A 72,089-nucleotide genomic window follows, 5' to 3' on the forward strand; every position below is an offset into this window, starting at 1 on the left:
ATAATATCAATTTCCATTTAGCCAAAGGCATAATTTGATGAGTAAATGCTTGAGCCACTACTAAGACTATTTCACGTCGAAATAATAATAACAACTTTGATAATAACTTTCCCCAATGAAATTATCATAAAAAGGCACATGCTGTCAATCATGTGTAATAACTAATAATGACGGGGTCGTACCATGGAGACGACCAATAAATATAAAGTGAGTTAGAGCACCCCATGACCGACACCGTTGAAGGCGGCCAAACAACTTGTCGCGACTGATGTGAGTGAGGGGACGAATCCTAGTTGCGTAACTCTCTAACTACAGGCCTCAATGAGTTAATAGTAGTGTACAGGGGACTACCGTTTGACAGTACTCAAGCTCATCATATAACAGATATCACATTGAACATACAATTATCTCATATCATAAGAAACAATTTTGTTTATCATGCTTTTTACCCCGAAAGTAAAACACATAAAAGAGTTTGAAAAGGGGCTATGACTCACCTTGATATGCCGCATATTATATTCACTTATCCAAAATGGGTACTTCCTATCAATCGCTTCTTCATACATCCGTCACGTTTCTCAATCACATTTCAAAAACAAGACTATCCCTACGATAGGACTAATACACGTAAGTTCCTATCTTAAGTCATCACTTAGAAATGCCAGTTTCATTATGTTGCTATCAATTGTGGGATCCAAGTATATTGCTAACATTCGCATCATTTTGGTTGTAGAGATTGATGGTGTAAAAGGTTACTTTTATTACATGCGTAGTTATAAGTTGTTAGATTTTTGGTAACTTGGCTTCATGAAATTCGTTTAAGTGCTATGGGCCATTACCAATTGGGTCAAAGTGTCATGGGCTTTTAAATATTTTGGGCTTACATTAGTTGTTGGGCTTAACCTTATTTGGGTTATGTGCTTAATGGGTTATATTGGTTATTTGGCCATATGGTTTATTGGGCCAAGTGGGCCTACTGATTTATATTCCTTATGGGTTCATTAGTTGGGTCGGGATAGCCCATTAACTCCTTAGTGCATCTTTTAGCCCATTACACTAAGGATTAACTTCCTTCAAAATTTTCTGTTTTTATCCATCAGATTTATGAAATGTTGGCCACTATTCGGGGTTAAATATAAATATTTAGACCCTCCAAATTTTTATACATTAGCCTATATGTCTATCTTACTTTTATGAATTTTTGATGAATTTTTAGACAATGTTTGATGTCCTTAAAAATTATCTAAACACAAACTGTCCCGAATGAGCACTGTTTGCGACATCAGAAGTTTTATAAAAGTTCTCGGGGTTTTGATTGTTGGAAAAATCCCATGATTTTATTTTAAGTTCAAGTCACATTGAAATTACTTCCCACCAAGTATGGCCTCCTGGAGCCTTTTGTTTTAGGAGATAAAAATTGTTAAAGTTTATAAAATATTCATACAAAATTACAGTTTTGACCAGTTTCAGTAGAAAAATCATATTGTTCGTTTGGTTTAGTATTTTTGAGTAATTCTAGTTGTAGGTTAAGCTTAACTCATTTATCTACAACTTTTATTTTTAAAATTTTGCTTGAAATGCCCTCATATGTCCAGTTTACTCGTTCCAAGACAAAAGATTAAATCTGACATAATGTATTTTGGTTAATGCAACTCACCAATGGTGTTGGTTGCTTGTTTTAGCCCCTAGATTACCACTAACAAGATTATTACTTTATTTTGTATCTCTTAACATCAAATATACAGATTTCAATCAATTTTAAGTTCATCAATCATCCTTTATACTTGAACTTTCACCCAACAACATCAATAAACTTAGTTTTTGCAAAAATCATCTAAAAAGGTCATTGCATGTGACCATCAAACAGTTTTATGAACAAATCTCTTAACAAATCTTTCATATAACACAAAAACAAGTTCATTTATGAAAATCACAGAAAATATGATCCATCTATATCAACACAAATCGAATTTTATGAAGATTCATCAACTAGGTTGAAAGTTTTCTCATAAATCATCACTTTTGGGTCTTATGTGAGTTGAATCCTTGAATTTTTCCTCTAGATCTTGACATGCAATGTCATGAAAAGAAAGATTCTATCAACATGCCCTCATTAAGTATATTTTCAAGAAGAACATAAAAAAAATGATTTTTGATAAAGATCTTTTAGCATATACAAATACAAGATAGATTAAACAAAGAGATGAAGATTTATACCCTTAATGAACTCGGTTTTGGAGATTTTTTTGGCAGAAATTTCATGGTCCTCTAAGCCCCAAATAAACCTTATTTCAAGCTTAAAACAACCCTTAAACTTTACCTGAATCAACCTTTGTTTAATCTTGTTGGAATTAATCGCTATATTGATGAACAAATCACAGGTAATATATGAATATACTTTCTATTAGATCGTAACTTGCAATATTTGTTCATACGAAATTTACAGATGCTTGACTATATATATAGATATCGAAAAGACACCATGAAACAGTGTGTTGTTTCATGAAACGGTGCCTATTCTAATAACCGACTCCAACTGACAATAATCGACTCTAATGGACACCCTTTGATGTATCGGTGTGTCCCTTCCTTTCGGTTGTGTCTCTTGCCAAGAGTCACACCCTTTTATTTATTTACATAATACACCCTATATATTCTAACTTGACACATTTAATCCAAAGATTTGGTTTAACGTTCAATACTCCCCCTTAAACTAAACTTTGATTTAAGACGGGTCTTCAATCTTGCTTGGATCTTGCTTTTTATAGCAAGGCTGAATCTTCATCGGAGTGATAAACGAGGTGTGATACTTTATTCTTGTCTTTTTCCTTCCATTTGATACATTCGTAAGCAAGGTGACCAAATTCACCACAATTATAGCATCTCATTTTATTCTTGCCTTGTTCTCTTTGCTTCGTATCTCTTCCTCGTCCCTTTAATACTTTGTTAAAGTTTCTCCCTCTTCCTTGATTGCTTGAACTTGCCATCAAAAGTTTGTCTTGATAATTTTCTTCATGTTCATCTTGACTTTTGAGTCGTTCTTCAAAAGCAATTAGTCTTCCAACGGCTTCTTCAAACAACATTTTGTCTAAGTCTTGACATTGTTCGATAGACGCCACGATAGGTAGAAACTTCTTCGGAACAAAGCTAAGTAGTTTCCTTACGAGCACCTTATCTTTCAAAGTTTCACCAAGGCCTTTAAACTTGGCTTTTATACTACTTAACTTTCCTCTATAGTCGCTTACTTTTTCATTCGCCTTCATCCTTAGCGTCTCTAGTTCGCTCCTCAAGGTTTGCAGTCGTGCCTTTTGAACTAGATCCACACCAAGATATTTGACTTTGATTGAATCCCATACTTCCTTTGCACTTTCATATTGCGCAACTTGCATTAAGACATCTTGTGGCAATGTTTGAAACACCATTGCCTTTGTTATATTTTTTTTCTTCTCATCCACATTATCTTCGGTACTGATTATTTCAAACAAACCATGAGCCTTTAAGATTGTTTCCATCATGATTGCCCATGTTGTGTAGTTTGTTTCGGTCAGTTTCGGGCATTGAAGTGCTATGTTCTGCTCTCGAGTTGGTGTGGATGATTCTCCCGTTGTCATGCTTGTTGCCTTCTTACTTTCTTTCTTTCTTACGTGTGATCGTACGATCGGTTCTTACTTTCTTTGAAACTCGAAAGTTTCTCTTACTTTGATCAAAGTTGGTCTTTCTTACTTACTGTGAAACATTAAAGTGTCTCTTTGACCAAAAATGATCTTTCTTACTTACTTTGCAACACTAGCGTTTTTCTAACATAATTTGAATTTGCTAGAGTTTGCACTTACTTACTTACTTTGAAACACTAACGTTTTTCTTACTTACTTACTTACTTAGGAAACACTAGAGTTTTCTTACTTACTTTGAAATGCGAAGGTTTCGTTAAACAATAGGTTCCTAAAAAACGATAGGTTTCCTGCTTACTGTGAACCACAAAGATTCGGTCTTACTTCTTACTTTGCGAACCACGAGGGTTCGGTCTTACTTCTAGTTTTGTATATTCCTAATTTAAAGGAATGATTTTCTTCCCTTAAATAAAAATTATACAATAACTTTAATTTTATGTTCTTACTTTGTAACCCCAATCAATTGGAAATTTACTAATCCTAAAATTAAATAACTTAATTCAAGATTTCATTTTAAATCTTTCAAATTTATAAATTTCTAATCTAATAATGAAATATATAAAGTGAAAGAGAAAAGGACTTATTCAGATTTGATTGTGTCTTCTATTGGTAAAGAGATAAATGGTGTCCCACTTGTTGACTTTTGCTTACAATCACATACAATTGGTAAAACCAAAATCGATCACTTCTTATCTTCCCAATATTTTTCTTTAAAAGAGCAATACCACCAAGTCTCCTATTTCTTGCTTCCAATCGGTCAAAAACACAATAACGGTTAAGCCCCTTTCTTCGGATTGCAATAGAGATGAAGATGATTCAATCACTGTCAATTTTCTTTCTATTCTTCCACATCCACACAAAACGGTTGTCCTTTCTGGTCACCAAAAGAAAACACCAAATCGATTTAGGGTATTTCGATCCCCTCTTTTCTGAGATCGACGGTTGTTTCTTTCCGGTGGTGTCTGGTTGAAATATACGGCGGTGGTGGTTTTATAAGAATGAATCACACCCTTCTTTCTTTCGTCTTGTGGTAAAAGGATTGCAATTCCCTTGAATCGAGCCTGGTGCTCTAATGCCAATTGTTGGAATTAATCGCTATATTGATGAACAAATCACAGGTAATAGATGAATATACTTTCCTTAGATCGTAACTTGCAATATTTGTTCATACGAAGTTTACAGATGCTTGACTATATATATAGATATCGAAAAGACACCATGAAACAGTGTGTTGTTTCATGAAACGGTGCCTATTCTAATAACCGACTCCAACTGACAATAATCGACTCTAATGGACACCCTTTGATGTATCGGTGTGTCCCTTCCTTTTGGTTGTGTCTCTTGCCAAGAGTCACGCCCTTTTATTTATTTACATAATACACACTATATATTCTAACTTGACACATTTAAACCAAAGATTTGGTTTAACGTTCAATAAATCTAGCATAAACCCTTACTATTATTGTTGATTTAGTTAAGATTTAATCCTCCATTTTAGCTTGCATGTGTCTCGAAATCAGCAGCTATTGGAGCTGTTTTGACAGCCTTCTTGAGCTCCAATATCATCCATTTTGTGTGGGATTGATTATGGTATAGATTTCTTACAACAATGAGTTGCAAGGATGATGTTTATTGATTGTTTTTGGGGTGTTCACGAGAAAAGAGAACAAGAGAGAGAGAGAGAGAAATGGTAGAGGTATGCATGTGTAAGATGAAAGGGATTGGGTCTTGTTTTCTTTTGTATGGTCGTTCATAAGGGAAAGAGGAGGTGGGGAAATGTGTGAAATTTTCTTGAAAATGAAAGCAAAGTTGGAGTGCATGTGTAAGAAGTTTAAAGAACAAATGTACTAGCTAGAATTCTATTGGCCAAAGTTGTGTATGCATGTGCTTGTACATTGTATATGTCGTGTATGTGTGTGTAAGAATTTCTAAGAATCCCAAAATTTGTGCTTTAATTCTTGTACAAATTGTATGTTTAGTTGTATGTGTATATATATATATGGTAAAGTTATTTTGAGAACCTTTTTTTGCGAGAACCTTTGAGAACTTTTCAAATCAAGCCTAACCGATGATTGTTCTTTGCACGAAAATTGTTTTTTGATTGTTTTCTAAATAACTTATGTGTAAATTTGAAGTTTAGAATTGTGTGGAGCATGGATTATCAACCGTTATACAATTATGTGGAGATTTGGATTCTTGATCACATGTGCACGAATATTGCTATGATCACATGTTTTTGAAGTCAATCACATGTAATCATAGCAATATTCATGCACATGTGATCAAGAATCCAAATCTCCACATAATTGTATAACGGATAATAATTCATGCCTTCACACAATTATAAACTTCAAAATTACACATAAGTTATTCAGATAACAATCAAAAAATAATTTTCATGTAAAGAATAATCGTCGGTTGGGCTTGATTTGAAAAGTTCTTAAAATAACTTTTCACTATATATATATATATATATATATATATATGTGAGTGTATGTGTGTATGTAGGGCTAGAGTGTCCTTTTGTGTTAAGGTGTAAGAAGTGTAAGAACTAGATGCTTTCTAATTGGCTAGTTGATATGTATGCATGTGGTGTGTTTCATATATTTAAGTTTATGAACTCATTTATAAAATCATGAATGTATATGTGCCTTTTTATTTAATTTTGTTGTAATATATATATATATGTACAATTACATATGTTATACTTATAAACTCTCAATGTACATTCTTGTTATGTAAGTTGTTGAGTCATATGATTTCTTAGATGATTGATCGTTTAAGTTACATTATTATAAGATTTTTCTTATATGTTTACTTTGAGATTGTCACGAATAATTATAAATATTGGTTATGGCATTTCTAAGATAGTTAGTCATCTACGGTATTTCATTGAACTAGAGGGCAGTTACCATCTTGCCTTAAATATCTAGAAGGTCAATTCTCTTGATAAAACTCTAGGGATAGATACCTAGGTAAATATATGTAAGTTGTCCTAGTCGGAAATTGAGGGTTGTTATACCACGAACAAACAATCCTTTTCTTAAACCCCTTGTAGTCGAACCAAACAAAACCTAAAACCCTTTGATTTTGCTACCTACGGTCGAACCAAGAAAGAGGAGAGGAGAAGAGAGATTTTCTTGTGTAAATGAATGTAAAAACCCTTTGAATTATGCCCTCTATTTATAGGGAATAATTATGGTTTTTGTTTTTTGATGATCAAGTTTAATCAAGGCTTTTAAAAGCCTTAATAAAACCGGCCCTCTGTTAGAAATTAGGGTCCAACTCTAATTTTCTAATTTCACATTTAATCCTCCTTTTAATTAATTAAATACAATTAACCCTTTAATTTATTTAAAATAATCATTCCATGATCAAATTAATTAATATATTACTTTAATATACTAATTAATAATATAGAGTTACCGTGTTATTTCGTGTGACCCTGTGGGCTTAAATTATTTCTGGACATGCATTTATTATAACGTGATCATATACCAACAGCTCCCACTTGAGCATGTTATTATAAAGGCAATAACATTGGTTAGCATCTAGCAATACACCAATGCTCCCGAAAATATTTTAAGGATAGTTTCTTAAAATATCATTTGAAATGATTTTATCTTTAATATCCCTTTGTTTCATATACCCTTGTTAATTATGAATATGGATCAAAGTCATTTCATAATTTAACGATTCTGTTTCTCATTTCTGTAATTAATCAAGATTACCAAATTAATCAAGACTTCCTCTTGAGTTCATTTGGGTATGGCCATACAAACATCTTAATTAATTAACGAGGGCGCGAAATGGTATCATACTTCAGTTGCAAATTGAAGGAACAAATCATCTATTGACTACAAGTGTCTAGTCATGTTGTTTCACTACATTTTTGAAAATAACCCTTTATTACTACCTTGTTCAGGACAGTTAGAACTATATCAAGAAAATGCAATCCACACATGCATAACCTACTTGTATCTTAAGTCTAAGGATAAATAAAGTGTAAGTCCCTCTGATCTTGCACTACTATCAAACCAGAGATCGACTTAAGGATATGTCGAGGTGCGAAAATTCCTTGAGATAACCCACGGTTTATATATCTACCTTTAGATGATATATATATCACTATACATATATATATAGTGATAGTGATATATATATGTATAGTGATATATAAATATATATATATATATATATATATTTTACGTGATGATAAACACTCCGGGAACGGCTCTCCGGACGCACCTTACCAAACACGTGGTAACTTGCAATCTACGAGTCGTTTGGGGGGCCGGGTTTGTGTTTGCGGTTCGTGCACGAGACGAGTATTACCCACGAGATCAACCGTGCGTGTTCTTAGTTTTCTCTCTCTAGGATTTGCTCGTTTCTCTCTCTACACTCTTGTTGGAACACGCATACACGCAAATGGCACTTTGTGTGTTCTTAAACACGCAAGCCCATGCGTGTTTCTAAGCCCAAGCCCATTAGGGTTTTGGCCTGTTTGCTTGTTTCCACAGAAACTCTCAAACCATTTGAGAGTTCTTGAGAACAAGCATATTTTTGCTTGTTTCTTAGAAACTCTCAAATGAATATTTGAGTGTTCTTACTTTGACCAAGCAAGACTTTTTGCTTGTTCCTAAGAACCCTCAAATAACACTTAGGATATGGTGAGTAAATGTCTTTACTGCTGTCAAGACGCAGAACCGACATTGTACTCTGAGTTAATGTCTTTATTGCTATCAAGACGCAGAACCGACATTAACTCAACTAATGCTTTAACTGCTGTAAAGATACGCAGAACTAGCATTAGCCTTTGACACATTTCAACTGCTGTGAATACGCAGAAACAGTGTCAACAATATTACCTATTGGAAGTGTGTATATAAGATTAATGTTCAAATTGCTGTAAATACGCAGAAACACAAATGTCTTAACTTACCTCTGGAAGTACATTAAGTTAATATCTCAACTGCTGTAAATACGCAGAAACAATATTAACTTAATGACTCTTTACATGTAATGTCTAAAACCTGCAAAGTACAAATAATAAACAATCATATAAACATAAGTTGGAGCCCAATTGGCTTACACAAAATATGCCAGGGTAATATTAAGACAAACGATAATTACAAGATAGTTACATGACTTGAAATTATACACAAATATACAACACATATCTAGAATGCTCATGTCACCGAGAATCATGCACTAACAGTCTCCCCCTTGACATCAGCATCTAGATATGGTCTTCAAGTCTTTGTTTGTCATCCTAAGTGTGGCCAAAAACCCTGTCATTAGGAATGTCAATCTTGGATACATGTGCTTCAGCATCTGGCTTCATGACAACACAAGAGATCACATCTCAATCATCCTTGGTTGGAGCCCCTGCTTATGCTTCTAGCTCAAAGAACATCTGAAGAAGCTTCATTCGGTTTCTCTCCACTCGGTGCCCCTATTTTTGCATTCGGCTCATTAACAATTGGAGGAACCACAGTTCGTTCCATTCTAATTGGTGCCCCTGCATCTATATATGGCTCATAATCAACTGGAGGACCCCTTCTTTGTCTTCTTTCAGATGGAGCCCTAGCTCGCACCTTTATAGTTACTTCTTTAAAGAGCCTTCGACTATCAGCATGGATATACTCAGCTAGACAGAACTTCACCAACCTTTTATATACACCTTTTATCTCTGTGAAGAGCTGTGAACTTCTTAGCTGATGTCTGTGTAATCTCTTCAAGTCCTTTCTTGAGAGATTAACAAACTCGTGTAGATCGTAGACTTTCATCAACTCCTTGTGCCCAGTAGCTTGTGTTGACATAACAACGGCAGCTGCACTGTAGTCATCTACTTTCCAGTAATCCATGTCACCAAGCATGTTTTGCGGCCACTTCTTCAAAGGAACCCGGCGAACATTCTTGATCTTGTTAATGAACCTAACTATTCCTTAGGTGACACGCTTCTTTCTTGGAGTTGGTATGAATTTGAGCTTTCTTGGATCCGGATTACTACTCTTTCGAATGTAGAGATCATTCTTGATCCAGCTCTCAAACAACTTCGCACGCTTGTGATTACCTATGAGCCTAAGTTCTGCTAGAGCGAAGAAATCTGCTCTTGGCATCGAATTAAATGCTTCAATATTAGGCTCAAGGTACTGACAGTCATCCAGTCTTTTTATCAACTAAAGCCTCTTTTCCTCGTCAAAAGTCCAACAGAGGATAAGTTCTTTTAAATTTGAAGCTCGAGGATCCTTTACTGACTCGAGGTATCTATGAGGAAGGGGTACATCTGCTATATAGTATGGATGATTAGGATCTCCACGATAAACATTTGGCAGGACATAATAATACTCATCTTCATCATCTGATGCAAAAGTATCATCAATCGTCTTGCCCGAATCATCAGTGAAGCTGCTAACAACCAACTTAGCATCCTTTCCTGTATCCCTCTTGTAGTAGACTGAGAAGTCCAAATTCTGAGCAGGAAGCTCATAATAGGACTTGATCCTACGTTACTTCTGACCATCAGACTTGAAGAGATTCGGGTCTTCAATAAGAGCATTCTCATACTCAAATCTATGCTCAGGCGAAACCATCACTCCCTTCCAATTAGAATTTGGTATCCATTCCCCCTCCTCTGAGCCTTCCGAATCTACTTCAGCAACATCATCCAAGTCTTTAAGAGCATCAATGGTGATGAACTCTTCTTCACTCTCGGAATCAAATGCATGAGTCTGGAAACCGATACCTACATCTCCAGTCGGTAATGGAAAGGTATCTTCAGCAATACCCTTCCCTTTGTCGTGAGCTGTGGGAGCCTAAGAGGTACCAACATCACCATGCTGGCTTTGCTCCCCCTGAAATGTAGCAACAGGAGTGCCAATCCGTATGCCCTTTAATAATCTTGAGATCTCTTCTTCTTGTCTGCTAGGAATATTGATCTCACCCTCTCTCCTTTGCTTCCTGAGATCACCATCCTTGCTCTTTGGATCATTCTCCACCTGAGATCTAAGATTATCAACTATTTCAGCTAGCTTGACAAAATCTGCATCAAAGCTTGCTAGACCTTCAGTTTGACTCTATATAGCTTCTTTATGCTTGTTTAGCTTCTTGACAACTCTTTTTAGACGTATAGTTGTCTCAACTTGTTCTTTCAGTGGAACCTCATGACTAATCAGAAGTTGAATACTTTCATTCTTCAACTCCTCAAGCATTTGATGGTGTGACTCTTCTTGCTTGGAAAACTTTTCCGTCAAGCTTACTATCAAAACTCTCAAGTCTTCCATTTCTTTTTCTAACTTTGACACTGTGTCCTCATTAGATCTTGAAGAGCTTGGTTGAGAAGCAGTCACAGATGGTTCACCTCCTCCAGCAAATCTTCATTAGCTCTGGAAGCTCTTGGCATCTTAATGTGTTGAATATCTATAATTCACAAGAAACATCAAGAATGTTACAAACTTTACCAAAGATAATATGAGTCGAACTTTAAAGCTTTTAAACATTTCCTAAGCCCCTAAAACACTATGTTTTATTGGCTCTAGAAATGTTACAAACTTTAACCATCTACAAACAATGTCAGACCTTAAGGTTCTTAAACATTTTCTAAGCCCCTGAAACTCTTAGTTTCATCGACTCTGAAGATGATTATACACCTTAAATAATGACAATCGCTATCATTGTTTAAAGTCCTTAATCATTTCCTAAGCCCCTGTAACTCTTAGCTTCATCGGCTCTGAAAATGATTATATACTTTAAAATGTGACAATGGTGTTGAATGATAAATTTATTTCATTTCCCATGAAATAGAAACCATTTGTTTGCATATTCCACTAAATCATCATAAAAATTATCAAAACAACATGTAGAAATTAAAACTCTTAATAGTTTTTCCTATGACGTGAGACCACTTTTCTCAAAATCTTTTAAAAACGATTAAGTTTTAATAACCGACAACATAAGGCATATGTCCTTTCTAATTTGACTAAATAAAAATTTTCCTGTTTTGAAAATTTTACAAGTCCTAGAATCGACAAAATCCTTGTATACATACATATGGTGACAATACACACATATGGTGTCGGGTTTGACTAGTCAATGCGAATCGTGTTTCATATTTTATTATTTTAAAGTTTTTAAACAAGTTAAAAATTTTACAAGTCATGAAACACGCATATGGAGCCACAACACCAAATGGTGACAAACGCGCATATGGGTGTGTTTGGCAACAAGAACTTGCAAAGGGTGTTGACCGGTCAATATGCGTGTTTCTTGTGATGACGTCATCACAAACACGCAAAAACAAGATCCTTTTGAATTTTGAAGATCTGGGCTCAAAAGAATGCGCAAACGAAGAACACGCATATGGCGCAAAAAAACACGCATATGGCTGTTCATCTTCCTCAAAATTCAATCCAGTGTTTTGAACCTTAAAACTCATAAAAATGACACCAAAAGTTTCCTATATGCCCGATTTACAAGTTTTAACGTTCCATTTCCTTGTCCTTTTTGTGAATCTAGTCTTTTTTAGTGATTTTATGACCGAAAATAAAAACCCTAAATCTTGACATTTGAACACGAAATTTGGACTTAGAACTCTTGTTAATCATATACCTTAGTTCAAGAAGTGTTAATGGAGGTGTTTTGAGTCACAAAAACACGTAACGATCAAGTGTTATGAATAAAAAGAAAAAGTGAATAGTGACAGGGAACGCGCAAATGGAAAGAAAGGAAGAACACGCAAATTTTATTTCGGATAAATAATAAATGTATGTTCTTTTTCCTTTTATATCTAAACAAACACGCAAACCCTAGTCCACTTAGAGAATGCGCATATCCGACCCACTTGATTTAAAACACGCATATCGGCCCACTTAGCCAAAACACGCATATTAGTCCACTTAGTCAAACACGCATATAGTTCCAATTAGATAAAATGCGTATATGGAAGCCCACTTGACGTAAATACGCAAATCAAACTATGTAGAATACACAAGGTTAATCTCACTTGACTGCAACATGCGTTAATAGCCCATTTTGCTAAAGACATACATATGAGCCCACTTGGTATGCATTGTGTATTAAACATGACCTATCTTTCTTCGATTCAAGGAACCTTGACTTACAAAAAGTCAACTTTCGCAAACTTGATTAACACATTAAAAATTCACAAAGAATTTTATTGAAACTGATATGATTAACGAAAAGAATTCTTTAAAGAACATGATGGAAGTAATATTAACCACTTTTTCATATTAACAATATCATATTTTTCTCAATAAAGAGATTCTTCAGGAATGTCACAACATAAATTTCTTGCAAAGTAAACACATTAAATTATGACCCACTTTGTCACTAATTAATGAAATTTAATGCACCATTTTTAAGTGTTGACAATAACAGCCATTGGACACACACAATGCTGTAAAATAAATTCAAATACAACAAAAATAAATGATACAAAATTAATCACCCTCAAATAATTTCCCCGTCATCATTTTTGTCTCCGTTTGAATTTATCTGAGTTTTTGATGTGTAAATATACTCTGCTTCCACTTTAAGCTTGAGGTTTCTCCATTCCGGACTGGATAACCTCAATTTTGGTATACTCTGGAGATCTTTCATCTTGTCGGTTGACACACATCCGAATTAGATAAATAAAACTGCAATCACATCAGCGAACTCATGAGATCTATGCAACTTATGCAATTATCTTAATAGCAAATAATCGAATTCTGAAGATACTTAAACAGATATAACTGATAACACACAACAGATTTTGACACTTAAGATTAGAATCAAAGCACTTATCAAGTTATTTCATACAATAAGCATTTTCAATTCAATTATTCACTATAAATTGCACATCAAAATATCTATCAAATACATCAATTTAATGATTTCGTTTGACCTATTTTGACAGGAACCTTAAGTATTAAAACTTAACTTTCCGTGCAATTTGCATACAAGACCTAATTTAAGGTGTACCAAACACACTTAAATTCAAGTCTTTACTTTATACTTCTTCCTTTTCATGATACACATTTGTCTTATGTTCACCAAGAACACAATCTGTAAGTCCTTCTGGAACCCAAAACACCCTAATTATTGTCTCTCGTGCAATAGAACTCTTTTATTAAGCAAGAACCTTACAGAGCATAAAGTTACAAAATCAATCACAGGGACTTTAGAATCAAAATTACTCCAATCAATCTTAGAATAATTATGCTTAGTCCGACATATGCGATAGGTTCTAGAAGAAGCAATTACTACAGAAGAGATCGGATATAGCAAATGAGTAAACTTAAATGTCATATTTAACAGTCATTTCTCTTGTATTAACGACTTTCCCATTAAACCATTATTGTATTTTTGTGATACATTATCTGATTTTCCATATCAAGAAGGTTCTAGAAGGAACAATTAGGGTGTTCTTGGTTCATGTCAAACAATGGTAATGGGTAAGGTAAAGGGAATACTAAGGAATATAATGAGTATTCCTTTTATCATTGATGGTGCCTGGTTCATAAAAATATCAATTAAATGCAAATAAATTAACTTTTGTTTTTTATTAGAAAAGATATATGAAATGTTGGTGTATATATATACTTTCTTGATTATATAAATATATTTAAGGTTTTTTTGAAAAAAAAATAAAAGAAAGTGTTTATGAATTTATGAATATTAACGTAAATGTTTGGACATCATAGTAAACATATTTAATTAGTTATGACTATAACTAACTATATTATATCCAAAGTATATATTCCCTACATATTTAAAAAAAAATTAAGAATGCAATTTTAGTCGGGAGAAATGTATATTATAATTTAAGTTATAAAATATTCGATGTGCTTTGTAGAAGATAACAATTGAAATGGATCAAAGATATGTGTATATAACTGAACGAAAAGGCTGCAAAAATTTTCAGAAGCTACATGAATATGGCTAATTAATGGGTTATTCATTACTTAGTTTTATTACCCCCAAATTACTAGATAATAGTGTATTACCCAATAATGAGTAATGATTACTCAATGTACAATAAACCAAGCATCATTAATAGCAATCGTTTCCATTACTCACCCCATAATACCCTCAACCAAGCACCCCCTTACAACCTAAGAGATCGGATATAGCAAATGAGTAAACTTAAATGCCATATTGAATAGTCATTTTTCTTATAGTAACGACTCCCCCTTAAACCATTATTCTATTTTTGTGTTGCATTTTCTGAATAAGCTGGTTCTTGAGAGATATAAACTAAGGGTTTCTCATTCCAGTTACCTGGACCATAAACTAAAAACATAATCGATCAAAGGCCTTAGTGTAAAAGTCGGCTAGATTGTCATCGGATAGCACTTTCTCAAGATGAATTAACTTTTTTTCAGCACAATCACGAATAAAATGATATCTAATATCAATATGCTTCGTTTTACTGTGCTTAACAGGATTGTTGGTAATGGAAATAACAAATTTATTATCAATTTTAATAGGAGTATTGGAGAAATTCAAATCATAGTCACACAGTTGTTTGCAACGAATGTTTACTTTTTGTACTGCCATGACACCAATCTATCTCCCAAAAATTGACATCCTCCCGAAGTAGATTTTCTATCGAAATTACAACCACCATAATCAGAGTCTGTATATGCATACAAATCGAACTCCCCTCCCCTAGGATACCATAAACCAAGTGATGGTTATCCTTTAAGGTATCGAAGAATTATTTTTACTCCTTTCAAGTGTGACTCTTTCAGACAAGATTGAAATCGAGCACATAAGCAAACAGCAAACATAATATCAGGTCTTGATGATGTAAGATACATAAGTGATCCTATCATTGACCTATATAATGTAGGATCAACATCTTGATCCAGGCTGTTTGAAGCTCCCAACAAGTGATTAACTTGTATTGGAGTCCCTATAGGTGAAGAATCATTCATACCAAATTTCTTAAGAATGTCATAGACATATTTGGTTTGATGAATAAAAATTCCTTCCTTTCTCTAATTAACTTGCAGTCCTAGAAAGAAATTCATTTCGCCCATTGCACTCATTTCAAACTTGCTCTTCATGATTTCTTCAAACTCTTTGCACATGTTCTCGTCAGATGCACCAAAAATGATGTCATCTACGTAAACTTGTACCAGTAAGAAATCATCACCTTTCTATTTTGTAAACAATGTGCTATCAATCTGACCTCTTACGAACCCACTTTCCAATAGATGTGTGGATAATGTATCGTACCAGGCTTTGGGTGCTTGATGAAGACCATATAAAGCTTTATCCAATTTATAAGCTCTATCAGGATGGTCTGGATCAGTGAACCCAGGAGGTTGAGACACATACACCAACTCCTACACTTTACCATAGAGAAATGCACTCTTTACATCTAATTGGTATACTTTGAAACCATTAAAAGATGCAAAAGCTAGGAAAAGCCTGATTGCCTCAATTCTAGCCACTGGTGCAAATACTTCGGTATAATCTAATCCATCTTGTTATGCAAAACCTTGAACAACTAGTCGAGCCTTGTTTCTAGTAACAATCCCTTTATCAACCCTTTTACATGTGAACACCCATCTTGTTCCAAAAGGGTTGATATCAGCAGGCACATCCACCAATTCCCAGACTTTTAACTTTTTGAACTGGTCTAGCTCTTCTTGCATAGCATCTACCCAAAATGGTCCTTTCAGTGCCATTTGCACATTCTTAGGTTCCACATGAGAGATAAAGCAACTGTACTTACATGTTTCCAGTATTCTAGTATCTCTGATGCCAACATAGAGACTTGTGCTTTCCTGAAGATTGCTCATAGTTCTAACACCAACATTAGGATCTCCCAAGATATTTTCTATAGGATGAGCCTTCGTAATGTGTTTTTGTGTGATCCGATCAACATCAAGATTTCCACCCAAATTAGTAGAAATTTCTTCCTCAATCTGAACTGAGGGATGCTCCTCTGTCACAACATGTCTAGAAGTATTCTCAGTTGAAGTGTCTTGACCCGTTGGTTCATCGGATCTTCTTGAAATAACTTCTTGTTCAGACTCCTGATGTCTTCTCCTATCTTCTGAAACTGCATTGGATATTGATCCTCCGTAAGATGGTGATGCAAAAACATCATCATCCCGAACCACCACTATATCGTCTGAGTTATGCAATTCCATAAAAGAAGGATTAAGAGTGCTAAAAATGTCTTCATAATTAAACATTTTCTCAGGACCTGAATGAATACCGGGTGAGCTACTAGTAATCTCAACATTGTATGCAATATTGACCTTACCAGTAGTTTTGTTATAAACACATCGATTTGGTGTTCCTGGAACATATCCAAGAAAGTAACCTTCATAAACCTTTTCATCAAACTTTGCTATATTTGGTTTAACCTTTAAGAAGGTACATGGTACACCAAATGGTTGCAAATGACTTAAGCTTAGGTTTTCTATTGTGGAGCAGCTCATAACATGTTTTGTTAAACCGCTTCACTGTCAGAAATCTGTTAAGTACATAGCAAGCAGTGTTTATAGCTTCACCCCAGAATATGGTTGGAAGTTTAGAGTCAGCCAACATTGTTCTTGCAGCTTCAATAAGTGTTCTATTCTTTCTCTCTGCAACTCCATTTTGCTGAGGTTGATACGGAGCACTAAATTGCTTATCAATGCCTTTGCTTAGACAATAAAACTCCATCAACCTGTTGTTGAATTCTATTCCATTGTCACTACGAATTTTTTTGATTCTTGTGTTATAGACATTTTCCACTTTGGCAAAGAAATGCACTAGTATTTGATATGTCTCATCCTTAGATGTAAGGAAAAACACCCAAGAGAATCTTGAAAAATCATCAGTGACAACCAAACAATAATACATTCCTCTGATACTTCTCAAATTTACTGGCCCAAATAGGTCCATGTGAAGAAGCTCAAAAGGACTGGCCGTAGAATTTAGAGACTTGGACTTGTGATTAATCTTGTGTTGTTTGCCCTTTTTGCATGGTACACATTTATCTTCACTACCATATCTCTTCAATGGAACACCTTTTACCAATTCATTTTTGGTAATGTAAATCATTTTTCGAAAATGAAGGTGAGCCATTTTTCTATGTCAAAGTAATGAGTCTGATTCTGAGGCTTGAGACAAAAGACATGTAGTCTCAATCTCGGGATTAGAGATACCCAATGCCATTGCATATATATCTCTTTTCCTAGGAGCCCTTAACAGAATCCACTCATCTGGAATCACATACCCAGGTTTTAGGATAAGCGCTTCCTCTTTGGTGAAATGAACAGGATTCCCTTTATCACAATCTTTGACTTTCAGGTAGCTTACCTATCCCCTGGGTCTCCGAGGTGTATGTTATGCCTGAAATTTCAAGTACCAACATCTTGAAAGCCCAAGATCTTGACATCTCAGGATCTTGACACAGCAGAACATTTGGAAGATATACTAACGTATTGTTACACATGTTATTATTATTTCCTCTTGAGTCAAACATGCAGGATCAATGATAATCAATATCACACATGGGAAATACCTCTAACGGTACAAAATCAAGCATACACACAAAGAATCTCTTCAATACGCAAAGAAGACTTAGTCCTCCAACATAATCGGACTATAAGTAGAATTCTGCATGAGGAGCAACACAGTAACGGTCACTTGACCAGGGAAGATCTTCACCAATGTTCAAGAACTGAAGATATGGAAGATCCCTACAATATCGGGTAGTTAGTTTAGCACTCGCATTATAAATAGAAGGAGGTTTATCGATCCTAGGCACTTACTATCATCTGCTATAATTCACTTGTACTCACACACACTGCATATTACTTTCTTCGCTGCTTATACACTTAGAAAGATCGATCAACCAACTTCCACCCTTTGTAATCATTTCAATACAAATCAATAAAGAACAAGGCAGGAACAATTGTTTCCTCCCGGGGTTTTTATGTCGGCGATCCTCTAAGGATTAAGGGTTTTTCCTCGTCAACAAATATTGGTGTTATTGCTCTTTACTCTTTATTTTACGCATTACTTATTTGATTCGTGCTTGATATCTTGTTTATCTTAACATATTTTGCATCATTTACATTAGTTTGCGATTATCTTAACCTTCTTTATTGTTTAGTCAACATAATCTATTGTCAAAAGTCTTTCTTAACAACGCATCTTTGCAACTCAACACATTTTACAAGCACACAACCTCATGAACGAAAGTTTGGTTACTTAATTAATCTAAGTCTTCGACGTAGATTATCTTAGGTGATTTTTGACTGTAACATCCCAAACTTTTATTTAACGATTGACTTGAGTTGTTAAGTCAACAACACGTGTCCGTCAAGTCTCTAGGAGATTTGATGATTATATGTGTTTAATCTGCTATATGTGTAAGGCTTTAATGCCTTAATGATTGATGTTATAAGTGTATAAAGGTATATTTTAATGCCTTTAAAGGTGCTTAAAGTGTTTAATGTGTTGTAAGGATTCCCAATAGGAGTTTTGAGCCAAATATGAGCTCTATGGAAGTTCAGGGACTAGTTTTGAAATAGGTGGAAACCTAAAAACGGGATTAAGGGTTTTGTATCAGCTTATTTGCCCCTAATTGCAGAAAATTAATCCTCTCTTTGAACCCTAAGGCACCCCCTAGCCTATATCAATCCTCTATTTGATTTTCTATCGATTTCGGGTACATTAGGAGCAATTAATCACTTGTATATCGATCCAGTAATCATCTTCAAGGTAAGGTCTGTATTCTCCACTGATTTTAGGTCATTCTTAAGTGTTCATCTCGTTCATACTTGAACTTGATCGGTTATTTGTGTTTCGTTGCTAGAATCGGTGATTTCGGGTCGTTCGGTAACCCTTATTTCGATCAATTGAGGTTTAGTGATTTCCTACAGGTATGAACGTGATATTGATGATTTTTTGATGATATTATGTATTTCATATGAGTGTAACATCTGGTCTTGAGGTTTGATTTGGATTCGATTGCGTTTGTGAGTCAATTTAGGTCATTCGGATGTCAAATCGATTGTAAAATGAGTATAATGAATCCATGAATCAATTGATGATTTGATAATTATAATTAAGCCTTAATTTGATGTGTATGAACTGTAGAGGTCATGGTGGCTTGACATGGATGTTTGATGGTGGAAATTGTTTGCAAAACAAAGGGTTTATTAGGTCTAAAAATTCAGTGGTAATGCAAAAATCATATCTTCTTTATATGAACGTATTAAAAGATGAATCTTACATTTTTGAAAACTTCTTTGAGTCCCCTACATTTGTTAAGAACTGAGTTTTCTCTCATTTGGTTGTCTTGTATGCCTAAAGTAGTCTACAAAACTGAAAGTAGTCAAAATATGAAAGTAGTCTACAAGATATGAAAGTAGTCTACAAAAAGAGTCAAGTAGTCTACAAATGAGTCAAGTAGTCTACAATAGGTGAAAGTAGTCAACAAAGACTCTTATACGACATGTGTATAGACTATAGGCCGGTTTAGCTTCATTCATGCTCGTTAATCGGTCCTATGTATATTATAGGTAGCCGGGAATACTTGCTTTGCACGATAACCTTAGTTATCGTTTGTGTGCGCTTCTACGAGGTAAGATAACATCTTTTGTCGTTAGATGGTACAACAAAACACATTTTCATAAGTTAAACATTCCGATTGGATACGTATGCACGTTTTATGTTTATGGGTGACTATGGGAGGTTGCTAAGGATATTATATTTACTATTTATGATGTATGACATACTTATGTAGGTTGCAAAGGTGTGAGGTAAGTATACATGTTATGAAATGATGAAATGTTTATGTTATGTGATCATGAAAAGATGAAGTGATAATGCTATATGTTTGTATACATGGCTTGAACACCTAGTCACTAGACTTATGATAGGATTGCCATGTCACGTGCACGTTAAGGGCCCTAAAGTAAAAGATGATATGTGGTTAGCTTAGGTGAAAGTGTAACCTAAACTAATATAAAGATTAAAGTCTCGAGCAATATGTAAAGTCTTGTGTTAAGCTTAATCCGTGCTAACTCCTCAGAGTTGGTGCGCACGTGGTCACGTGGTATGGGAATCATGATACCTCCTGTGGAATAGTTATGTTTGAGTATTCCGGGTGGAGTAACTAACCACCATTGCATAAAGGCATAAACGGTTTATTCAGTTGGATTGACTTTGTCATTCCTTAACGACGCCGACAGACCACCTTATGGTTTACCCATCATGTCGGGTGTGAGGACTCCATGTATGGTCTACGACCGCCTACACACAACCCCACATCCCTATGTAAGTGGTGTAAGTCACTTAGCCTACGTCTTGGCAAAGAAATAAAGAAAGAAAGATAAAAAAAAAAAGTGTAGGCACATTTTAGGACATGATGAACCTAAAGACTATGTTATGTTATTATGTATGCATGTGATATTAACTTAAACGCAGATTTTGTTAATATATTAAATTGGCAAATGTTTTTCAAATCTATGTCATCTTACTTAGCTAATTTTATTAGCTAACACTTGTTCTTTGAGAATGTTGTGCCTTCAGGATATTCAAGATTGAGCTAGGCGAAGGTTAGCTTTGTGAGACTTGGGTAGAAAGAATAAAGAAGCTTAGCAAAGACATTTAATGCATAGACTTCCTTATATCCTTATGTTTTTGGCTATTTTGATTATGTTTAAGACTTGTAATAATAGGCATTTATGTTGGTGCCATACTTGAATTTACTTTTACTGTTTTGATGATGCTTATTAGTAACACCGATATTAAAGGTACTATCCGTTACGGATGGGGCAGATTTCAAAAGTGATCCTTTCCGCTTATTTTAAACGCCGTTTGGCAAAGTTTTTAAAACTCCAAGTTTTTTTTTAAACGAGGGGTGTTACATTGACCAAAACAGTGTACCTGGCTATAAATTGCTTGATTGTTTTTTCTTTTTGTCGCTTTATGTCATGCGCCACTAGGTGTGTCTTTTTATAATTTTTTGATGTGCCAAATCGTGACACAAATTTTGTTTCGAGGTCCCCAACATCACCTGAGGTTCTTAAATTTTCGCTCCACTCCTTCGCTTTCCCAGTTAGGGATTGGAAGAAGGCTCGGCAAATCGTTCTTGGGTCCCATCTCCGAGTTGCCGCAATTCTGGAAAAACGACTCAGGAAGTCGGTTGGGTCCCCCTCGCCATTATAGCGTACATCTTCGATTGGCGCTTCTTCTTCTTTTATGTTTGATGTTGTCGCTACAGACAGGCTACTCGTATTACCTGTTCCGGGTGCGGACTCAGGTGAAGGATCATTTTCCCCTCGGTGGTCTTCTGATTTTACGCCCTCCGTAAGATAATATCTTTCCTGATGTGGGGGGACAGGCTCTGGTTCGTATACCTGACTTGTTTCCCTCAGCCGTCTTATTATTGCACATGGCACGTCGTTGTTTGCCTGTACATAAGCGTCGGTGATACTCTTATCTATTAATATGGACACCCTTTCTCCATGTTCTCCTGACACTTTCGCGGGTGATACTTCGTCCGGGGTTCCCGGATCTCGAGGTTCTTCCGTGTCTTCAAAAGTGTTCTTCTTTTGGGCTGAACCTACCCTCCTGGATTTTCTGGGGCGGTGAGGTGCCCTTATTCCGGAGCATCATCTTTGTGCCCTTTCGGTTTGTCAGTCCAATAGATGTCATGCTTGGGTCTGCGTCCGAGGGTCCCTCGGGGAAACCACCTTGACCTGGACACTGGGTGCAAGGCTCGGATTTAATTCGCTTTCGCTACCGTGCCTTTGTCGCGAGGTTTTCCTGATGCGGGCTTACTAGTTAGCCCTTCTTTCGAGCGAGACGGGATGTCGACCTCTCTCTCCTGATGATGTGACCAATTTATACCTATCACCCACATCATTATTGGCCATTATATTAAGTATTTTAAGTCGATTTTATGTGCATTTGGCGCGTTTATGGTGTTTGTTAGTGTTTTAGGCGCTTGATAGGTTTCGTGTTCATTTGGCACATTTTCGGATAATTTATTGGCCTAGAAGTTGTTTTGTAAGATCAAGATTTGTTCAAGTAAAGAAAGATAGAAGAATTTTGCAATTTTTCATGATGGAAAGGGAGAGGTCGGATCAGTGAGTGTACACTGTGACGTAGTGAGGACCAACCAAAGCCACTGCGCCGCAGTGGTCTACAAACAAGGAAAACTTTGCTCAAAATAATTGCACTGCGCCGCAGTGGTAGTCTCACATAGCCACTGCGCCGCAGTCGTCCAAAGGAAAAACGTACCCAAGTCAGTATATATGGACTGCGACGAAGTGAAGCCTCCAATAGCCCACTGCGCCGCAATGGCTGCACGGGAGACAAAGGTTTTAACCGACTTTTGCATCAGATTCGTGGGGTGTATAAATACAAATCAAAACCTAATTTCCCAATTTACCGAAAATCTTTCTAGGAGCTGTTCTACAAGGGTTCTTCAATCTCCAAGCAAGTTTTCTTAGGCGGATTCATTGAAGATTTACGAGCACCCATCTAGATCGTATCCACTTTTATTGTCTTGAAATTTTCCATTTTCTCAAACGATTGGTACATCATGTTTCTCTTTCATTTTAATTATTATTTTGAATTGATCATGAATGGCTAAACGTTTAATCATCCACCTTGATGTAACAAGACAAATGATGTAATTGCAATATTTTTAATTCAAAGAGTTGATTTATTTATCGTTGTTCTGAGATTTTGATGATTAAATTCTTTTAAATAATTATTATGATATTGGTTGTGTATTAATTCTCCGTTAGTGTTACTAGTTGAATTAATATGTGATTTTAAAATAGTTGTTTGTCTATAAGCAATTATCACTAGTTCATGGTATGATAGTGAATATCATTTTAATAAAAGAATTATTTTGTCAACGTAATTTGTAACGGTTGGTGGCACCACGTTATTTTTACATAGGTTCAATTGGTAAATTGATAGTCAGTCAAACTAATTATTGGAAAAGTTGTCTTGGAACCGGTGGTACCGGCTTGGGTAATTTGACTAGTAATTTAGGTGATTTAGTGATTTGTTCATGGTTGGTGGTACCACGTGAGCACTTTATCTCATCACAATTATCTTTTCGGCTCTAATGAATCTGGTCTTAATTAAATGTAATCACATTTGAAGTCGAGTGAAGTCAATGTGGATGACCTCTAGTTATATTGTCTGAAGTTTCTCTGTTTCAAATTGAATTTAATTTAATTGTCAAAAGGAGATATTGAGTAACACCCCGTTTTCCAAACTGCTTTACTAAACAACTAGTTCGAACCAATCCCGGCAAACAAACTCGGACTTACTTTTTACTGTATTGCATACGAACGGGTCCACTACCCGAGAGTGCGTAGTAGTGAGTTCTAGGTATTTCTAGATATAAATTTTAAAGCTCGATTTTGGACAACACCCTGACTTTAGCTTAACAGTTTTGACTCAAACCCCTCCTTTTTTATAATCGGAGACCGCTGAGGAGGTTTACCATAGGTCTGGTTTCGCGGTTCTGATGGATATCCAATCCTGATGTTACCATGCCAATGTGACACAAGCACATTTTCTGGCGAACCCCTCGAGGTTGTCTTAAGTTTTTCTTGGCTCTTCGATACAGTCACGCTATGGCGTTGATTCCTTAGCCTCAGATCGGATATAGTTCGCTTCTTGTCAGGTGGCCCGGGCACGAGCGTGTCTTGTATTCGGGCCGCTGGCAGAGTGCTCCTTGTGTTTGTTGCGTTTGTCATACGTGCCACTTCTGATGAGACATTCCGGGATTTCGGCGAGGTCAAGTTTCCTATGTCTGGTGGTCCGAGTTTTTGAATTCGGATGTACAAACCAAGGGAATCCTGCTTGCTTGGGCTCTGATCTCCTCGCCATGGTGCGCGACTCTTACTTGGACGTTTTTGCGCGTCTGATATTTTTTCGGCTGCTATCGTCGTGACAGCACGTGTGATACCCGGTGTCTCTGACATTCGTAGACTTTCGTGGTGTCGTTTGCTGATCTCTAACTTGCTTTGAGGCAAGCGCGATCTTCTCATTCCCTCTGGCCCTATCAAGCGGCGTATTGCAGCTCAGCCGTCGTTGCTGATTATTGTGATCGTAGATGGGTGCCGTAAAGAAATAGTTTGCTTGGTCCCACGGATGGCGCCAATTTGTTTGATCAATTAATCGCACTATGGCTCAACCGAAGGTGAGAGTGGGGGTTATTGGTGTTTATCGGCGATTCCCTTACGGTCAAAGGGTCGAAGGTCGCTTTACGCCAGATGGTTTTATGTCTAAGTCGATTTGTATCTGACTTAGGGTTTAAGGGTTTTGTTTAGGTTTTCCGGAGGCCGAATAAACTGGGTGTGTGGATTTATAATTATTGTGTATGTGATGATGTGCGGTGAGGCTTCTTCTTCTATTTATATAGAGGGTAAATAACTTGGAGAGGAGGGTAAAGAGAATTAAGGTTAATCTCTTCCTCCTTTGTGAATATCTTGTTTCTTTTCTTGAGGAGATTTGTGGTAATCTTGTTACCTAATTGTGTCTGAGTGTATCGGAGCTTCAATATATGTTCAATGGATTAATTATAGGAAAGATCTTTATCCGATCTTTATTGTATATCTTCTCGGAGCTCGGTATTTGTTAGGGGTAATTATGTTGAGCGAAGGCCGAGCTCCGCTATAGCTTTACCAGTACGAAGATGACTTCGTTTTCTGCTTTTGGTATGGGTACGGAGCTAGAGCTCCGTATAGGTATATCATCAGCTGTTTTTCCCCAAAATTCATTCTAGTAAACCCTGATCGTTTCTTTCGATTTGGAAGGTGTTTTATCATCAGATTGTACTTTTAGACTGCCTAATATGATGGAAATTCAATCCTAAAGTTTTCCACTCGAAAAACGGACTTAAACCCGAAAACCCATTTGAACAAAGTTTATAAAAAGTGTACACAAATTCTTATATCTCAAGATTTTGTTAACGAAATCACACGAAACTTTGACAAAAGATGTAGTATATGATTCTAAACGTTTTGGACGTAAAAAGTTTGATACTTGGCGGGTGTAGTGTGTGTATTAAAAGAAAAACCGAAAAATACAAAAAGAAGAGCATAAAAAGGGTTTTGATTCTTACATTAAATCTGCCAAAAATGGATGTTTGTGATGATGCTTAGAAGGTAGAAAAACATTTTTTGACACTAAATCTAAATAAAAGTAAGGTTGGATTTCATTAAAGCTTGGTTTATCGGGTAGCAAAGGTGGGGTAGTAAGGATGTGGGGTAGTAAGGGAATATGGGATAGCAAAAATGTGTGTGTGTTTTTGTTAGGAGGCTAAGGTGGTGGAAAATGAGAATGTGTGGAGAATGAGAGTATTTATAGGTAGGGTTTATTTAGGAGATTCAATACATGGCCATATTATTCGGCGTCCAAATACGAGGCAGACACGATTACGAGGCTAAACTCCAAATACGATGCTACACTTAATTTACGATGTCGACTTAAAATGCGAGGTTAAGTCCAAAATTACGAGGTCGTATTTACTGAAATATTTATTCTGACTCGAAATCTTAAATAAGTCAACTCACGCGTATTACAACAAAAACTTTTCTTTTCGTCAGAAATTGTCATTATTGCCGACTCAAAATCAAAACCACAGAAGCAACAAACTAACAACAACTTTCTAACTTTGACTTTTATATTTCAGTCGTATAACACAAATGTCCATCACAAATTTAATAATCAAATCACATAAATTTGTTTTTGTTTTCAGCCGATCATAAGTTTATAAAGAACAACCTTTTTCTTTTAATGACAATCTTCGACGAAAAAGGACTTATCGAGTTGATGTTATATAGTTGTTTATTTGATAGTTATGTGATGTTTACGTGTTTAGTCGGGATACTCATAAGGCGGTAACTAGCTAGTGAATATTGTGTGGGTATGTGTTAGTGAGAAAAAAGATAAGTAATTTCACATGGAAGAAAGAATGGTTTTTGAAGAAAAAGTACTACCATTTATTCGAGCAAACATGACCCTATAAATGGCCTTAAAAAGTAAGTAATTGTAAGTTACATGACTCATTGTACAAAACTAATAATGACTCTACTCCTACCTAATACTTGGTCAAACACAATCTTTATTCCGACATTGTAACATACATTAATAAAACAGACCATGAAATACCGAACATATATATTAAACATAATTAAAACTAGCATTTACTTGACTTACTAAAGACACAAATTCAGATCATGACTCAAGACAATTCATTCGTGTCATGCCCGGTTACACAAGTTCACATGTCTACCATGTATTTTAGAAGAATAATTGGTTAGGTATATAAATTGGTTCTAGTACTCGTTACTATTGAGGAAGTTACTTAGTTTATATTGGTTTGTATATTCGATTTATTTAGTAAATCATAGTTTCCTTATAGTTATCTTTTATTGAAGAAAAGTTGTAATTGGCTTTAGTTTGGTATTAGAGAGGCTAACAATTAAACAAAACTTGACACAAAAAAAACGTATTTCTCTACAAATGAATGTTTTTCCAAGAAAATCTAACTACTCCATCACACTTCTAGAAAATGGAAGAATCTCCATTATCATTATATGTTATAATTAAATATCAGACTTCACATAGCATACTCTAGTACATAGTATTGTACTCTATAGATTGAGATAAAGGCATATGAATGTAATCAGTTACGATAAAATGGTTATGTGATATAGTGACTTATTTAGGTGGTTATGTAATATAAGAAATTTAATTTTTTAGCTATGTCTTGCATGCTATCGAGTAACTTACAAGAAGTAACCGGTTATGCCACATATAATGTCACATGTACTTTTGTTTAATGGTATATAAATATAATCATTTATGACAAAATGATGTACTTTTGTTTAATGGTATATAAATATAATCATCTATGACAAAATGATTATTTAAAGTAGGAACACAAAATTATTTAGGAAAGACCATAAATATTAATAAGAACCCCACATCCGTTCATTGGGAGGAAAATCACCGTTCGTTGTTTTCGATGATGAAGATATCGATAAAAGTTATAGAGGTTATTGTTCTTGGAAATCTATTTTATAAAGTACGGTTTGAATTGATTTTTCGGCGATTCTAATAGACATTTATAATACTTTGTATATTTGTAAGAACCACACATCCGTATATAATCATTTCTAACGTGTCATATAAGAAACATGGTGAAATGTGAGTACCGGGCACTCGTCTTCGTCAAGACAGAATACATGACATCTTTATCAAAACTGGAAGCTATAATCTATATTTCCACCCATCGTTTATTACATAGATCGATATATATAAATTTATAAGCTTTTTTCTTGTACCTATAAGCTATATATCCACCCTCGTTTATTCTTTTGGATGTTTGTTTGTTTGTTAAAAAGGATTCCAGTGACAAATCCGGCAGCGACAACATATTTTGTCGACAAATCAGATATTTAGGCTTTTAAGGAATTTTTAATGTAAATGAGAGAGTATCCACTTGTACAAGTCAAGCAAGGTCAAAGAGAGTGGTGACGGCAAAAAATGAAGGTTTTTACATTATATAACCATTCGAATTGATCAGTATATAACATAATCATTTTATTATAAGTGGTTACATTCATATGTCACTTTCCTAAAATAATAACGGATTGAGCATCCACGTGTACAAGTCAACGCAGGTCAACCAGTGACAAAACTTGAGCATTTAGTTTATCGGGGGAAAAATTAAACTATAAATGATTATCTTTTGTATAGAATAAAAGGCACATATTTTGTCATAAAGTATATAATCAATATTAACCCGTCAATTGATTTTTAATTAATGGTTACAAAAACATCGAGTTTAACATATAAGTTATGTTTCGAGATTTCTATATTTAATCACTAGGGTATCCATAAAAATGTTTAAATATTAATATTAATAGTTTATTTGAATGCTAAAATGTTAAAAAAGAAAAAGGGATAACAAGGTGTTGAGTCCTAATGTTCATTGTAAATATTGTAATATCTTATGGAAGCAAGTATTATTCAAGCTGCATCAACAATGTTTATAGCATTCAAGCCAAGTCAAAGATGATGATTGAAGATAGAAGACCAAGCTGGTAGTGGAAGTCAGCTTGGGATTAGCAGTCAACTTGGAAATACTTAAACAGATTGAGCTTTGACAAATGACCCAATTTGTGTCTGACAATCAAGTGAAGATACAACCTGGAATAAAGATAGGGATGAATGACGTGACTAGGAAGAATCCTATCCTAGGATCCAGGTTGGTGATTTGGATTACATATGGGTGTCCATACTCTTATTGGCTGGAAAAGAACGTGTGAGAGTATTTGGGGACCACAGGTACTATGAATAGGCACGATCAAATATTCCTTCTGATAGCAAAAAAAGATTAATATGTGGTTGAATTGGACACCAAGAGAAGAAGGGACTTCATCTATAAAAGCCACATTTATTGATTGCATATGGGTGGCATTCCTGATAATCAATCTTCACATAAGTTTTCTTTGTTCTTATACACAGCTTAGTCTGTACGAGATTAGCTTGGACTAATTCTCTTGAGTAGAAACTTGTTGATTGTAATTTGTCATTTCAGCTGGGTTGTTTAGATATATGTAGGCTATCATGTTTCCGCATCAATCCTATAATTCTTTGTATAGATTATATCTTAATAAATAGTTACTTTGAAAATTACAATCTGTGTTGAAGAATGCTTCTTTATTTTACTTGCTTTACTGTTTTATTGATTACTTACTATTGGGTAATAGCCAGGGGCCACCAGCCGCCACTTTCCAGATGAAGTGTTGGGTTTAAGTCTTTACAAAGGCAAACTTGAAATAATCAAGGAAATATTAAGTGGTTGCGAATCACCTAGACACTAGCCTGTCTGGGGAATTAGTGAGTACCAAATTGTACATGGGAATAGCGGTTTCCGTCCAATTATCTTTTTTTTTGTTTTATTGATTACTATTCTTTATATTCTTAATATATAAGCCGAGTCTTTAAAACTATTTCTTAAAAGTTGGTAAAGATTGAATTAAGTTGTATTCACCCTTATACAACAGTTCTGTGTACAATATCTTTGAATATTGATTTACCTTGCGATGTGTGAAAATGTTTATGTAAATTAATAATAGATAAAGTTAATAAAAAAAATATAGCTAACTAATGTTTATAATATATAAAAAACTGAAATTTTTCAAAAGGAAAAAATAAAGAAGAAATTAGTGTATATATATATATACACAAAAGAGAACAACCTTATTTATAATGAAATACAGTAGGCTGCCTGAGTGCCTGCTTGCCTTTTTTTATATAAATAAATTCATTTTTTAATTATCTTAATTGATATATTGTTGCGTATCCTACATTATTTATATCTTTTTAGGTTTTTTTTGTCATTCTTTTACCTAACGTCAATCCTTCATTTATTTTTTCACTCATTTAGTAGTATATTAATTTGTAATTATTTTTATAAAGGGTCTTTCTAACAAAAAAAACTAATATTTCGCCGGTCAACTTTCAGGTAATCCCCGGCTAACGACTATAACGGTTACCTATTATTTGTTCTTTATTCATTTACCAATATATTAATTTGTATGGGTGTTTCAAGGGTTTTTTAAATAATAAAATAGTTGATATTTCCATGGACAACGACTAAATAACACATGATACTATGATGCAGTATTTTTTTAAATAGTATTTTGGACTACTTTTTATCATTCATGTTGTGTTTTTTAGATTTATAATACGCTTTGTAATGTGCGCTTATTTTTATGTATGTATCACCGATCTTATACACATTGCAAATTTTACGTATCGTTATGTTACTCGGGTCAACGGCCGAGTTAAAAAACTAGTTAAGAAAATAAGATCGGTAGTACTCCAATTTTGAGGAATTTGGAAAAGAAAGAAAGAAAATAATACTAGTACTAAAGTACTCTCAATTTTATGAAGATCTGAAATGATCGTAATGAGTTTCGAACCCAAGACTCCAACCTATGCTTTAAGTCGAAGAGCAAACTGAGCTAGCAAATTAGATGTTTACTTTTCCTAACGTATATTTATATATATACACTAACACTAAAAAAGCCAAATGAAAAAAACGATAGGTACGTATATCAATAAGAAAATAATTGGTTACTATGTATTTGGAAGGTAACTCACATGTTTACCATGTATCTTACAAAAATAATTGGTTTAGGTATATCATACTACAAGAATAATTTGGTTAGGTATATCTTACTAGCGGGATGACTTGGGTAGTTAAATGACACCGTAGGGATGACTTGAAGCCTATTTAATGAACTTGTCATTTTGAATTCCGAATATCACTTTCTAAAAAAGTTCCCTTTAGTCACCAGATAATTCATAACCTCTACAACATGATTAAAGTTATGGACTTTGGAAAGGGGTGAGATAATTTGAGACCACCTTTTATTTTAGGACCAACTAGGACCATTGATTTTTGTACACCATCATGATCTACTACGATATACAAGACTTTTTTGTAAAAACACTAAGACTTTTCGGCGATGGATCCATAGAAAAATCATGTGTAAGTTACTTACACATGTGTAACTTACACATGTGTAAGTGTGTAAGTTAACTTACACATGATTTTTCTATGGGCCCGTTGCTTGAAAGTCTTAGTGTTTTTACAAAAAAGTCTTGTATATCATAGTAGATCATGATGGTGGTGTGTAACTTACGAAAATCAATGGTCCTCTTTTTGAACTTTTTTTAGTTAGTCTCAAATTATCTTTCCCCTTTTGGAAAGTTAGTGTTGGTTGTTTTCTTGGTTTTAAATGTAATGACCACCCAAGTATTGGCTAACTGCACTTGTGAACAAGAAGTAAACGATCAGGGCAAAAAGAGTGAAGCTCTCAAATACAAACTGATCGGACTCATATCGATCTTCTCCTCTGGTGCCATCGGTGTTTCTAATTCATTGGTAACATCGTCCCGACTCAATTCCGCCGAAATTAGGCGAAGTTCAAAGAGCCTTCATTCTACGATACCTTAAATTTCTCGCATCATCCAAATTAGTATTTCACTACACATGTAGTTTAGATAAAATAATCTTCTTCTTAATTTACATAATTATTAAGTTCACATCTCCACTTCCGGCTATTCTCATAATGATGTTAAATGGGCAAGCAGAACCACCATGCACACCAGTGTTCAATCACCTGAACTGCAAAATTGGTGCTATATTCACGGTCCTGCTATTTTTAGCGGTTATCATTTCTAAACTAATAACATTGTCTTTCATGTAATTCTGATGTGATTGAAGGTAAGTCAGTAATCTATTTGAAGAAATTCTGTATGATCATTGGAAGAGGTATCCCATTAATAAAAAAAAGTTTGGGATTACTTTTGAAAATAGATTATGGTCATTGTCTTTTTATTGGTCCCTTCGTGTTCTTAAGTATTGTGTTCTTAAGAATGATACACGATTGAACGAGAAGACAAGCTACGTGGAAAAGGTATTTCAAGACATTAAGACGATGAGTTTCCTTTGGTTCAAGAATAGAACTAAAATTGGCGTCGTAAGCTGGAAAGATTGGAATCATTTTAACATTTGCATGTAACCATTACTAAATGTAGTGTATTGTTTGCCACTCATTTGTGTGAGTCGGCTTTGTGAGTAATAAAAGTTACTTTTTAAAATAAAAAAAAGTGTCTTGTTCTTAAGTTTGGATTGTTTATAGATTTTTTGATTATCGTAATGATACAATAAGTAACACTAAAACTGTGATTGACATTATCGTTAAAAATTAACTATGATGTTTTAAAAGGGACATTTCCGTATTTAATGATTGTTTATTGGGAAAAAAAATTTAATTCATATTTTTCTTTTTGTTATTTATAATAACTTACTTTTCTAATGTCTAGAAAAGTAAGCTATTATAAAGAACAAAAGAAAAAATACAATGATAGACAAAAAAAAAATCAATGATTTGAAAAAAAAAAATTAAAATACATATAATTTCTAGACATTTATACCAAACTTATTTTATCTGCAATTATTATGGGAAGAATCAACGACCATATATCATCAAATTTGCGCTCTATAACACAAAAATCTGGTTATAAGATGATGATGAAACACATTTGCAAGTTCTAACCGGGTAAGAGAAAATAATATTATCTTATTAAAATTAAATTAAATTAAACAATGGCCTACAAGGAACACCAAAAAAGTTGTTCTTTAAACCATTAAATTATTAAAATATACATTTCCAATGGTGGAAAAAAGATTCTATGAAACTGCAATGATACTTTTAGTTGTGGGTTTAACTGACAAAACACTCTACAACAATCAAGAAATAGAACTAATCCAAAAACTCAGTAATTATAAAAGAGTTGCATTTTCAAAGACACAGAGCACCAATAAAAAGAAATCAAGAGTTACATTGTTGGGTAGAAGTAAGTTGTCCTACAATGGTAGAAGAATGACTGGGCAGGGAACGAACTCAGCTAGCAGGTTAGCATCCACGTGCTTCGAATGAATGGCTTCCATACTCATAATAACCAAATCTAAATTCATATCGTCTGCAATCTCTCCTATAATGGCTGTAGGTTTGCTGCCTTCCCCAAGTCTCTCTAAAAGCTTAAATTCCTGGAATCCACCTATTAATTTAGGGGGGAAACATTCAAGGGTTATTGGTCAAATCAACAAAAGGAGTGGTACAACACCACCATGATTTAGCTTATATTTGTGTATGTTATATGGGGTCATTGGGGTTATATTTTTGTTTCTAATGAGTCAAGTATAAAATTTAGCTAAAAAGAGTGTAAATTGTTAGGATACCAACTCTTATCTTACTTGATTTAGAAATTTGATGGATGATATAGATTATTACTGTCATATTATAGCTAACATTCTAACAACCATTTCCAACACATTATCTTAAACTTAAAGTTGTACGCACTTGTGTTTATGCACCAGATAAACTGACCTGTTTTAACCTGAACTTCAAATTTACCTGTTTCAACTTTTGACCCATTGTCCAGCCCACTCTGCCACTACTAGCTTACATCATTTGAATTCCTTATTCCTTCATTTAATAGGTTTCATTTTGAATTTAAGCCTTAAGATACATGGACAAAAAAACAATAGTTCTATATAACCTAAACAAAAGAAGTGAGATTCAATAGTTCAAGAGAATATGTTGCATCATTATTGTTGCTAGCTTTTCATAATATCTCGTATATTGCAGCAGTAAACATACAGGCTGAAAACAATTACACAAAAGGTATCAATGACATGAAAAGGTTATCTTATATTTCAGTAGCATACACAAATGCTGAGACCTATTACAAGAAGTATCTCATAAATTTATGCAGTGTAGATAAAGGCTAACCTTACAAGTAGAAGTTATCTCATATATTCCACTAAAATATCAAAGAGACATATTTGGATGACATACTTAACAAAGAAAGCAAGCATACCTTCAGACAAATGCCAGCGAATGCTCGAAAGCTGAGTGTCATGTTCTGGAATTGATTCTTTTAGCTTTTCATCAATGACTACAAAAAGAAATGGTTACAGCAAACTTCATTTACTGCTTCGCAAAGCTTTTCATGTATGGCTTTATTTTTACTAGTTGGTTTAAATAAGAATCTAAAAGGGACATACCTACAACAGTTATGTCAGCACCGTACTTCTTCGCCAAAGCAGCTGTGGTTGCTGCAGCCTATTAAGATGCCAGAAAGTTGACTTGTTAAATTCAAATAGATTACAGACAGAGGTTTAACGAGACAACCCAAATCCTCCAAAACAGAATGAAACTGGGTAAAGGTCCATAATTCATAATTGTAAAGATAACTAATTAACAATGTTACGGACGCTAATCAAGTAATAAAGATGCTTGTACGTGTGTGTACATACATGCCTTCATTTTCATCCATCTTTTATTGTCCATGGTTGGAAGCAAAAAAAGAAAAGAAAGAAATAACCTGTCTAGTTCCTTCAGAAAGATAAGGATTTCGATCTGTAATTGGTAGAAGAAGGTGCTTAAATTCAGTAAAGGCCTCGGCAACTGCATTAAGCCCAGAAGCTTGTGCTTTGACTGCAGCTGAATTAATTCATATAAAACAATCCGAATTTATCCAACTACTCTACATAGCAGTGTGCAGTTACATACAAGGACATTTTGTTGACAACCGTATCAGTTTATAAAAAACTTCAAAAAAGCTTCCAAAAGAATATAGTAAATAAGAAACTTACAAACTTTCAATTTGTACCAAATTAAGACTACACGCCCATTTATATCAATTGATCTTAAATTATCCAAACCTATTTGAAAGGAAAAAATTCACTTCATCGATAAGGGTTAACATATAAGGGGATTCGATGTTTGAAGCCTAGTTCAGATGCCCACGAAGCAATAGCAACACCAAGAAACTTTAGACGGCACTTGCAAACATCGTACTCCACAACTCATACATGCAAGTACATTAACGGCTCATCTCGACCTATAACTTTTTGCCACCAGTAAGCATGAATTGCTTACCAGATACTGAAGTACATTAACTTTTTGCCACCAGAAATGACAACGGAGTTGATTTTGTTTGTTTTATTTGAATTCGTGTCATGAATTCGGTACATTTCCTAAATGAAAGTAGCAGGTCTTTATAGGTAAGTTAGTCCAACAATTTTCTTTCAACTCATTTCATTACAGAACTACAGTAATTTCCTAAATGGGTGCAAGTGCGTAACAGTTTTTTTTTTTTTTTTTTATAAACGGTTGTTATTTGTTAGTAGTCAGTTTTTCCTCAAGTTAGTAAAACTTCCAAGGAATTCTAATATTTAATACTTATTAGTGTTATTATAATATTATAGTCATATCACTGAAATTAGTTAAGAATCACATTTAGGTGTATTTACAAATATTTAAACAAGCCAAAATCCGATAATTGCAATTATAAGAAAAAAAGAAAGTAAATGATACCTCTGCGATTAATGGTGGGTAGATTAGGAAGAGCTGAAGGCTTTTGAGAATGAGGGTTGATTGAAGAAGAAGAAAACGATGAAAATTGTGAAGAAATTGAGAATGATGGAGTTAAATTGGAGCATTTTGATGATGATAATGGAAAGTAGTAGTGATAATTTGCCAACGCCATATCGATTAAACTGAAACCCACCTGGTTATAAATTAAAATTGTTGTCAGTGAGAGAGACTTTGAGAGGTTGTTTGTAGTAGAGACTTAGAGTGTGGGGAAAATGTTTAGCACCCTCTAGAACAGGGATGAGCAAATTGGAACCGGGTACGGGTCTCGTCGCGATACGGTATGGGCAATTTTTTTTTATCTTTTTGAAGATTAGTCGAAAACAATTCTATAGCTAAAGTTAAATTTTGACCAAAAAGTCGAAATTAAAAAAATATTATTAAATATTGATCTTTAATTTTAATAAAAAAATCAAAATCTTCCAACTTTAAAGTTGTTTTTTACTTTAAAGGATTTCTAATTTTTTTTTTTTTTAAGTCCTCGATTACTCGCGAATGTTCTAACCTAACAAGTATTGTTCGTACGACTCGAACTAGAGACTTCTTGTGAAGAACAAGACTCATTGCCACTAAACCATTTGGTGATCATTATCTGGTATCGACAACTAGTCTCAAGAGTGATATCCATCTTTTATGTTTTTTATATTGGTATCCACCGGTACCAGTATTACAGATAAATAAAATGAAACTCTCGAGCTAAAGATAGCCCTGAAGTATCGATACATTGTCAAAGGTTTTTATAAGAATACTACAATAATACGAATGGGGTTAAAGTTTTGATAGAAGACTTTAAGTATTTCGATGAGCAAAATATGTTCATTCCAAATTACATTTGTTGAATTTTATATTACAAATATGGATTATGGTTCAAGTAAAACAAATATTAAAGTAAATCAATAACAACAATTTATTTTTATCGTTGTGAATCATGAAAATCTTCGTACATCGGTGTGTATACTTGTGCTTTATAGATTTCCGTGTATCAGTTTTATTATGATCCATTGCTTAAGATTTTATCGTATTTGTTTATTTTAATATTTACTTTACAATAATCAATTCATGATTCACAATGATTGTTAATTAAGAAAAAAAATTGTTTTATTCATTACTCGTAAATTTTAATACTTGTTTTATTTGAAATGAAATCACTTTTATATATATATATATATATATAATAAAGTAAGGGTAAATCACAAAATGATACTTAGTTTGTTCGAAGTTGTATTTGGTATACCTGTGCGAAGTAATTACGTGAGACTTACCATGGTTTGCAAATATGCACAATCACCAAACCTACAAGTTAACAGACATTAAAAATCGTTAACGGAATTTGCTATGATATTAAAAAAAACTGTTATATAAATCAAAATCCGTCTTTTCAAAATATAAGATCCACGATATATTAATGAGTTAAAATCATATACAAGTAATACTAGCATAAAATTATTGTTATTATTATTTTTAATATAATAAATTTAAAAGAAACAATTGAAATACCAATAAGATGATAAAGAACTCGGTAAAACTACAAATATCATCATTAATATTAGGTTTGAGCATTGATTTCATAAACTCTAATTTTAAGTCACGTTTAATTTATATAATATTTTTTAAAAAAATGAAATCTATCAAAGCAATTGAAATTTAAAAGAATATTTTTGATTTTTTAAAAATTTTCCTTCACTCATACTCAAAAACGGACAACGAAATTCAAATCGAAAGAATGATATTAAAATCTAATTCCGTAAAAGTTATTTAAAAACTTGACTCAAACGTATATAGAGTCGATGTCGAGAATCAATGATTTAGAAAAATTAAAACGAAGGAAAATGAATAAAAATTGGTTTAAAAAAAATTATTTATAAACTTCTCAAATTTACTTAAATTTAAAATCATCGTTTTAAGACTCTCTTGTGTGTACAGTACAGTATATCACTACTATATCGGTATAGATAAACCCTAAACAAAACAAAAGAAAAAAGCCGCTCCTTTTGTATAGCAGAATTTGCTACTACTCACATATATCATTTACTCTAAATAGCTTCAAATCAGGTATTTTCTCTTCTTTTCTATCCCATCAAAGTGCTTCTGTTGTTCTCAACAAATGTTTCTTATAAAATTGCATTTTCGATTACTTGATTTTGTAATGTAAATTACAAATGCTATCTGCTTTGCCAACAATGTGTGAAGTACTACTATATGTTCAAAAATGTAAAGCTTTATTCATTGTTGTTTGATTATTATTTTAGATGATTTTTGAATTTTAAATCCCATTCTTTTAACTCTATGGATTCAGTAGTAGTTTTATAGAAATTTTCATCCTTTTGAATGCCATGTGGTTGTATATATATATAATTGTTGTCATTTATCTGTACATTTGGCTTTTTTTAGCGGTTGTTGGTGTTACTAAAGGAGCTTTTGCTAGTGATTGACTATATGTGTTTTCTGTCTGTTAATAGCTGCATATGTATGTGTAATCGCAGTAGCTATTTGGTCTTCAAAACCGTAAACCATAAAACGGAAAACCTGTATACTGCCGCTGTTGAGGCCTGGGATACATTCAGTTATCCCGGCGGCGGACTTGTTTTTTTTTTTTTTTTCTTGTTAGTTCCGTATTTGTCTTTTCACATATATCTTAACAGGAGGTATATTCAAGCTTCATTTCATTAATTTCTTATTATTTTTAATTACGTTTTGTTTGTTAGGTCTGAATCCACATAAAAATTTTAATATTGGGTTTATTTTTCATACGATGCTTTACTTAGCAAAGCATTTCCTTTTTTCTTTTATTTTTTTTTGTTTATAATGAAAAAAGATAAGAATACTTGATGGACATTTAAAGGAATAATATTGAAGTTAGGGTAGCAGTGAAATGCACAATGCTTTATGTTATTTAAGTTTTGAAAATTTATTTTCCCAGTATTGATGGAATTAACTTTTTGTGAATAGAGTTTTTGAAAGATAAAAGAAATGGCTTTCATTCTTGAAGTGCCGCTGAATCTAGTTGGACGACAACAGAAACTTGTCTCGTTTTCAACAAGTAGAAGTTCATCAAACTTTGTTACTTTTAGTAGACGAAACCAGAGGTGCCTATTCTCAATATCAGCGACACTAAACACGCCGGTTCAGAGCTTTGATGAAAAGCACTTGGCTCGTGTGAATGATGTTGCTATTCCGATCATGGTATTTTACTTTCTTACTGATGCTGCATTAGTTTATTGCTAGTTGCAGAGGTGGTAATGGGTTGATTTGGGTGATGATTTTCCACTAACGGGTCAAATGGGTTGGAGGGCACAAGAAAGTATATTTCTAAAGCTTAGAGCCTCTTAGATAGTTTCTTAATCCTTTTTTGGCATATTAACTACATAGAAATCACTGTAAAGGGCATTATATCTTTTGTGGATCAACCCAGCCCGACCTCTTTTGAATTAAGCCGAAACAGCATGTGTCAACGGGAATCCATTACTGATCAACTCATTTTGCCATCTCCACCAATTAGTACTACAATAATTTTTCAAGCTAATTTATTTCGGCTTATAATTTGTTTAGGTCAATAGTTGTATGGGGAAAATGGGTCAGGCGATTATTGAAGCTGGAATATCTGCAGGACTTCATATTGTTCCGACATCATTTGGAATAGAACGAGATGCTGGAAAAACAGTTCAAGTGGGAGGGAAAGATATTCAAGTACACGGGCCTTCTGATAGAGAGTCCACTCTAGCATCTGTTCTCAAAGAATACCCAAATCTGATTGTTGTTGACTTCACAGTACCTAATGCCGTGAATGGTAAACCTGCAATTATTTGACATGGGTATGCGATATCAGCTACATTAATCTGTTTTTTAGTAACAACTACTTTATTATTTATGCAGAAAATGCTGAATTATATTGCAAAACTGGAGTGCCTTTTGTGATGGGAACCACTGGTGGAGATAGGGATCTATTGTACAAAACTGTTCAAGATTCAAACCTTTATGCTCTCATCTCTCCTCAAATGGGCAAACAGGTGAACATTGTTTAATGTTTACTTATATTTTTAGTTTTTGTTGCTAATATTACTGGAGTGTTTAAGTCTGCTGGTTGTTCTGTTTTGTTCAGGTTGTGGCATTCCTTGCAGCCATGGAAATTATGTCCAAGCAATTTCCTGGAGCATTTACCGGGTATAAGCTAGAGGTACTTGTCGTTTTTTGATATAGCTGTTCTTAGAACTTGCACATAGTCGCATCTCTAATGGTTTGGGTGCATTTTCTCCCATTGATTCTTTTAGCGTTAGCTATTGTAATGACGATATAGCTAGATTAAATAATCCAGCATCTCATCATATAATTATATAATTCACTGGCAAGGACATGCTAGCACTCTTTAAAAGAAAAATCCTATCACAGGAGAGCGAGATTGTGATTCCTTGTCCATTTTTTACAATGTTTTCATTCACCCATTGACAGTTTTCCTTAATATTTTTATTTTATTTTCTCTACAAAGTGTCTAGGTTGTACATGTTAATTTATGTGGTCAATAGTGTTACCTGGTGTATGCATGTAAAAAGCAAAAAATGCTAGTGAATTATAATTTTGTAGCAACCAGAGTATTACATAGACTGAGAGATCCTGTAGATTGTAGGTACCGCATTAGTGTCAAAATGAGACCCTTTCAATGATTGGCAAAAGTGTCTATCTCATATAGCATAAGGGCAAGCTGTAGCTACCCAGCTTCTCTCAAAGCCAAGCTGTGGAAAATTCGCTTTCTATGTAGTGAGCTAATTGCGTAATTATTGATGTCTTTTATTTCAAATTTCTACCACATAGATTTGTTTTGCATCTTTTATGTTTAATATTCTTACTTGGCTTGGTTGTTCCTAAACGTGGGAGTTTCAGCACATTCATCGATGGGTAATTTGGATCATTTAACGAGTCAAATGGAAACAGTTTAGAAGGGCTGAAAGTAGCCCAAACTTTGATCAGTCTATTCACAGGGTTAAAGTTTTGTTAAGTACAGTAGTTACTGTCATGTTGACCTCATTTTTCTTTTGAATGAGCTAGAAAGTGTAGGAGAAGAAGTGTTTTCTGTCAACTTAACCAAAAGCCTCTCTGACCAAGAAATGACCAGCTTTGACCTTAACTTGTGTTTGCTGATTGCATGTCCCTTGACACTCTCGAAAATTCATTTCGCCACATCTAGGTGTTTCTTATGGTGATCAGATATTTTGTTTTTGAAATCCTAACAGGTACTGGAATCTCATCAGCATACCAAGTTGGACACATCTGGAACAGCAAAAGCCGTCATCTCCTGTTTTCAGAAACTGGGAGTTTCGTTTGATGTAGATCAGGTGTGTTAAAAAGAAGCTTACGTTAACAAGTATGTGGTGTGAGTTGGTATATTGCAAGTTGTAATTTTTTTTATCTGATTAAGTAAGCTTTAGTGACCTTTGTACTTGACACTCTATCAATTTAGCTACCATGCTTGGAAAAACCATAATAGCTGTACCAGCTGAGCATTTTTGCCAGGCATTGTGAATTTTTTTAAAGGCAATCTCAAGAACAATGGCTGCAAGCCTTTGGTTTGCCAATAAAGGATGTGTTTATGATAATTGTAATGAAACAGAGTCTGAAAGTACATTGGTTACAGAAGTAGTTTTCTTTTTTATATTTGTTGTTTCACGAGCTGTTACTATTATAATTCTGGATTTAAATATTGAAAGCACTTTGAGATATCTTAAGTATATGTTCATGGTCTCACAGTATCAAGAAATAGCTAGTTTTAGATTTTGAAACACCTTTATAATATCACTTCCTGAATTTTGTTCGGATAACACTGTTATATATATCTCAGTCTTAACAATTATATTATTTGATATCAGGTACAATTGATACGAGATCCAAAGCAACAGGTTGAAATGGTTGGTGTTCCTGAAGAGTATCTTGATGGACACGCGTTCCATATGTACCATCTCACATCTCCTGACGGAACGTAAGACTTTGACTATCTTTGAACTGTGATGGGTTTTTAATCCTTCTTGACATTATCTAATCTCGTTTCCTTATATGTAGAGTTTCTTTTGAGTTCCAACACAATGTTTGTGGGAGATCAATTTATGCAGAAGGTGCCATTGATGCTGCACTTTTTCTTGCTAAGAAGGTGCGGATTCTTTCCTCTGCTAGCTGAAAAAAAAATAACAAACAATTTGAAATAAAAATCACTTTAAACAATATCCTTTTTATATGTACGATACAATTTTGATCTCCTCACCTATATGGTTTGGATTTGATATATGTGTAACGTATCAAATGTGGTACGATAAAAGAATATTTTAAAAGGAAACATGTCAACGCCGGGATCCAATGCATTGAAAGTCTTGGCAAGTGTTTTTTTGATGCCTAAAACCTCTTAGTTCGTTTATGCAAAAATTTATAAACCAAGTGTTTTGAATAATATCAAAATTTTGGGAGAGAGTACTTCGGGTCACCCTGAAGACCCCTTTCAACCTGTACGAAAAATTGAAAATATTCCGTGGTTTTTTAATAGTTCCCAACCCGTCAGAAATACATATTTCGCTGTCTCTACCTTCAATATTATATACCATCTTGGAGACGAATCTAAATACCCACGACCAAATGCTGGTTAATAACCGAATCATTTGATCTTGTGAAGCTATTTTTCATATGCAGATTCAATCAAAAGCTGATAAGAAGATATATGACATGATTGATGTCTTACGTGAGGGTAGCATGCGTTAATAGACGGCCGTATTAATAATCAGCTTAGAGGTTTATTCATTATGTAGAATCTTCTGGTAGCTCTTTTCAAAAGATTTGGTTGTGGGTAAAAGTCGGTCATCTCGTTCTGTTTTAGTAGTTAGTGTATGAGGGTTATTTTGTAACAAATCTAACAAAACTTTTGTTAGTTTCATCCTAAAATGTGAGCCCGGTGATCAAATTAGGATATGCATCTTCTTCGGTTGTATACAGGAAGAAGAGACGGTATTGTATTCAAAATTTAGTTAATTGATAATTACTTATTTAGTGGTTGTGATGGAAATGAATCATGGCAAACACGAAAGCCAAAGAAATTAGGCATTTTCTTTATCATGCACAAAAGTTTATGGGGTTAGGCATTTGTACTTTATAGTTGTATGAAAAATACTTATAAATTAAGTATGAGGAAGGTTGAGATGTAACCTTACATAAAACAAAGATGCTAATTTCAGATTTTCACTAAAATCGAAAAGGACAAAGTGTAAGAAGGTTAAACTTTGACCTTTATCTACATAAACAAAGGTATGAGTCACTAATGCTTGGTAAGGTATTATGGTTATTTTTATGTCTATTTATAGATTTATACTAGATTACAAAACATTTGACTTTCACTTATTTACTCAAACTATTTTTTTTTAAATTAATTAATTTAAATACTTACAAATATTTTTAAAAAAATTATTTATAGTATAAAATTTTTAACCTTTGAAATAACTAAACTACCTCTTTTTATATGAAACTAATTTTAAGACCCATCTGAATGAGTGGTTTCAAAACATGTATCTTCATTTGTTATAAACAAAATAATAAGAATTCTAAATAGGGAAAAATAAAAACATATATGAAATTATTGTTCTAAATGTTATAAAATTATATATATTTATGGTTCCCATAGCAAAGAGAAAATAATAAGTCTATATTTTGATCTTGACCATTCAAATTAATAGTCAAACCCTTCAAATTAATAGTCAACTTTAAGTATCTTATAAATGGTAACTCTTTTATATTTAATGCAGTTTCTTAATTATGATTACTTTTTATTATTTAAGTTATAGCTAATTATATAAACTGTTGACTTGAAGTTTGAATTGAAGTACCAACCGAAGTTTTGTCCAATATAATCCATATTTCAAATTCTTAATTTAATTATCACCATCCATAGTTTGTTCAGTTAAGGAGTACTAATGAAATCAATGTGCGTTTTATCAATTGAATTTACATATAAACAAAATGCATATCTCGATATTTACCGGGCATTTGTAAATAAAGTCTATTTAAAAGAAATAATGATGTAGCTTGAAATAAAAACATAGATACATGAAATATAACTTGAAACAAATAGCCACTAACTAATTTGTGGGTTGATTTTCGACTTTGTTTGGCTAAAAGTAGAAGCAAATGTGTGTATGATAGCACATCATATGGGTGGGTGAGTTAAATGGGTTGTTGGATTGATTACATATCATATGGGTTTGTAGGTTGACGCGTCTTGCTGAGTTAATCTCAGGTCATATGGGTTGGCAATTAGCATTGTTGATTTCAAGTCAAATAGGTTTGTGAGTTGCCGGATGAAATAAGTTGGTGAGTCGACCTAATAAAAAGTTTTATATAAATTTAAATAGTTTTAGGTTGACGGGTTAAGCTATTAACCCAAAAGGTCAACCCGATCCAGACCAAAAACAATCAGTTGGCGGGTTACCGGGTCGAGATTTTCCAACCCTAACCCAGTTTTCCGTGTCAGTTTCAAGTCGAATTTCGGGCGAACATTAGCAAACTTTTTTTTAGAACGGCATTCTATTCTACTCCTAAATACACGTATGCCTGAAAACCAAGACTCTCGAAAAACCCTATTAATTCACCCTCACAAATGTGAGAAGTGAGACTTAAACCCAGGTGGATCCTCCCAAAACAAACTTAATATATAGCAAATACACTCTATGTATGTTATATCAAAAAGTATACAAGATTTAAGACTTTATCATAACATTATTCTCAATTTCATATTAAACTTAATTTTGAGTAAAAAGCTTTTAAGTTTATTTGGTAACCCGGTCACAGACCGGGTATTAATCTAGAATACATATGTTAGAGTATAAGATATTTAATAATATAAATACTTCAAAAAAATAAAAAAATAAATTAATGTCAACAAAAAGGTAACCACTGCTGGAGGCTGAGCATCACATGGCGATGAACAACAGCGACGGCGGCTCAAAGAACATGACCACTGTATCTCATCACTATTTCCGAGATTCAAATGCTTCCGAAGATTCTACATCTATTTCTATCTCTATCATCGAGGTAGGTTTCCCTCTATTTTGAAAGCTTTCATTGTAAAAACAACACTGCCTCGTATATATATATCTAATAATTAACTCCTGCTGTATTTGTATAGAACATAAAAGAAGAATACGGATTGTTTGTGTGGCCCTGTAGTCTTATTCTAGCTGAATATGTCTGGCAGCAGCGCTTTCGCTTCGTTGGGAAACGTGTCATTGAGGTACTAGTACTTTCATGACCTGATAATTATATACATTTTTTTTCTATTTATCATTATTATAATCTATTATTAAAATATAGCTTAATAACAATGTTAGTTAGTTTGTAGCTTGGGGCTGGAACATCACTGCCTGGTTTAGTTGCAGCTAAAGTAGGCGCCCATGTCGTTCTTACCGATCAATCTGATAGACTTGAGGTATAAACCCGAACCAGCCCCTTGAGTTATATGGTTATCCTTTATGAGTTGATAGGGGCTATTTGTCCAAAATTACAATCTACTATTTCAATTGTGTGCCAATTGGGGAAGGTACTAATTTTTGGCCTTGGAGCTATTGTAAGTGGTCTCTGGTTACCAAGGTTGTAAATTACGCTAGGCGGTCGACCACCTTTAAGGTTAAATCTCATTTCGCGGAGTTATAACGGCATTATAACGGAGACTATAAAATATAAAGGAATTTATATAAAAAATATATATATTAGCAATATCCTAACAAAATTAGTCAAAAAAATGTCTTTTGACCGTTAAGCTCCGTTAAATCCGTTATTTGACCGTTAAATTCCATTATTTGACCGTTAAATTCCGTTATGAAGGCCGTTAAGACCGTTAAATCCGTTATAACGGCCGTTAGATCCTCAGACCTTTAAATTTACCCTCCAACCCCCTTAACGTAACGCTGGACCTCCATTACCGTTATAACGGCCGTTAAGGCCGTTATTTACAACACTGCTGGTTACACTTTTGGACACTTTTGCTTCTAAATAATTTAGATTAAAGTGTACATCCAAAAATTTGGTGTTACAATGTGACGACTTGCTCATATATTTCTGACGCGGCACATACTTCTTAGTTGATGGGCTACACCTAATTATTTACACCAATTGTCTCATAGTTGAGACTCGAACCCACAACTTCTTAGTTAATGGGTTACACCCAATTTCCCTAGGTCTAAAAGCCTTTTGGTATGTTTTCTATAAAGCCTGTATTGCTTTTTATTTCCTATTTACCTTTTTTTACTTCTGCCTTTAGTTTACGTCTGTAACAAATGATTTGCAGGTTCTGGACAACATGAGAAAAGTATGTGAGCTAAATGATGTCAAGTGTGAGGTAAAAACAATAATTCTCCACATATATATTTCCCACCTCATCTATCATTCTTGTAAGACCCTTATTTTCAGTCAACGTGTTTTTTGATCGGTTGAAGATATGGATTTTATAGTATTCAGTATTCACATCTCAGTAATAGCATCTGCCTGTTTATCATAAATATCCAGATTCATCTTCAACTAAGTTTGTGCACAAAAGTCAAATTTTGTCTCAACATTATTATTTTTATAAGCCTCAAGCCTTCATAAGTAATAGTTTCCGCTTCAACATGATGCGCCAGATTAAGAGTTTTCCCAATAGTTAGATAACAGTTCATCATGCTAGCCAGTGAAGCATAGTGATTTACTGTTTAAATTTATTACTATATATGTATTTCAGGTAATGGGGCTTACCTGGGGTGTATGGGACGAATCTATCTTCAGTTTACTACCACAAGTGATACTTGGAGCCGATGTGTTGTATGACTCATGTGGTAAGATTATATGCTCTATTATCATCCATTTTCCTTACACAAAGAAGGTTACAGCTGACGATGAGATGCTTCCTTCAAATATTCCAAAGCTTTCGACAATCTCTTTGCCACCGTCAAATTCCTTCTTGAGAATTCACCTGGCTCGGTTTTCATCACAAGCTATCACAATAGAAGGTCATAGTTATTATATACTATTACTTTAGTTCAAACCGTTACTATATTTTGTATTTCACCCCACACGCATCTTATGGTTAAACCATCTTTTTAGTTATGCAGTGGGCATCACCTCATAGAATTCTTACTGGTGAAATGGAAACTGAAGTGTGTGAAGCTTCTTGATGGATTTTCATTCCTGCCATCATGGAAGGCTTCTGGGTTGAGTGGTAACATTCAATTGGTAGAAATTGGTCCAACTGATGTCGCAAAGAATTGAAGATGCTCTTCAAAATTTGAGGTTAGATAGAGAATATTTTTCGTGTTTTTTTTGCCTTCTGGATAGGTTATTATGCAAAGGTTTGTACGTTTATAATATGGTTAGTTTACTAGTGCTCACCTTTTTAGATTGTAATGTACCTGCAAAATCATGTTTCACGCAGAAAATGAATTATTGCTTCTGGCTACTACTGACAAATGATACAAGTAATACTCTTATCTTTAGTGAGTAACATATAGTTGAATTGTTTGTTTTATTATTTTTAATTTGTCTCTAGTACATAATGCTTCGTAATTAATCTAATTCACAAATGTATATGATAGCATCGTTTTCTATATACAAGTTCTCTTAATATAATGCATACAAAAATATGATACGAATTAAAATAGATTCATATCGACAAATAAGAAAGGTTCTTGCAATTCGAGAACTAAAACTCAAAATGACTTTAGACCCTATTCATTCTTTCCATAATTATATAAAAACCCTATTGATCTATCCAAATACTAATCCTATAGCTTGATTAACAAACTAACTAGTTAATAATAAAAGATATCATAAAATATATCTATAATTACAAGAATATCTACCTACTAATAATAAAAAAACTAATACCGTATTATCTAATTAATAAATCTCTAATACTTCGTCGTGCCATTACTCCTTATCACAAAACACACCTTGTCCTCAAGGTGTGGTTTCAAAGATTGCTTCAGGTGATTTCCAAATCCCATATCATTATTCTAAATACCATCTTCTGATGTGAAAATCCATAATCATGTCGATAATTGTTAACACTATGCAAACACCACATTGATGTGAAAATACGCTTCTTGTGTAGCTCAATTTTGAGCTCCACATTAGGCAGTTGGTTCAACCCAGCTAAACAAAAGACGAGCCCACTAAAGAAATAAGTTTCTCGATCCTTTGCCTGACTTTTCTGATTTGTCTCAATATGATGAAGGTCTTCCAGGTGTGTTGGTGTAGCCATAAACGTCTTCCAAAACACGGTTGTTTTCTTAGTTTTTTCTCGGTCTGACTTATGATTGTACTTCCCGTGAACAAACTTCTAGCTGCTCTTCCTTATCTTGGTATTATCGCTTTAACTGCTGGAAAGATTGGATGCGTGCCTCGACTTGCTTATGGAACTCTTGCGAACAATCTCGTCTAATCTGATCCTAAGTAGTTAAGGAACAAATTTTCGGTGTTTCGGTCAAGGACCGGTATTTGAAATATCGGCTATTTCGGTGGTATTTCGGTATTTTTAATATTATGCAAATTATCATATATAATTATATATATACTAAATAAATTGCAATTGTACACAAATTGCAATTATATTAAGCTAATACTTAATCTAAATATCAAAAGTCAAGCTTAAAAGTGTCAATATTTGATAGATTAGTGTTAATACTTGCAAAAATTAGTGTTTCTTATGGAGGTATGTGTTTGCTTCCAAAGTCTCCTATACTTGTCAACTTATAAGGCCATCTCCAATGCTAAGGGCATCCTTGAGCTGTCACATCATATCCTTACAAATCCTTATACATCCTTACAAATCCTTCAAATCTTATAATTTTATCTGCAACCATACAAACATCCTTACATATCCTTTTACCTCCATTAAAAACAAAAATATATTAGGTAAGGACAAGTAAGGGCATCCTTCAAAATTTTTTTTAGTTTTAGACAAGTTTCAACGGCAAAGGATATCCAAGGGCACCTATGGGCACCCAAGGCTATCTCCAATGCTAAGGACGCCCTTAGGCGTCCTTGAGCTGCCACATCATATCCTTACAAATCCTTATACATCCTTTTATAAATCTTTCAAATCCTATAATTTTATTTCCAACCATACAAACATCCTTACATATCCTTACATACCCTTTTACCTCCCACTAAAAACAAAAGTATATTAGGTAAGGACACCTAAGGGCATTCTTCAAAAAATCCCTAGTTTTGGACAAGCTTCAACGGCAAAGGATATCCAAGGGCAGACGCCCCCATTGGAGATAGCCTAAGAGGGATAAAGTTAGATAGATATTCACTTTTGAATTAAAATCAAAGGTAAAGATTCAAAGATGAACATTGAATTTTAACTATTGATTTTTAATCAAATGGTCAAGATCCTTCCAACTTCACCACTTAATTAGATTAATGTGCGAGAATCCCCACCCTTGGATAAACTACCCGATATGATGACTACAATCACATGATATCATCTCTTACGGACGTCTCAGATGTCAATTCTCTCTCTTTTCTATTATTTTATTAGAAAAACTTAGGTCGCGTTTGGTTCACAGAATTTGATGGAATTTGATGGAATTGGAATTGAATTCCATTCCTTAGTGCGTTTGGTTGCACAAAGAAGAGGGAATCTCATTCCATAGGAATGTAAACATTCCATCATTTGATGGAATCTCCATTCCTTGGGGATGGAGGAAGGAATTTCATTCCTTCCATCACTTGAATTTTCAAAAAATCAAAAACATTCCGTCAAATTCCATTTCTTCAAATTCCAATTCCTTTGAAAGATTCCATTCCTTCCCAAAACATTCTGTGAACCAAATAATAATTAATAAGACAATTTTTATAAGAAAAATACATGCTTCGTTTTTTGTCTTTTGCTTTCTTATGCTAGGGTCATGATAAAGTATTTTATTAAAACAATTATTAAGTGAGTAACATTCTTCTAGTAACGTGCCTTTTGTTACAACCTATAGTAGTTTTAAAATCGTATTATGAGAGAAGTACGTTTATAGTTTATTTTATTTCAAGGAATATAATCTATACTTCTATACTATTTTATAAAAAGACTTTTAAGCATTTTTTTAATTCGAAAATACCCCTCTATGTTTAATTATAATTTTCCATCAACTCCTATTATACTAAAACTAACCTTAAAAATTTATGTGAAATTGTGAGAACTAATTGTACCAATTTGTTGAAACTGTCAATCGACGCCACCGTCAGTCCGTCACCACTACCAACCATCGCCACCACATCTCCGCCGCTGTTACCTTTACCGCCACGAACGTCGTATCGCGCGGGTATGCTTCTAGTACCTGTTAAGATATGCATATATCTTCCAGGTTTTTCTTCACTTATAAAATTCAGAACAACCTTTAAAAAAATATGAAAGTTTTAATTAAAATATCATAAATATTATTTTTTTCAACACGTAGCGAAGAAAATGTGTTGCATCATGTAAGATTTTCTTTTTATTTATCAAGAAAATAACTATTCACTCAAAATTCATGTATATTTATCCCATTCTATATTGACAGAAAACTGTATTACCTACATTCTATAATATAATGAGAATTATTATGTTACTGTATTTATTTCTAGTGATGTCATAATTTAATTCCTTATTTTTTGGACGATTAAGTATCTACTACTCCTAATTAACTCGAATGCTTAAGGTGACATATAAGACTTCACGAAAATATCTGAAAATACTTCCCTCCCAAAATCTGAATCCTAGTGAGTATCTATGTATTAACACATGTTCAAATCTAAGGTTTGTACCAGGTATTTTGTCTTGCCTATGGGCGGGTCGCGGGTGGGTTAGTAGTGTTCTCCCGGAACATGGAGTTAAGTTGGCTAGGTACTCCGTCCGTCTCGGTTAGGCTAGACAGCTAGTTGGTGTGCACCTTTAGCGGTTGCCCATTTGGATGCCAGGGGATACCCAGCATCATATTAGTTCGGTAAAATAAATTGATGACCAAATGTTTCTGAAATCACAGATAATATATTCGATGTCCATTTTGTTTTTTATTGGGGAACTATTATATTCCTCCTCCTGGATTCCCGGAACCATTAACTGGATATCTACTTTAAATATCTCATTCCAAAAGTAAACAAGTTTAGCATACCAAAGAAAGTACTAGTAATAAAATACACATTAAAAAATAAAAATGTAGTATGGTTGAAACATTTTGGGACATATATTCTACATTGGTCGAAACTCCAAGCCATATACTTCAAGCCCCGACATAGTTCCCTCATAAGTTATGAGTTTCAAATTCATAGGAATGCGATCCGTTTGAAGCTTATATCTGGAGTTGAACCTCCACACCATAACTTCTAGCCATCCATCTTCCCTCTCCTTTGGAACCCATGTAGCGTCATGTTGATTCCATGAGGCCGGTGATCTAAAATATATAAAATTTCTACGATCAACTAGTTCTCTTTTGTTTTTACGATGGAGTAGATCTTGTACTTTCACAGGACAATGCAGTCCACAACATTTTTCCGAAAGCTTGAACACAAGGTAACAATTGTATTCTGTAAATGGTGACAGCATTTTACTGTCAATCTTGTACTTGATTCTAAATACATGTCGTGGTAGAAGCTCCATCACGTCCTGAAATCTGCTGGTACATATATTAAGTTGTTATATTTATGAACGAAACTTTTTTTCAATTCGATGACTAGTAGTATGAATGGGGAATGCAAAATACTTATTCAAAAAGCTAACCTTGATTCAGTGGAGGGTTTCGACTCAAACTGTTTTATCTCTTCAGAATTGAATAAAACCTTTCTTGCAGATACCATAAGATGTTTCTTTCCATCCACTTCCCATAAAGACAACTGTTCATCAATAAGTAGCTTACTACAAAGACTAAATAGAATATCTTAATTATTCTTTGACAAATAAAGTCAAGTAAAATGACCTCTTCTTTGTCGTAATCATTAATCAATTCTCGAACTTGTTGAACCCCCTTTAATTTCTGAAGTTGTTCGTCTTTCATCTGTAAAAGAAATTTGTTGGATCATCCTAAAAAAGTTGTACTATAAACAAAATATAAAAATTAAAAAAGGAGATGGAAGAGTATTCTCAAACGTGCATTGTCAATGGCTTGAAACTTGATGCCTTGAACATAAATGGCACCACTTCCACAGTAATATCGTGAAAAGCTTTCTAGGAAAACCTCAAAATCAGTATCCTTCTGCTTCCGGAAGCGATCCAGTTCAATAGTCATCCACCTGTCATCATCTCTTCGTGTTGCAAAATATGCATGTAAGGTTTCACTCCTCTCCTTTTGGTACTTCAAGTTCACATACATCAGTTTATCCGAAAATTTCCTTTGATCACAAAATTTAAAGACCAGATAAACCCCATAATCAACATCCAAAGCTAAAAAATTGGTCTGTAGCTTTATTCGGATATTTAAATCTGAAATATTTGTCATCTTCGCCACGGTTTCAAACCTGCACAGATTGCAAGAATTTATGCTAAATTAAGCACCCTCATGGCTCCCTTTAACACATAAACATTTCATTTAGAAATCCATGATCCTATTATGTCTCAGGAATTTCTAATTAAAGAAATTATGAAAAAATATCAAGTAATTAAAATTGATTATTTACTATCATTACTGATCTAGTATACATAGTCGTGTCTGGTGCCAATAGAAGTACTTGCCAGTTTTTATTTCGAAAACGAACTGGCATGACAAGTTAAATTTTGCAATGAAGAGCGATAGATATTAAGATATATCTATTTATGATATGTAGTGTACTAAGGGCTATAATAGGGAGAAGGATACCTTGCAGTTGACTTCTGAATAAATCTCCATTTATGTGATCTAAGGTTCCCATATGAAAAGGCTGTTGCTGATATAACTGTCTTCCCCTCCTTTGCGTAGCGAGGTAACGAAAACCACTGTTTTATGAATAACAAATCAAATCAAGTACATTCAGCTTCTGTATGTGTAAGTGTATCTAGGAATTTTGGATAATTATTTTGACAACACTCTGTAAGTGCATATTCGCTGACATTCGAAGTATCGAGAAAATGTTGGCAAACACATACTACATTTTTCAAGAGAATATTTTATATTTTATTAAAAGGAAATTACCACTTTCCCTTCATGAAGAGGTTCCTCTTCTTCAGGGAGCTTCTTGTGGAGATCCTTTTTCTTGTTGATACCCTTTTTCTTCTTAAAATCCAACTTCATGTTAGATAACCCGACTTTCTCTTCTTCAAGGAAGATTCCCGCAATGAGCTTTTGGTAAAGATCCTTTTTTTTGTTGATAGAATTCATTTGATCAGGGTCTTTGGATATATGTATTATTTCTTTGTAGTTTCTCGGCAGTTTCTTTTCCCAAACATCATCCATCTATGGTTAACAGAACCCAAATAATACATCAATCATGGATATATCAGTAGTTTCTACATTAAAAGAAAATCAAGAGTTTTCAATGACAATTGGCATTCAGATACATGGTCCAGTGACCTTTACAATTGGCATTCATAACTGCAAATTTAGATGTTATGCGTAACCAACATTCAAAAAAAGTTACTCGGACTAAATTAATATAGTTTATAGAAACCAACTGTTTAGCATTTTCTATGCTTAGGTATTTCGTTTTGTTGTTTGTAAGTTGATATCTTGTGTTCCACTATTTTTGTAATGAATACATATTAAAGCTTAGTTTCTAATAAGTCATAAAATGCAACCACCACCAAATATGGCCTAGTCTTGTGGTCAGGCGTGACGTCTTTACAAGAAGACGTCTCATGTTTGAATCGAACCTCACTAGGTAACATTTTGGAGATAGCCGGGGAAAGGATTATGCTACAGTCACGGGGATACCCCGGTTAGGTAGCATACGTCCCAGTCAAAGACTTGCCCTCCCAGATCTGAACATGGAAAATAAGATGCATATTAGGGAAGCCTATATTTGCCCAATTGAACTACTACGAAAACTTACCTGAAACTCCATTGCTTTGTTAAGCTGTATTACGACTTCACTTGCTTTTGGCCGCTTATCCTTTTCATCATGTAAGCATTGTAAAGCAATAGTATGGAAAGTCCTCAGTGAATCTGCTACAGGTTTCACCTTTAAACCCTTAAACACCATCTCGTCAAGTGGTTTTCCTTCTTCATCTCGATTCTTAACCAGGGTGGTTAAAGACTGATTGTCACCCTCAGAGCTCTCTTTCCATGCCAATCTTCCGCACAAAATCTCAAATAAAACTACACCAAATGAATATATATCAGACTCGCTGGTTAAGAAACCCTGTTTGTACTCTGGGTCAAGGTAGCTAAGAGTGCTGTTAGGATAGCTGATGACATGTTCCATATCTTTCTGATCATTTGCATGTACCGTTGATAACTCAAAATTAGCAATTTTTGCCGTCCAGTTATCAGTTATTAATATGTTAGAGCTTCTAATATTTCTATGCACCATACTCTCTAGCATTATAGCACCTCTGTGAAGGAATTCCAATCCGTTCGCGACATCAATGCATATTTTAAGCCTTTTGATCCATGTGAGGTCAACAGAGTCTAAAAACTTATCAAGACTTCCTTTAGGCATATGCTCATAAACAATGATATTTTCATCATTTTTATCACAATATCCAGCAAGACCAATGATATTCTGGTGCTTATATCTGAAAAGAATGTTACGTTCATTGAAAAACTGTTGACCTCCTTGATCAAACTTGCTATCCCACCGCTTTGCCAAAACAGGGGCATTACTTTGTGCCAGTGGAAGTGTAATATTTCCCTTATATGCCTTCCATGGTCCCCCGCATCCAATGTTATTGTTATCGCTGAACTTATCTGTCCCTGATGTAATGTCTTCAAGTGAGATTTGGAGTCTAGTCATAAGGTTGTCCTGTAAATGAAAACCATCATATGTCTCCATATTGAAAAACAATCCTAGATTATTATTTAAAAATTCTTAATTTTAATAAAAAGTTTGTATTTTTATAATAGTAATATATGTGTACCCTAAGAGCATACGTTAGCAAAATCGATTTAATCTTTAGCTAACATTAATATAAAGCCTGAATCTTCATTAACGATAGGAGTGAAACACGTTAAACTTTGAAAATGTTGACTAACCTGAAAGTTTAATGCCATCTCCAGTTCTTGAATGACATCCCCAATTGTTGGACGCTCTGCTGGCTTTTCTCCCAAACATCTGTTTGCAATATATAAAAATTTGTTCAAAGAATCCTGATTGGGTCCTCCATCTAAAGTATAAATGTCTTCATCAATCATATGTTTGATTGTCCCCTCATGGAAGCCTTGACGCATTATGGCCGCAAATCCTTTGTCATCTTTTTCTTTGTATTTTGGATCATCAGCCAACCTCCCACAAAATACCTCAAATAGAACCACTCCAAAAGAAAAAATATCTGATTCTTTATTTAACTTGTGTGTTTTTTCATATTCTGGATCCAAATACACGTTTGTGCCTACACTGTTATTGGTATCCTTCGCCACTTGATTTGCTTGGTGAAATTTGGAGAGCCCAAAGTAAGCAATCTTGGCCTCCAAATTCTTTCCTATAAGAATGTTAGCACTCTTTATGTCACCGTGTATTATCCCTTGTGCGCCACCCATCTTGGTATGAAGGTGATCGAGTCCACGTGCAATACCAAGGCACCATTTTAAGCGTTGTGCCCATGTATAATTAACCTTGTGATTGTCTTTTCTAAAAATATCGTCTAAGCTTCCATCAGAAGCATCTTCAAATACAAGGTACATCTCACGACCTCCATCACAAAATCCAAGAAGGGAGACTATATTACCATGCTTAGAGCTACTAAGAATATCAATTGTTTCAAAGAATCCTTGTTGATCTCCTTGTCCATCTTCTCTACTAGAGATATGTTTTATAGCAACATCAATAGATTCCTCCTTTAGTTCAGCATTATCTTTTTCTTCTACTGACAAAGAACTCTTGCTTACAAAATGGAGTTTTGCTTTGTACACAATACCACCTGATGCATAAGACCGAATAGAGTTTGTTTCGGCGGAACAATTGATGGCCGACGCTATAGTATCGAGTTGAAATCTTCTGAGTACCGACATTTCCCCCTGCAACATTATGGTAAAAAGAGAAAATTATGTATCAAAAACAAAATTTATGTCAAACACTACTCACCTTTATAAATACAAAAATGATTTGGAAACCTAAAGTAACCACCTAACAATAAACCTAACATGCCACCTTTATAATTAAATTTGTGTTTAGTATATGTGAATGTAACTAACTATAAACGAATGTCTATAATGTGAAAAAGACGAAAGTTGTGTTCGTTGTATGTAATGAACTTTCAAATCTTGTGCATTGTACCAATCAAAAACTTACAAGTGACAACTTATATGGGTGACACATATGCCCGAATACATACAATGCACAGGCTTCAAAAGTTTATTACATACAATGAACACAATTTCAATTTCTGACACTATAGACATTTGTCTATAGTTATTTACATTTATAAATACTAAACTCATTAAGCAGCGTGATTTGGATACCATGCAAAGGCATAAGGTCCTTTTTACTTGGTAGAGGTAAGTTTTGCCTACATTTTAACCTCCCTTACACACTGTCGAGTTATTAGAGCTCAAAACCCGTGAAAGGCGACGGTGAACAGTTTCTTTCTTTCTCTCTTTATACAGTAAATACGAAATCCATTATATTTTAAAGGCCCATTAATTATTTGGTGTTATTACTTCTATGCCCCAAAATTTTCACAATGATTTTTTTTTTCTCGGTCTATAATATAAAATTAATTAATTATAAAGATCTTGCCCACTTTAAAACCCTTTTTACATGTTAGTTCTTTCTTTTTTTTTTTTTGGTAAAACTTAATAAACTTTATAATACAAACACTATTTATGCAATTCAATATACTCATACGTATTCTTCTAAACTAATCCTACAATTGTATTAAAAATTATTACTATTTTACAACTTTGTGGTTGGATCTGTACAATAATTAGATCGAAGATTCAGAGCCGTTTACTGTGATGCCATCTGCCATCATATATTAAATTGGACGTGATGATGTAAATAAAGTAATTTTGTTTATACGTAATACTAGTCCTAATACTTGTATGATGTACGGTAGATCTATAGATTGTATCATAAGGAAAATTCGAATATGTCTCATACATGATTTGTGAATATGAAATAAATTGTGGTTAAATTAAACTGATGATCGAAACCAAGTTATAATAAATCAACAATGATAAATATAAATATAATATATGTTTAGTTAAAGTTTTGGATTTACCTTAAATTTTTAAAATCATATCAAAATCGGAACTTGTAAGCATAGAGGATGACGGCAAATAGCCTTGTGATTTCGGATCGTAAACTCAAATTTTTTGAAGTCTTAATGTTATTAACTTATTATTATAAGTAATATAAGTAATAGGAGTTAAAGAATTGAGAAAGAAAAATAGACAATTTTATTAATGAGAAAACGATCAATTTAATAAGGTTATAATGTGTTTTGTATCTATAAGGTAAGAGTTAGAGTTTTATTCTAAGTTTAATAAGGAAATTAAATCTATATACAATTAAAAAAGCTAATTTAATAAAAATAAATAAATTAAATGGACATGTGTCGATCAAAGATTACACCGTGTCGATCAAGGATTACGCCATGTGTTGTTTCAAAAACATCTCAATCTTGTTTTAGTTTATTCGTATATATGTGATAAACAAACATACTACATAAACACAAGGCTGTTAATTTTGCAACCATATTTGCTGACGATCCCTAAGCAATAGGTGAGTTTGTATATCAACTATCTTTTGTTTTAGTTTCATAATTATTTTCAAAAATATGCAGGTGTGGATTCGGACAGATAGAAGGTGACCAATTTATTTCTTTCTATTCATAATATTGGTAGTACTTAGGATCGTGGATTAGGTTTTTATTGATTTGGCAACTCATGCTTTTAGACGGATTATAATATATTATGAAAATCTTTTATTACTTATGTGATGTTATATGCACTGATATTGTGTCGTGTTTTGCAAGATGTTATGCATTGCCTCTATATTAAAACTTTTGTAATTATATGAATGGATATAAATTATGTATCTACTAGCTGAAAGGAATGACAGACGTACTTGAAGTTCCAATGCCTTCTGAAGTTCCAGGATGACGTCTTCTATTGTAGGACGTTTGGCTTGAGTTTCTGCCAGACATGCATATGCGATTTTTGAAAAGGTGTCGAAAGAATCTTGATTGGGTCCTCTATTTAAAGTGAAAATGTGGTCTTCATCTTCTTTAATCATTTTAGGATCTATCAACTCCTTAAGTGTTCCCTCAGTGAAGCGCCGGCGTGCAATATGTGCAAGCCCATTCCTGTTTTCATCGAGGTAAATTTGATCATAGGCGAGTCTCCCAGATAGCATCTCAAATAAAACTACTCCAAAAGAGTAGGTGTCTGATTCTTTTTTATACTTATTTGTGCTCAAAAATTCTGGGTCTGTGTACACGAGTGTGCCTGCAACGTCTTGTGTTTGGATAGTCTCTTGATTCTGTAGCTGGAATTTGGAGAGCCCAAAGTCAGCAATCTTTGCGTTCATCTCCTCATCCAATAAAATGTTATCGCTTTTTATATCTCGATGGATTATCCGTGGTTTGCCGTCCTTTTCGGTGTGAAGGTACTGCAGCCCATGTGCAATACCGAGGCAAATTTTTATTCTTTGCACCCAAGTAAGATTAGTTGACTTCCCCGTACGGTTACACAAATAATCCCCAAGGCTTCCTTTAATAGCATACTCGTAGACTAAAATCATTTCAAAATCTTTTCTACAATAGCCAAGGAGCGAGACTATGTTCTCATGCTCGCAACTAGTAAGCAATTCAATTTCCGCCAAATACCCCTTCTCATTTTTATTGTCTGATCTACTGAACATGCGCTTTAGAGCTACAGTTATCTTGGGTGATTCATTTTTTTTCTTTCCTTTCATCGATGACAAACTCTGAATATCTGAACGGTCAAGATCTGCTCTTAGCACTACACCAAACCCGCCTCTCCCAACAGCAAATTTGTCGTCAAAATCATTTGTGGCAGCTATTAACTTCTCCAATGGAATCTTCATTTTTTCCTGGTTTGCCGCCTACAAAATTCATTCAAGTAAGAAGGGTAGCGTTGCATGTCCTGTGCATGAAGATGATAAACTAAATATTGTGACCTTCATATTTATGTCCACGCCTATCTATATCTAATATCTAATACTATCTTATGGAGTATTTTGTTTCTTTTTTTTTTTTGTTAAGAAAAGATGATTCCTAAAATACCCTTATTTTTTATTCACTAATTTAAACATCTTTACCTAATCCCTACATTATATAAATCTCACTTCAAAATTTGTTAGTTATTGCTTATGTGGCATGCTTAAAAATGCAAGAAAGCCCAAAAATCATTACAATATTGCTCCTTGGAAGGTCTACGGATTAGTTATTTTTATAAGAAGTTCAAATTTTCGAAAACGGATTAGTTATGCTTTCAAGAAGTTCAAATTTTCGAAAATTTGAATATGTAACCGTTCGTGTATTGTTTGTGGTGGTTACTTCCTTGCATGTCTATGTCTATATAAGGCCACTTCCATTCAGTTTTAAGGCATTTTAAAACGTAAACACATAACATATCAATTTTAGCATGGCTTCACTAAACCATGTTTCAATTAGAAATTTGCGTCCAAACAATAAGCCATGTACAATAATGGTTAGAATCTGCGGCTATGGAAGCAACCTCTATATGGAGATGTTAATAACATAGTATTGAGATGATCCTGATGGACGAACATGTAAGTATTCATTGTTTGTGAATTTTTCTTTTTTGATTAGATTACTTTTTAACATAACTTTCTTTCGAATTTATAACTAGCTTTTTAACATTCTAATGTATAAACATTTTCATTTTGACAGTTTGATAAAGTGGTGGTTGTTGCAACAATCAGTTTTATTCCAACCGACCAGTTATGGTATTCAATGGAATGTGTGAATTGTTCTCAAGAAGTTTAGTTGACCGATCTCTACATGGATGCAGTCGACATTATTGATGCTTTAAGGGACAACAAAATGTGGATTTGTTGTTCATGTAACAAGGAAGGAGTTCTCATCAATCCTAGGTATATATTTATATTTCATATTAAAACTCTATAATCATTAAGTTGTGTGGTAAAATTGTATCTCTGTTTTTTTTTGTAGGTTTAATGTGCAAGTTAGGATTGTAGATGTCACTGGTTCTATTGGAGTTGAAATGAATGATCAACAAATTTCAAATCTTATACAAAGAACAGCCTATCAAATTTGTGATGAAAATTATGAGGTATATTTGGTTTATTTTAGTGCTAAATAAGACTTTTCTATGCATTTTAAGTCATTAATTTTTTTTAAAATGGTCATTAGTTGTAATAGGAGTACATTTACTTTGCTACATGCATGCTTGAAATGGTGTTAAAGAAATTATTTAAGGTTATAGCACATCCACGTGGATCTATATATCAAAGTGGGGAAAATTCATAATACCTATCACATCCAGGTAACCAACATAATTCTTCTTATATGCGCCTACTATGGGCAATCAATTTTATAATTTCTCTCTGGCGTGCAATGACGCGTTTTAAGCCCTCGCGTATCATTAATAAATCCCAAGGTATATCTAGCATTCTTCTTCTTTAAATTAATCAACTCATAAGAATATTTTTATTATGTCCAACTCAGTTATATTTATTCATTGATACAATCTTAAAATAAAGTTTAAGAAAAATTATTTAGGGTTGTCCGTGCATCGCACGGGGTCTAAGCACTAGTATACCTATAATAACTTAAAATCCCAACCACTTATTTTTTTCTCTCTTTAAATCTCAACCACTTATTTTTTTCTCTCTCACCCATAAATCATTTTATTCATCTAATTCATTCAAAATATTTTGTCTCAAAAATCGTATATTGATGAATTATAAAAATTGTATGAGTGTTATTAAAATTTCATGCTCTTTCATTAGAAATATCATTCGATACTTTCGACGAATTTTTAAATCTGAGGCGGATCCCGTACTGCTAAGTCATTTGGCTACCATACTCAATGATTTGACCTATCACCCCACCATCTCACCGCCATAACCCGCGAGCACTATCTCTCGTATATTATAAAGCAAATACCCTCCGTCTAACTTTTGAGTTTCAACATTTATTTTCCCAAAATACCCCTCCTATCTATTCTATATTTATGTAAAACGAGAACGGTACCCGCACGTTGTGGTGGTAATCAAGTTAGTAGCGGTGAGATGGTGGGGTGATATGTCATAGAGTTTGATTGGTCATAGGAGGTGATAAGATCATAGAGTGTCATAGCCAAATGCCTTAGCTGTCCGCCATCGGATTCAAAAATTCGTCGAAAGTATATCAAATGACATCTCTAATGAAAGAGCATGAAATTTTAAGAACACCCACATAATTTTTATAATTTATCGATGTACAGTTTTTGAGATAAAAGATTTTGAATGAATTGGAGGAATAAATGATTTATGGAGGAGAGAAAAAAAATGATTGATTGAAATTTGAGGATAGAGAAATAATAATATAGTTATTTTAGGTAAATTATATGGGTGTTCTTAAAATTTCATGTTCTTTCATTACAGGTGTCATTTTATATACTTTCGACGAATTTTTAAAAACGAGAGCAGAGCCCGTACGGCCAAGGGCGAAGCCTGTCCAGGTAGATCGCCCCATCATCGACACCGCCATTACATCACCACCCCGCCATCACCGTCGTAACGCGTGGCTACTTTTTCCCTCGTATAAAGTAATTGAAAATTCATGGAAAACACAAAACAAGGGCTAACTAATTAAGCGGGGCGGATGTAAGAGTTGGTGGACTCTTTTATGGATTAATGGGAAAAAGGGAAAACGTGAAGTGCTTCTACAATTAAGCACAACTTTCTTAGTGAGCTTCTTTTTTTTTTTTTTAAATATATATATATATATATATATATATATATATTATGGATCAGATCGAAGCCCACGAAAGCTGTTGGAAACCTAGCTAGTAACCTAGGCTATGTAGCTAGGGTCGAATGTTGTTTTGGAAAAGTGATTTCACGATTTGTAATTACTCGTAAATCTTTACTCAAATGTACGACTTTCTCCAATATAACAACCTTGAATAAAGAACTACAGTTACCTTCAAGTTGTTGGATGATGTGGCTTCATCTTCAAGTTTTGAGCGTACCTTTTAAAAAAAAATGACCTAATTAGAAAAACAAAATGAAACGACTGAAGGATAAAAGAAACCAACTGATGGTCGTACCTTAATATCATGTTTCCATTGAAGTTCGCTTGCATCCTCAAGTTCTCTGAAAACTTTATCCATAGTAGGACGTTTCACTTGTTCCTCTAAGCAGTGATATGCGGTTTTTGCGAAAGTTTGTAATGACTGTGAGTCCATTTGATTTCTTAGATCAGGATCGATCATCTCATCTAATTTTCCCTCGTCGGTGATCATTTCGGCTAGAGAAGGGCTTACATCACCGCTGTCTTTGGTCATTATTGCTTTTGTCCCACAGAGGACTTCATGCAATATGACACCAAACGAGTAGACATCGTATTTCGGTATCACACTTTTGGTATCTACATAGCCTGGATCTTGGTAGCCGGATGATGAGTCAAAATAGTGAGAAAAGAGAAGTCGATGCATCCAACTCTCAGGATATTTTGTAGAAAGTTCAAAACCAAATACCTTGGCCTCCCAATCTTTATCTACGAAAATCTTAGAGCTATTGATATCACAATGTATGACATCATAATGGATTTTCCTCAATGCATCCGCGACACCCAGACATACTTTCAGTCTTCGGGGCCAAGTGAAATCAGTGGGATCACTTAAAAGTTGATCAAGAGTTCCGTAAACTTCATCATCATTATCATAAATGATGATCTTCTCAGTTTTCTCAATACAAAACCCAACAAGAGAGACGAGATTTTTCAGATTTTTATGCTGGAGACTAGAAAGCATCGAAATCTCAGTCCAGAACTCAGTTTCTTTCCCTTTGAACCTACGTGCAACAAAATTGATGTGTTTTTCTGATTGCTTAAGTGATCCTTTGTAAAAATGATCTTCAGAGGTACCTCGTCGAATGGAATTTTTCTCATGAAAGTTATTGGTGGCTAATACTATCGCTTCAAGCGGAATTTGTAAGTCGGCAAACTCCCCGCTAATCTATAAGTGATCAAGAGCCAAAAAAAAAGGTAACAGATTCAAGTCAACATAACATAAACACTGGACGAGATTAATTAATTTTAAAGGGATTGAGATCCTCTAAAGTTATTTAAAACTTTACTAATAAAGTTGGTGATTCTAACCATTGGATTAAAATCAATGATCGAGATTCAAACATAATTCTTAAATCTTGACCTTTGATTTCAATTCAAAGGTCAAGATGCTTCCAGCTTTACTAGTAAAGTTGAAAGCAACTTTAGAGGATCTCAATCTATTTTTAAAAAGAAACATAATATTATATTCATTTCACGAATATAATTCTGTAAAACTGGAAGTATAAAAAAATCTTCCATACATTAATTTATAAAAACTAAATTCTGAGAAATTGAGAATTTAATGGAAAAATGTACGAAACATTTCAAGAACTATGGTGTTTATACTAACTTAATTTCGAAAATTTATAAAAGTAGGAAAACAGTGTTGTAAACACTGGCTTTGTCCAACTCTTCCAAATCCGGTGTCTTAAACACCAGTCTTCTTACTTTTCGTCTCCGATAACTAAGTTACCATTTTTCTTAATTATAAGTGTACACCTGTCTTCATTGTTACATTTAATTTTTATAGGATAAAGAGTTTGAAGTCGGTAACTAAGTTACCATTCTTAATATGTGTAATGAAAAACTTCAATATATAGGCATAAATCGTGATTGAACACACACTATACATATATTTAATACTTACTTCGGATAATTAGGAATTTTGATGACTTACAAGAAAGTGTAACGCCTTCTCAAGTTCCTTGATCACAACTTCAATTCCTGGTCGGTCGGCCTGAGTTTCTGCCACACACTTATGTGCAATTTCTACAAATGTATCCAAAGATTTTTGATAGAATAATGCCTTATTTCTCACAGAAATGTTTCCATCAACGGTATAATTCAATTTTAGATCTATCATCTTTTCTAACAAGTTCCCTTCTTTGAAGCGTCTTCGTGCGATGGATGCAAGCCCTGTCTCAGTGTCAGCAGTGTAAATTACATCGTAGGCTAACCTCCCACACAAAACTTCAAATAGGACTACTCCAAAAGAATATATATCAGATTCTTTTTTCAACACACCCGTCCACCTATACTCAGGATCCAGATACACCAATGTACCACCGATAGAACTTTTTACGCGAACCATACCGCTAAAATTAGGAGCAATGCCGCTGTGGCCCGGAGGAATAAAGTCGCTGTGACCCGGAGCAATGGCGCTGAAACTCGGAGCAAAGTTGCGATAGCTCATCTGTATAGAATTTGCGATATGCCGAATATCGGTGAAACTACTCGCCCACGGCTCATTATAATTGTTGTAATTATGAGGAGAATAGGTGAAACTCGGAGGGCTGCTGTCATCCGGAGCAAAGTAACGGGATCGATTCGGAGCAAAATAACCGCTGTTACTATTTCCGCAATTCGGATCATAGTTGGCTTGACTTAGAGGAAGGTTGCTGTCAACATTGCCGGAACTCGGAGCAATATCATGAAGTTCTTCTTGATTGCGGGCGTGGATATCAGGTTTATGCGAAGATTCTAATTTGGAGAGTCCAAAGTCAGCAATCTTTGCCTTGCCATTTTTGTCCAATAGAATGTTTCCGCTTTTAATATCGCGGTGTATTATCACATTTTCGTCATCCATGCCATTGTGAAGATACTTGAGCCCATTTGCGATATCAAGACAGACTTGTATACGCTGATCCCAGGTAAAAGTATTCATGTAATCAGTATTTCCAAAAAGATTATCAAGGCTTCCTTTAGAAGCATACTCAAGTACAAGGATCATATCACCACTTTCGTAACAAAGGCCAATAAGAGATATTACGTTTGGATGCTTGCACTTTGTTAGCATTTCAATTTCTTCCAAAAACGAATGTTCTGCCTGGGTGCCTGCTAAAATGCGTTTGATAACCACATCATTCTCTTTATTTGGTAATTTACATTTGTACACCTTGCTATATGCACCCTCCCCAATGTGGTATATTCCAGAAAAATTGTCAGTTGCGAACCGGGCATCTCGTAGCGGAATTTTTAAATGCTTAGTGTACTTCCCCTGCCAGTTAAATTTATTATTTGTCATGAAAAAAAAGATAAATTAATGCATTATAATATAATTGAAAAATATTAACTATTTTATTTATAATAACCAAAAAATTTATTTATAATAATTGCATTCATATCTTTTTAACTAAATAAATGATATCCTTATCTTCTTAACTAATAAATTCTTAAAAACTATTTTTATGTCCAAGATAAATGTATAGAATTAAGAATTCCATGGCAATTTTAAATAATTCTGATAGTGTTACTTATAACACCCCAATGCCATTATTAGGATCGTGCTCTAACAAATTTTTAGTGATTCAATTTATTTTATTTTATTAAATTTATTTTGATATCACATCTCATCCCTGATTAAGGTAAATATTTATTGACCAACAGCCGTAAATTGTGTGGGTATAAAAAAAAAAATCTAATCTAACAAGAAACTAACACAATATTGTGACATCTTTTGATCGACATGTGTGGTTTATTAAAGCAACATGTGTCCTTCTAAAATAATCTTATAATTAATACAATATTGTGTATAGATTTAGATTTTTAATAAAAATAAAACTCCTATATTATTTATTAATATATAGATTAGATTTTTAATACAATTAAAACTCTTATATTAAAATAATATTAAATCTATTGTTATCATAACTGTCTATTTTTATCACCAATTTTATTTGTACTAAAAATTTATAATGTATTATAAAATATATCACCAATTTTATTTGTACTAAAAATTTATAATGTATTATAAAATATAAAAATAAAACTTATTTGTTTTAATCCATAAAATATGTTAATTTAATTAATAAATAATGAGTAACATTATATCTATGTCTCGAACTTATAAAAATCTACTAAACTAAAAACACGTGGCTGTAAATATTAAAATAAATTGAATGGTTACCATTATGAAATTAGATTAATCATTATCAATATCAAAGTAATATTGAATCTAAACCAATATTATTATGAAAAACGTCTCTTGCTTTAATACTGCTATTAGAAAAACGAACTATATGTGATCTATCATGATTAAATATTATTTTATTTTATTAAAAACCAATCTTACGATGTGTATATAAACAACCGTACATCGTATAGGTATTAGTATTAATACCCGTACTAATTACAATTATAATAATCTTATAATATTATAAACACTTACCTTGAAGAATGCATCTTCAACTTCGACGTCAATTATCGTGCGTTCCTATGAAATTTTTTCAAAACAATTATAATCAAAAATAAAATTTTAATATAGGGAACGATTTTTAGAATATATGGACTTTTTTTTTGAGAACTTTTTTTATTGATATAACAGTGTGAACTATTATAGATTATCATATCATAAGTTTTAAAGCTTATTCACATATGAAATATTATTAAAAATTCATTTGTTAATAAAATTTTATTTTTCAAAACCTTTAAAACATCCTTTTGTTCACTTTGGAAGAAATTTGTTAACGTTTTTCATTCCATGTGAACAAATGACTATTTATAAGGTTTTGATAAATTTTTTCTACGACATACTTTTTCCGTCCCATATTAAGTGTCATATTTGACTTTTTGAGTCTTATTCTTTCAACTTTGACCGTAAATATTTTTGTTTGTGTTATATAACACTTGCTATAACATATATGAATTGATTGAGTTTTACATGTACTTTTTATTGATATAACTTTCATCAACTAATATATAACACAAACAAAGATATTTACGGTCAAAGTCAGAAGAAAAAGCCTTGACCAGTCAAAGTTGGACAATTAAAATAAGACGGAAGAAGTATATTTTTATAACGTTTCACATAAATAAATATGAAAAATATGTGGATATGTGATTCAATGTTGAAAAAAAGTTCTCGAAATAACAAAAAACTATATTATATTATATATATATTATATATATATATATAATATAAACGGTACCAATTAAATCACAACTTTCTTAAGGCGGAAACTTCGTGAAAACAATCAAAATTTCATTTTCATAGATTATAAGTGTATAAAAGTAATATAAATTACCTTAAACAATGCATCTTCAACTTCGAGGTCAACTATTGAGCGTCCCTTTCAAAATAACTCAAATTAATATAATGAGAGTAGATTTAAGGAACTAGTTTTTGTTTTCACACATTGCCTCGAGACACAACAATATGTTAAATTTGCAATTACTACATAAAAATACATATGTAACAGTAAATGTACATTATAAAAACATATCAAGGCTAAAAAAAAAGTATATAACAAACAATAAAAAGTGGTTCAAAAGAATATTTAATAGCTAATTTCTTATTATAGTTGCATTACCGCTTCATAGTGTTATATTCTCGAGTTGGTCTATGATTACCAGATCGTTGGTCGTAGGTAACAAATATTAACTGTTTTCTTATTAAAACAACACTAAAAAAATCTATAAATATAAAAAAGGGTAAATGGATAGGAATCGTCCGGTCATATCTACCATTTTTTGTAATCAAAGCACACACCGTATATAATTCATGCCCGGTAAAAAAATCCATAAATATTAATATACTAATAAATGAATGAAAAATCAAATGAAACCCAAACTTTAGGTAAAACTATAATTAAAAAAGGAAAAAATTAAAAGTAGAAAATCAAAAAGGCACATTTATATGCAACTAATGACTGTAAGACTTTAAAGCTAATGACTTATTAATCAATTAAATCGTTCAATATTATCAAATTGACTTTAATTTATGTCTTCATTTAATTTAATTATAGGCCAAAGTATTTTTTTTCGTCCCTGAGGTTTTGGATAAGCACTTTTCATCCTCGTCGTTAACTTTGGGCTAAAATCATCCATGTGGTTTGCATTTCGTCCTTGGATCCGTTAACCCCCTGCATTGAGGGTCATTTATGTCTTTTCACCCATCTTCATGGTTTGTCATTATGGTTAAGTGCAAAATTCGTCCTTATGGTTTGTCATTTTTGCATTTTTCATCCTTGTATTTTAACAAAAATTTAATCAAAAACCAAAACAAACTCAAATCAAAAACCTATATATACTTACATATGAGGATCTAATTTAATATCGGCCGGTACGGCTAATTTAATTTAATTTATTTTTTTAATAAAAATGTTATAAAACTTGATACCACTACAAAATAAATTTTATTTGTCCACACTTTTAGTGGAGTGTGAACAAATTAAAAATTTTGTCACGTTTTTTTGTGTGTAAAAATATATAGAAATAAAAGTGGGTGGGAATTTCTTCACACTAAAAAGTGTGTAGAATTAAAAGTTCACACTTTCATAATTATTTTGTCACACTCCAATAAAAGCGTGGACAAATGAAAATTTTTTTGAAGTGTACAATTTATTGAAAATAGTCAAAAATGTTATAAAACTTGCTACAATTTATTGAAATTAGTTACTTTATAACAAAATATAAGAAAGTTCACAAATTACAAAAAATAAAATAAAATTAAAGTATTATAAAATTTTTTTAAAAAATTCAAAAAATAAAAAATGAGAAATAGTTGTACCGGAGTACCCTCCAATACCGGTATTACGGGTAATACTACCGGTATTTAAAACATTGGATGTACGTGTTTGCATTTGAATGTGATTGACTAGATTCTCAAATGTAGGTATATAGGTTTTTTGTTTTGTTTGGATTAAATTGCATTTGAAAGTGATTGACTAGATTTTCAAAAGTGCTTATTCGAAAAACCACGGGAACAAATAAAGTACTTTGGCCTTAATTATAAATTTAAAATCCTAAAACGCGGGAGAAATACATAAAAAGAACATTTTACGTATAAAAAGCCGACAAAATAACTGAAAAAATATAAAAATAAATGAAAAGTTAGAAATAAAAGATATAAAAGTTGGCATAATAAGGACTAAAATAAGAACAATCATACAAGTTATCAAATGAGAAAATAACTAACTTTCTACAACTTCATTTGCTCAAAAACTTATAATTGAACAACTTTAAACTCTTATTACCTTCAAAGATATTTTGTATAAATTTATTACAATATACCAATAAACTAAATGAGACATCCTTTAACCGACATGTGATACTTTATTTAAAGCGACATATGTCTTTTTAAATTAAATTTATATTTATTCTATTTTACATTTAATAAATAATTAAAATTTATAATTTATATTTTTAACTTATAATTTAATATTACTTATTTCAGTAATTTTTGCTTTGAACATACTTATTCAGCAATTTAATTTTACACTTTATATTAAGTGATCCATTACAAATATCAAAAGGAATACCAAATATTGATAAATACATTTATACTTTTATAAATTGGCTATCATTGAATAGACTAAATAAATGTGATAAGCTATATTCAAATTTTATTTTCATTATAGGAGTTAATCTGTATAGTTAGCTTTCTATAAGTAAGTTCTATTTTCATTATAAAAATAAATAATTTAACATTGTGACATCACGTGTGTACCCTTCTAAATGTAAAAAGATAAAGTAATGTTTGTGAAGAAACTTTGAAAGTTTCATTAGAAGGTATGACATTTGTTGCTTATGATAGTACAACTATTTACTTTTTCAGGAATGACAAATTGACAACTGTTTAGTATAGTTAGTTATACTCATTATCCGCTCGTAATCTGTAAACGGGCGAGTGATATGTTTTTTCTTGTCTGTTGTCATCCTTAGATTAATGATGTTGTGGGCATTTGGTTGGATTTAAGGAAGAAAACGTTACTATTTGTGACACGTTGTTAAGCTTATATTATTTTAGGAGTAACTAACCTTCACTAATATATTTTCATTGCTTTATATATTTCTTATTATTCGGTATATATATATATATATATATAACATCCATTTATAAAAAAAATTAACTCTTCTATCTCATTATATAATATTAACTATATAAATTGTTGGCTTAACGGATTCAATGAGAAAACATGAAATTAAAGAACTATGACGTTAAATAAGTATGAAATTACTGAGCTCCTTGGATGTTGAAATGTTATTCCTAATAATATTGTTGTGTCAAAAGTTTAATACTTATTAAACTTGGAGGACTAAAAAGGTATAAGATTAAGTGTTTAATCAAAGATGATGTCATGAAGGTTGATCCAATGGTAAATATTGAATATTGATAATTAATGAAAGATCTTGATCATTTTCAATTTAGAATTAAGGGTTCTTTTTTATTATTTAATTATTTATAAAAGATATTAGTTATTATAATAATATTTGTAGAAACAGTCTCATTAATTTACACTTTTTAGACATGAATACTTAATTTATAATTATTTTTAGTTATCAACTTGAGAAGGTTTTCTAAATTATTTAATTAATTAAAAAACTTTTAACATATGAAATATTGTCTACAAATATTTATTTCAAAAGATAAAATACAATATATGTGTTCAATGTTCTATAAGTATATATTCTTTTAAATTTGTTTTTACTTACAATTTTTACATTTAAGTTTTTACATTTAATAATCTATCTTATCTTTAAAATGTTATAAACAATTCGCGTAATTACATCTCTCGATTTTCTCAAATTTTCTTTATTTACTTTTCTTGACTTCTAGTGTATATATAAAAATATAGATTTACACATATAGATATCAATGTTGACTACATGACTAAATATAAATATTAGCTTATAAGAAAGTATTATAAGTTGATATCTATAAATGTCGTACATTTGTAAATTTTTAATTTTGACTTTTCTTGATTTTTATTGTATATATAAATCTAGATTTGCACATATAAATATCAATGTCGACTACATTACCAAAGATAAATATTAGCTTATAAGAAAATATTATAATTAATACTTATAAATGTCGTACATTGGTATCCCAATACAATATTAATAATCCAATTTAATAATATATTACATTAGTTTTTTGTAAGTTATAAATATTAATATTTAATATAAACACAATATGAACTCTAAAAATCTATCTCAAACACAATAAGAGATGACGATATAAAACATCCTTATCATAAACACAATAGGAATTACAGAACATGAGACGATCACAGAACAAAGCACGATTTACAACAGAGGTTACAAGAATATTAAATCCAAATCAATATGAACTCTATTCATAATTCATTCTCTCTATCAATCAAAAAGATACCAAATTTTCTCCCTTTTTATATATTAGTTTTGCTTGTTAATGTTTAAAGTTACAACTGTCAATCAAATCAAGAGTCTTATTTGTTATCAAATAATATGATAACAATCCTAATTGTTATCAAATTATCATTGGACAGGTGATTGAAAATAAACTTATTCGTGTTATGGGCCCACATCATGGTCAAAGACATATACTTGAATGTCAAGTACAAGATCACAAGTGTGTTTATATTTTAATTTTAAAATCTTTCAAATAATATCACACTATGAGTATATCTGGTTTCAAAAAAACTTTGTAATAGAAGAATTATTGATGCATGTGCCTTGTGGAATGACTACGGAAAATAATTCCATTAATATGTCTCAGCTAATAATGACAGTGACGAACCTATGATTATTATACTGCAACTTGCAAAGTATAACACTTGGAACCGTATATCTTCAAAATTATAAGCTTTTATGACTCAAAAGTATGAAGATCTAATGCTGATAATATCGTAATTATCGTGTCCAGTGTTAAACACGGGTTTAAAATCTATTATGATAATATATGACCTTTGTCATAATATCAATTACAAAAAAAAACTATTAGCTAAATTTATCCCAATATCAAACTCATAAAATATAACAAATATGTAGGTATATACATGTTAAAAAAAAAGTATACATGTTAATTAGATAGTCTATATGACAATATATGTAGTATTCATCATAATGGGTTTGGGTATGGTAAAACATGTATTGTAAAACAAATAAGACGAGATCTTAGCCCTTAGATCATAGTTAAATTGATGCACAAAGATTCACGAACCAACCAATGCACGATGATTTTCATGATTCACGACGATTTCTAATAAAGAGAAACTTATTGTTTTATTTGTTTTACATTAATACTTGTTTTATTTTACCTAAAACCTT

At 33.2% G+C, this 72,089-nt stretch overlaps 3 protein-coding genes across 7 annotated transcripts; 2 read left to right on the top strand and 1 right to left on the bottom strand.

Annotated features, from left to right (window-relative positions):
* Positions 1–33,014: 33,014 nt before the first annotated feature.
* On the bottom strand, positions 33,015–35,946 carry LOC122578905. Its single transcript, XM_043750955.1, has 5 exons — positions 35,642–35,946; positions 34,647–34,765; positions 34,327–34,384; positions 34,140–34,217; positions 33,015–33,317 (listed from the first exon to the last, which is right to left on the bottom strand). The coding sequence occupies exons 1-5, from the start codon at positions 35,811–35,813 to the stop codon at positions 33,124–33,126; spliced, it is 621 nt and encodes a 206-aa protein (XP_043606890.1). The 5' UTR covers positions 35,814–35,946; the 3' UTR covers positions 33,015–33,123.
* Positions 35,947–37,633: 1,687 nt separating this feature from the next.
* Positions 37,634–42,734, top strand: LOC122578585 (4-hydroxy-tetrahydrodipicolinate reductase 2, chloroplastic-like). The gene is made up of 9 exons (XM_043750569.1): positions 37,634–37,750; positions 38,648–38,881; positions 39,248–39,485; positions 39,572–39,705; positions 39,798–39,872; positions 40,924–41,025; positions 41,557–41,666; positions 41,747–41,834; positions 42,365–42,734. The coding sequence occupies exons 2-9, from the start codon at positions 38,669–38,671 to the stop codon at positions 42,431–42,433; spliced, it is 1,029 nt and encodes a 342-aa protein (XP_043606504.1). The 5' UTR covers positions 37,634–37,750; positions 38,648–38,668; the 3' UTR covers positions 42,434–42,734.
* Positions 42,735–44,601: 1,867 nt separating this feature from the next.
* LOC122578949 (methyltransferase-like protein 23) lies at positions 44,602–57,775 on the top strand. 5 transcript variants are annotated; one of them, XR_006320567.1, is made up of 9 exons: positions 44,602–44,752; positions 44,847–44,951; positions 45,060–45,146; positions 46,005–46,055; positions 46,434–46,527; positions 46,617–46,701; positions 46,804–46,981; positions 47,124–47,166; positions 57,576–57,775. XR_006320567.1 is itself a non-coding variant. In XM_043751009.1 (7 exons), the coding sequence occupies exons 1-7, from the start codon at positions 44,636–44,638 to the stop codon at positions 46,958–46,960; spliced, it is 696 nt and encodes a 231-aa protein (XP_043606944.1). In that variant the 5' UTR covers positions 44,602–44,635; the 3' UTR covers positions 46,961–47,117. The 5 variants fall into 5 exon arrangements, 4 of the variants coding, with proteins under 4 accessions (XP_043606944.1, XP_043606946.1, XP_043606943.1 ...); XM_043751009.1 differs by lacking the exons at positions 47,124–47,166; positions 57,576–57,775 and having other exon boundaries at positions 46,804–47,117; XM_043751011.1 differs by lacking the exons at positions 47,124–47,166; positions 57,576–57,775 and having other exon boundaries at positions 46,796–46,909.
* Positions 57,776–72,089: the final 14,314 nt, after the last annotated feature.

This window comes from Erigeron canadensis, chromosome 8 (genome assembly GCF_010389155.1).
Source record: "Erigeron canadensis isolate Cc75 chromosome 8, C_canadensis_v1, whole genome shotgun sequence".
In the NCBI taxonomy this organism is placed as follows: Eukaryota; Viridiplantae; Streptophyta; class Magnoliopsida; order Asterales; family Asteraceae; genus Erigeron; species Erigeron canadensis.

Bases quoted from the DNA above. Each gene is read 5' to 3' on its own strand.
- LOC122578585 (XM_043750569.1), top strand. From the start codon at position 38,669: ATGGCTTTCATTCTTGAAGTGCCGCTGAATCTAGTTGGACGACAACAG. The intron at 38,882-39,247 runs GTATTTTACTTT...TAATTTGTTTAG, and splicing joins ATGTTGCTATTCCGATCATG to GTCAATAGTTGTATGGGGAA. The intron at 41,667-41,746 runs GTAAGACTTTGA...CCTTATATGTAG, and splicing joins CTCACATCTCCTGACGGAAC to AGTTTCTTTTGAGTTCCAAC.
- LOC122578949 (XM_043751008.1), top strand. From the start codon at position 44,636: ATGGCGATGAACAACAGCGACGGCGGCTCAAAGAACATGACCACTGTA. The intron at 45,147-46,004 runs GTATAAACCCGA...AATGATTTGCAG, and splicing joins ATCAATCTGATAGACTTGAG to GTTCTGGACAACATGAGAAA. The intron at 46,702-46,795 runs GTCATAGTTATT...CCATCTTTTTAG, and splicing joins ACAAGCTATCACAATAGAAG to TTATGCAGTGGGCATCACCT.
- LOC122578905 (XM_043750955.1), bottom strand. From the start codon at position 35,813: ATGGCGTTGGCAAATTATCACTACTACTTTCCATTATCATCATCAAAA. The intron at 34,218-34,326 runs GTATGTCCCTTT...TTCTTTTTGTAG, and splicing joins TGCTGACATAACTGTTGTAG to TCATTGATGAAAAGCTAAAA. The intron at 33,318-34,139 runs GTATGCTTGCTT...CTAAATTAATAG, and splicing joins TCGCTGGCATTTGTCTGAAG to GTGGATTCCAGGAATTTAAG.